General features: G+C 48.2%; 4 protein-coding genes across 4 annotated transcripts in view; 2 read left to right on the top strand and 2 right to left on the bottom strand.

The window, feature by feature from the left end:
• Positions 1-457, bottom strand: part of kcnf1b (potassium voltage-gated channel, subfamily F, member 1b) — a 2473-nt gene extending 2016 nt beyond the window's left edge. The window contains exon 1 of the mRNA XM_035407585.1: positions 1-457. This exon is cut by the window's left edge and continues 2016 nt beyond it. The gene's annotated coding sequence lies outside the window, so the exon portion shown is untranslated.
• Positions 458-3543: 3086 nt separating this feature from the next.
• Positions 3544-12118, top strand: pdia6 (protein disulfide isomerase family A, member 6). Its single transcript, XM_035404863.1, has 13 exons — positions 3544-3700; positions 4543-4687; positions 5388-5445; positions 5830-5956; positions 6885-6991; positions 7177-7316; positions 7756-7870; positions 8482-8622; positions 8860-8944; positions 9298-9370; positions 10342-10500; positions 10873-10969; positions 11321-12118. Exons 1-13 carry the CDS (start codon positions 3685-3687, stop codon positions 11387-11389), a joined length of 1332 nt encoding a protein of 443 aa, XP_035260754.1. The 5' UTR covers positions 3544-3684; the 3' UTR covers positions 11390-12118.
• Positions 12119-13167: 1049 nt separating this feature from the next.
• Positions 13168-21428, bottom strand: LOC118231941 (V-type proton ATPase subunit C 1-A-like). Its single transcript, XM_035426388.1, has 12 exons — positions 21300-21428; positions 21004-21071; positions 19972-20057; positions 18911-19005; positions 18406-18497; positions 17740-17838; positions 17130-17198; positions 16150-16242; positions 15359-15446; positions 14929-15026; positions 14374-14503; positions 13168-13260 (listed from the first exon to the last, which is right to left on the bottom strand). The coding sequence occupies exons 1-12, from the start codon at positions 21426-21428 to the stop codon at positions 13168-13170; spliced, it is 1140 nt and encodes a 379-aa protein (XP_035282279.1).
• Positions 21429-23211: 1783 nt separating this feature from the next.
• Positions 23212-45438, top strand: nol10 (nucleolar protein 10). The gene is made up of 21 exons (XM_035399387.1): positions 23212-23444; positions 23912-23957; positions 24050-24148; positions 24347-24424; positions 25891-25928; positions 26256-26392; positions 27538-27603; positions 27874-27934; positions 28324-28409; positions 29254-29332; positions 29695-29844; positions 30516-30582; positions 32564-32616; positions 33547-33673; positions 36391-36470; positions 36768-36866; positions 37063-37152; positions 37333-37506; positions 38531-38817; positions 39230-39332; positions 44760-45438. Exons 1-21 carry the CDS (start codon positions 23379-23381, stop codon positions 44910-44912), a joined length of 2139 nt encoding a protein of 712 aa, XP_035255278.1. The 5' UTR covers positions 23212-23378; the 3' UTR covers positions 44913-45438.
• Positions 45439-60874: the final 15436 nt, after the last annotated feature.

Genomic DNA, 60874 nt, shown 5'->3' on the forward strand with positions numbered 1-60874 from the left:
GATTTGAGGCTCTGTTGTAAGGTGCCATAGGGGCGCGCGCTTGGCACGCAGCTCCTCGCCTTCCCATGGAAAACGCAGTTCAGTAACAGGTCTCTGTTCGCCGTGGCTCCGGCTCTTCTCTTTATCTCTCTCGGAATGTCTCACGAGGGGGAGTGTTACAGCGCGAGCTGCCGGACCGCGGCAGAAAGTTTCGAGCTCCACCTGTAACAGTATTTATCCAGCCTCGCGAAGCGCGCGTCACAACAACGGACACCGTGAAACCCTGCTGCAGCCATTAATGAACGGTTGCGTAACTAACCGGGAGCAAAGGTGAGCAGCAAGAACGGAATATATGGAAATGGGTGGGGGCAGTGGGATAAAGCACAGCGTTTTTTAACACACCGCCGCCCCGTCAGGATGGAAAATGGCTGTACTGATTTCTACGAAATGGCAAAAGAAAACTAGAGCACCCTCTCACATGCGCGCACGGACGCTTTTTTTTTTTTTTTTTTTTTACAAACTGTTGCAAATAGTAGGGATATGCACGCACTGAGTCGTTATGGTCAAAAACATGGGCACAATATATTTTATTCAATCATTACGACACCGGCTCTGGACCTGGACGTCTGTTGAGAAGATAAATAATGTCTTCTATCGCTGCGAGAAGAGGAAGTTATTTTGATGCCAATTGCCGTTATGAAGATATGACTCCCTCTACTGACCGTATGTCAAAAATGGCAGCATAAGACCTCATCCTCCATGCCAGGAATATACTGTGGCATATCCATTGCATGAAGTGGCTATCCCGTTACGGTTGATACGCACTGCACTTACCATATCAAGACACCTGCCAATAATTAATAATGCTCCCATTGTGTTAAATTACACTTCTCAGTGCTAATTATGCGCACGTGTACTTCTCATGGAGATTATAGCACAAATTAAGTCAATTTTATTTGGTAGCCTTCTCAATGAACTGTCAATAAAATGTGAATACCCATCAGTAATAAATAATTATTTTCCAGGTAATTTTTTTACTTGCATAATGGTATGCATAATTAACAGAAAATAAAATAAAGCAGAATAACATGGTTATATAGTGACAAAAATGAATAAAACATTTTTAGCATCTAACTGCATCAAAAACAGTTAATTTTGTTTACGCTCAAAGCTAGACTGTTCACAGTGTGTATTCATATTCCTCACTAACCCTTTGAAGAGCAGGTTTTTTAAAATAAATAAATAAATAAATAAATAAAGGGTTAGACGGCTACTTGTTACAGGGGAAGCAATCAAAGCTCAGGTCATTATATTTGGCTGTCAATGATATTTGGCATCATTATTCCATGAACATGGTCAATCAACAAACAAATTAATAAATAAATAGAAAACAGTGTCAGAAATTTTCACTGTTTGAGAGTTCACCAAATGCTGGTAATAGAAGCAGTTGCTTCTATTGTCCCAGCTCTCTTATCCAATCCATCCAGTTAACGCTGATTAATTGCTGATTGCTTTCATTTAACTCATAACGGTCGTCGTCAAATTAGGCACTGTTTACATGCACTAAAAAACAAGACCAAGTCAAAACCTAGTCTATGGCTGGACTGAACCGGCCGACCATATACACTGGTCGGCCGGTTCGGTCCAGCCATATACTAGGTTTTGACTGCATTCATCAGTCAGTCACTCAATCACAATCATGCGCGGTGTAACTTCATCACTCACTCAGTCACTCACTTTTGCGTTTATAGGGCTGTTTGTAGACCGCTGTTGCGGTCCAACCAAAAATCTGTTCAACTGTGAGAGGAACAGCGACGGTTTTCGCTGAATTGCAGGTAGCAGAACCCAAAAGCGGAAAATACAGAAGAAATCAGTTTTTCCGTTTGATGTCTTAACTCTAATGCCTCACCAGGTGGCGACAGTTTCCCCCGACTCCGTGACTGCGCTGATTTAAGGCTTTATAAAATACATTCACCGTTGTGTCAGGTCCTCTCTCTACTTTAATCGACAATGAAGGAGGGACGGAAATCCCTTATTGTAAAACCTAGTACTTTATGTTTAGATTTGCATTCCATTTTTTCCAAAATTATGACATTCTGAAGAGTAAAGTTCTCAGCAACTGGAAAGATTTGTGGTGACATAAAAACGAATCTCTTTAATGGGTTTCTAAGGGCAATACACACACCACTCAGAATTGTTCTTGGGCTAGAGTTATGAAGATATTTTTTCAGTTTATGTGTGTGGGGCATTATTAACCAAATATAGTCGCAATGGATTTACCTATCTGTCATTAAAGACGCAATATGAAAAGGCAACCGGTAAGCCATAGTTAAAAAGTGGCCACGGCCTACTTTAGACAAACCTAGAAAAACGAACCATCACTTCAAGGAAATGGGGTTTATCAAACTATTTATAATCTGTTTTCTTTTCAACCATTTATATAATTTTTTTCTCAAAGTGAATGTTTTTAACTCATTCTAAGTTTCAGACAAAAGCCAGACACATTAAGAAAAGTTAATAAAAATAAGTCCTGCCTTTTAAACTTGTCTAATGCCACTGAATGCTGTATCATAAAAACAAGAAGGCAAAAACTATAGTAACTGAAGTAACTCACAGATAAACCTGATGAGGATTCATACATTGGAAGAAAAACTCAGGAACACTTTACTCCTACTATTTCAGAAAGGTATGGGTGTGCATTTTTTAAATGTTTCAACGTAATATATTTGAACAGGTTTATAGTCTTGCTTTGAGCAATGCCGTCCCATTAACAGCGAAAAATAATGTCCTGTCTTGTTCTCAAATCGTATGAGTCCTTAATAGGCGTTCCACGGCTTGATGTAGGCCTACTGTTGACAGCTGCAGCCCAATATGGGGTGGGCCCAAACTCGAAACAGGATGTATTTTATATGTGCTTAAATATGGTGTTGTAACTGTGTTTTTTAACCCTTTTAATAGTAGGCTTTTGGAATGCAATCTATCATGGCCTAGTTCAGGCTTTGCCCTGCCCATGCACCCTCAGTCTTACCAAGTAATCTCGGCTACTGTTAACATATGAGAGATGCAGCATTAATGCCCTTTCCACTGATGTTACTGCAGATATGTTACACGTCCTGACTGTGTGAATAAATGGAAATGGTAGCTCTCTAGTGTAGAGTTATATTTTTACAACACCCCATAGAATCCTGGCAATGCAGAGAGCTAATGCAACCCTTGTTATGACGAAGTAAGAAAGGACATCAGTAAAATGTGAGTGCCTGTCTGCCTAGCTTCTTTTATAAATATTCATATTTTATTCAGTGTAAGAGTTTCAAATGCTGGAATTAGCTCAGTCAATTGTCTGTTAATAAGTGCTGGATATAAATAATAATAATAATATTACTGCACATAACTGCTTGTCTCTCTAAATGGATTTTAAAGTGCAGCCAGGGTAAATATTGTATGATTCCTCCATCTTTCAGTCATAACGTCGCCCGCCCCGTTTCCTAGTCTTCCACTGACGGCTCTCCACGCCACTCAGCCAGCGTGGAGCTACACGGCGAGCTCCTATTGGCCACGACGCGGCATCGCCGACTTGCGGCCAATCACCTCAAGCCACGGCAAGATTTGGTGTTCCTTTAGCGACTGTGCCCGCTGCATGTGTCGTGGTTCTGAAGGTGTACCGTTGGTTCTGGAGCACAAAGCTGTTGGAAATCAAGAGCGAGTATGAAGGGTATATTAGGTAAGGTATTTAAAATCCATATATTTTAGACGTTGTTTTAATATTCATTTGCAGAAAACAATTACAGTTCGCTTTCTCGCAAGCCACTGTTTGCTGGATGACTATTACCAGTAACGTTAACGTTAGCATCACCTTCTAAAAATTATTAACCAGTCTTGCAGCTTGTGGCCTTTTGAATGTCCAGGAGTTCAGCTTAATTTATTCATGAATTGAAATAAATGAAGACAGATAATGTAGTAGGCTAACTGTGTTGCTAACCACAGAGCCAGCTACTTGACTACACTGTTATCTAGTCATGCAACAGTGGGAAAAAGTTGAACAGCTATGCCGGCTGAACATATGAATAGCCAGTTTACAGGCCTGAATGTAAGAACCGAAGATGTGTTTCTTCTGAACGTAGTGGGTTTATTGTGTTTAAGTTAGCTGGCTACTTGCTAGACATCTACTATCTTAGGCTTGATCCAAGCTGAACTTGGGCGATAATCGGCTAGGTAAGTTTGGTAATACAGCTAGCTAACAATCACATGATATAACGACAGATAACATTCGCTAGCATGTCGGATACTACGGCTGAACGTTACCTCAAGAACAGACGGTTGGAAAGCAAACGTGCCATCATACTGTTGTTTAAAATGATTATTCCGTTGTGTTTTACCTCAGGAGCGAGCATTAGCTGCAGTTTAAAGAACAATGCTTTTACATACGGAATCGTGTTCATTCCATATGACCGTGACGTTAGTTTGTAAAGTGTTGGCTGTTGATTTGGCTGCAACTCCATGATACTGCCGACTGTTTTCCCTACACTGATGTGCTCTTCTGTGCTTTTCTTTGCCGGTGTCCAGCCGGTACATTAGCGTGTACGTTAGTACTCACAGTACACGGGTTCTACTCTTCAAGCGACGACGTGGTGGAACTCAACCCCTCCAACTTCAACCGCGAGGTTATACAGAGCGACAGTTTGTGGCTTATCGAGTTTTACGCACCGTGGTGAGTCCTCCAGCTGTGCCCTACGAATTCAGGTCCTATGCCCATAACGCGTATCAGAGAAAGGCTGATGATCTAGGATCAGCCTCGTCTTTTAGATCAAATGGATAAGATTAGGACATTGATAGGGGATACTTGTTCCGACATCTTACGGAGTATCGCGACTACTCCGTAGGACACATTGTGGGCCCGACTCTATTTGCCTCGCAGTTTTCCCACTACCGATATGTGACGTGACGTCAATATCCAGCCTCACCAAACTGGCTTCCATTGCGAAAAAACCCACATCTCATACAATGTGATACGATATTGACTGATAGCCAATATTCTATGAGTATTTGATTTAGGGTGCATCCAATAATACACCTAAATTTGTCTACATTTGATCTTGTGCACATGCCCAGCAATTTTTTTGATTGCAAGAATAGAGTTATCCTGAAAAGATGCTCACTGGTACTTCCGCAACAGTCGTTTATGGTTCCGCAACAGCAATTTATTCTAGGACAGTGGCTGCATACAGTTTTGGCAATTTTAGACTGTCTTATTTCCTCATTGTTACAGTTAATATGCCTGTGCCTATACAATGGCGGTCTGTCTCACTTGGAGAGCTGACTGTGATGGGGTTGCCCGATTCCTTGTATAACTTTGTTCCTGTTTGCGTGGTGCTGTGCTGACAGTGAACACAGTGAGTTTGTTCCCGCAGGTGTGGCCACTGCCAGAGGCTGACAGCTGATTGGAAGAAAGTTGCCACAGCCTTAAAGGTAAACTGTGCCTAGATCAGGGTCAGGCCTGAGGACCTGGGCCTAATACATATGCCGCACTTTAACCTTGTAGACACCAGTAAACACCTTGCAGTAGCTAAATGGGGGAGGCAGTGTAGTATAATGGCTAAGGTGTTGGTCTTGTAACCTAGAGGTTGCAGGTTCGATTCCCCGGCAGGACCGTGTACCCTTGAGCAAGGTACTTAACCTGCATTGCTCCAGTATATATCCAGCTGTATAATTGGATACAATCTAAGTCACTGGTGCAGCATTGAGATGACGGTGGCAGAGACGTGGGCGTGACTGATGTGATGATGAAACGAACGCGGACGCACCGTTGAGGTGACCGAAGGTAACCGTAACTTTGTCGGTCATATCCGTCAGGGCGTGGTGAAGGTGGGTGCGGTCGACGCTGACCAGCACAAGTCGCTTGGCGGCCAGTATGGCATCAGGGGCTTCCCCACCATCAAGATCTTCGGAGCCAACAAGAACAAGCCCGAGGACTACCAAGGTAACGTGGGCCTGAGTCGCTCTGTCTTTGTGAAAAGAGGTACGCAGGACAGTTTGAAGTGGGCCTGAACAGCTAAATGGCTGCAATGTGCTAGAATGGTGGTCTTTGTAAACTTTTTTTTTTTTTGGCGGGTGGGGGGGGGGGTGTGAAGGACTACTTTTCTTTCTGTTTGTCCACCTTTTTTTTTTTGACGCCCCTCTTCTCCCTGTCCTCGTTGGCGAAGGCGTCTTTGTTTGCGTGACCCCGGGCGTGACTCATTTCTCTCAGTCTCATATTGATTACCGCCTTCCTGTATTCTGTCCTATGCTGCTTATGCCCCTCCCCCGGACTTCCTGTCTCTGTTTGACCCGAACTTCTGCCTCTGTCTCTCTCCAACCCCCCCCCACCTCTAATTTTTCTCTCACACTCTCATATTCTCTCTCTTTCACACTCCTTCTCTTATTCACACTCTCTCTCTCTAATATTCTCTCTCTCTCTTATTCACACTGTCTCTCTCTCTCTAATAATCTCTCTCTCTCTCTTTCAATTCAATTCAAAATGCTTTATTGGCATGAAAAGATACAACTTATGTTGCCAAAGCACAGAAAAGAACATATAAAGAACATACACCATTGAACATATACATGGACATACAGTTTACAGACATACAGGCTTACCCAAATAGGCTCACTGGTTGTCCCTCTGTGTATGGCAAGCTGTGATGTAATTTACCGCTAGTCTGATGCATTTTTTGTGTTCTCCTAATAAATAGGGGAGCTTTTGGTCGTCATTTAGAATTCATTCAAATTCAGGGCATATTTTTGTGAATTTCTGGTAGAACTTTTGCCGTGTGTCCAGGTATTTTCCACATGTTGTGAGAGAGTGTAGCTCTGCCTCTGTCTTTTTTGATTTCTCTCTCTCTCTCTCTCTCTCTCTCTCTCTCTCGCAGGCGCTCGCAGCAGTCAGGCCATCGTTGACGGGGCCGTGAACGCCCTGCGCTCCCTGGTGAAGGACCGGATGGCCGGGAAGACCGGGGGCTCTGAGCAAGGCCGACAGGTGCGGAGCTCCCCCCCCCCCCCCGTTCCCCTCCTCTCGCTCTCGCGGTCGAGGGGGGGGGGAAACAGACGCCACGCGCGGTCTCATTCCGACCGCGACAGAACCACCGTGGTCGCGATGCGGGCGGCGTAGCGGTGAGCTGAGGGGTTGTGTGCGGCGTTGTGTGACGATCGTGCGTTTTTCAGGGCGGTGGCGGCGGCGGAGGAGGAGGAAGTAAGAAAGACGTGGTGGAGCTCACGGACGACAACTTTGACAGCACGGTCCTGAACAGCGAGGAGGTCTGGCTGGTGGAGTTCTTCGCTCCCTGGTGTGGCCACTGCAAGAAGTAAGCTCACCGCGTCATGGCGACACCTTTTCATCGCACTGTACGATTACAGCCGCAACATAATAACTGAAAACATTTTTAGTGGGTATAGTCTATAAATTCCCATCCCCCCTCTGTAGGGGACATGAGTCTGATCTTAATCTCGAGCCATATTTTCTACTATGCTGAAACCTTTTTTTTCCTGCTGCTTCTTAGGCAGATATCTGAACAAAATGATGAACATGGTTGTAGGTCTGTAGTGGTGGGCCTGTAGAAGTTATACTGGTAATCCCATAACGATTAAGGAGCTGGGCTTGCAGGTTCAAATCTCATGATACAGTCCCGAGCTGTATAAAATGGGTGGCATTTAAAATGTAAGCTCCGCCATCGCTTCGGACGGTTGCCATGGTGATATAGGATATATATAACGGTCCGTTCTGTCTGGTGTCTCCGCCCACAGCCTGGAGCCCGAGTGGGCGGCCGCGGCCACCGAGGTGAAGGAGCAGACCAAGGGCAAGATCCGCCTGGGGGCCGTGGACGCCACCGTGCACCAGGGCCTGGCCAGCCGCTACGGGGTGAGCGCCGCGCCCGGGGAACAGCCTGCCCTACGCCAGTGCGCCGACGACCGCGCGCTTCCAGCTACGGTCCATTTCAGGGGTCGTCGCGGTCCTGAAATTCTGAACAGCGCGCAACTGCGAGCTGCAGTGCGGAGCGTCGCAGCAAGGGGGGCCGCTATAGCGGGAAACAGCGGGATTGAAGCGGTCGTCTTCGATTTGGGTGGCGACCGGAAGGATGGGGGAACATGGAGCAATAGCCAATCAGATCCGACGTGTGAACTGTCTCCGATTTCAAATGTTATTTCCCCATTGATTAATTATTGCTCTGTGGGCATTTCCAAAATATACGATCGATATACATTTCATGCTGTTTTAAAAAAAGAAAACGCCCACAAGCGACCGATTGTGGGATGCGGGAGCGATGCCGGGTTATCTTGTTTTTTTACGGTTAAAAATGGTATCAGTTACCGTTTAAAGTTATTTTGCTCGTTGGACTCTTTTCCCACGTCCTTTTGCACTGAGCACAGCGATGCGTGAAGGATCGGCACGGCCACTGAGCTCGGCGACGCGCGACGTGGTGGGATTCGAGCCTGCAACCCCTAACCGCTGTGCCACTCCCGACCCCGCAGATCCGTGGGTTCCCCACCATAAAGGTCTTCCAGAAGGGGGAGGAGCCGGCGGACTACGAGGGCGGCCGGACCCGATCCGACATTGTGGCCCGCGCCCTGGACCTCTTCTCCTCAAACGCGCCCCCGCCCGAGCTGCTGGAGGTGAGGCAGAGGCCCCCCGGGGGGAGGGTCTGGGGGTTCCCTGGGGGGGTCCTGGGGTTTCCCCAGGGTGGTCCGACCACAGCCGAATAATAACGCGTAACCCCTTACACACTGGTGTCTTCTTTTAAACGGTCTGTTTTCATCAATATGCAGAAACAAACATTTCTTTTGTAAAAGTTTGCGTTTCGGCTGGAAAAACCTCCAATGCTGACCCTGGCCGTACCTTGTGTCTCTCAGATCTTAAACGAAGACGTCCTGAAGAAGACCTGCGAAGACTACCAGCTGTGCATAATCTCTGTGCTCCCACACATCCTGGACACAGGTAACGACTGTGCCACGCTCGGCCCTGCCTAACGCAGTTTTACACAGTCTCTGTGTTTCTCCTGTTGGGCTGCACCACACACACGCACGTGTGTCAAACTCGGCTTAAAACGAAACTCTCTCCGCCTGGCTGCCCAACCGCTCTTCCTGTACACCATCTGTAGGTTTTCATTTCACCCCTAATTTGGCACATCTGATTCTACTAATTTGCAACTCATCGAGATCTCTAGCTGTTGAATGAGGTGTGCTTTTGTTAGTGTTGGAGTGAAAACCCACAGGACAGTTAGAACTCCAGGACCAGGATTGGTGTAAAGTTGTCGGTGTGAACTTGTTTCTCATGGCTCCTGTTGACAGGTGCTTCCGGAAGGAACGCCTACCTGGAAGTGATGATGAAAATGGCTGAGAAGTACAAGAAGAAGATATGGGGGTGAGCAGTGCGGCGTGGGTGTACTGGGGTCTGTACTGCTGTACTGGGGTGCACTGCGGTCAGTAGATCAGCAGTAGTCGGTAGCACAGGTTGTGGGGAGGTTGAGGTTGTGTTGGTGTGTGTGATGTTGGGTCAGTAGCTCAATGTGCGTCTGCAGATGGCCGAGGGTCAGTAGGTCAGTATGTGTGTGTGTGCAGATGACTTAGTCAGTAGCCTAGTAATGAGGTGTATGAGTTTAGATCAAAGGCTGAGACGAACAGGGTCAGTAGCTCAACGGCTGAGATATACAGGGTCAGTAGCTCAAAGGCTGAGATGTTTGGGGTCAGTAGCTCAAAGACAGATGTTTGGGGTCAGTAGCTCAAAGGCTGAGATGTATGGGGTCAGTAGCTCAAAGGCTGAGATGTTTGGGGTCAGTAGCTCAGACAGATGTTTGGGGTCAGTTGCTCAAAGGCTGAGATGTTTGGGGTCAGTAGCTCAAAGGCTGAGATGTACGGGGTCAGTAGCTCAAAGGCTGAGGTGTATGGGGTCAGTAGCTCAAAGGCTGAGATGTACGGGGTCAGTAGCTCAACGGCTGAGATGTACAGGGTCAGTAGCTCAACGGCTGAGATGTACAGGGTCAGTAGCTCAAAGGCTGAGATGTATGGGGTCAGTAGCTCAAAGGCTGAGATGTTTGGGGTCAGTAGCTCAGACAGATGTTTGGGGTCAGTTTCTCAAAGGCTGAGATGTTTGGGGTCAGTAGCTCAAAGGCTGAGATGTACGGGGTCAGTAGCTCAAAGGCTGAGGTGTATGGGGTCAGTAGCTCAAAGGCTGAGATGTACGGGGTCAGTAGCTCAAAGGCTGAGATGTACGGGGTCAGTAGCTCAAAGGCTGAGATGTACAGGGTCAGTAGCTCAAAGGCTGAGATGTTTGGGGTCAGTAGCTCAAAGGCTGAGGTTTGTGGGGTCAGTATCTTGGTGTCTGTGCCTCTGCAGATGGCTGTGGACAGAGGCAGGCGCTCAGATGGAACTGGAGAGCGCTCTGGGCATCGGCGGGTTTGGCTATCCCGCCATGGCAGCCATCAACGCTCGCAAGATGAAGTTCGCCCTGCTCAAAGGCTCCTTCAGCGAGACGGGCATTCACGAGTTCCTCAGGTGCAGCACTCCGCCTTCACGCACTTTTTTATTAGTGTTTCTTGTGGGGCTTACTTACAGGAAATTCCCTTATGGCTTCTGGAAAGGCATGATGGGACATGTAGTCTTCTGTACAAGTGAGCATGAGCATTTGCTTATATGTGTATGATGAGGTCAATAAGGTTACACGTTCATGGTCTTGGGCATCTGTAGGCAGTTATCGCCAATGGGCACCTGCAAAGCCGCTAACCACGCCCACAGTGTAAACTGACTGTGGAAACTGACTGTCACTTTCAAGGTCGCGGGATTCGTGCGGTAAAAGTGTGACAGGCACCGTGGGTTTTCTGAGATTTAAATGCCGCTCGTCTCCCCCCCCCCCCCCCCCCCTTACAGGGACCTTTCCGTGGGGCGTGGCTCTACTGCGACAGTCGGGGGAGGGGCACTGCCCAAAATCCACGCCGTGGAACCCTGGGACGGCAAGGACGGAGAGGTGGGTATTGTGGGCGGATGGATGGATGGATGGATGGATTGATAGAACATATAATTTAATGAATACTTAGGAGCTAATATTAACACGTGCAGCCAGCACACCGCTTATGGGGTTACATAATAGCGTGTTGTCATTTATACAGGCCGTATTATTTCTGTTGTTGCTCGGTGTGCTAACCTCGCTGTGGCTGAAAATCGGCCGTCGGTGGCTTCAGGCCTCGACTTGGCCACCTAAGTTCTGCAAACTCATGGAACACTCCCGCTACTTGCTCTTTCTGTCCATCTTTTCGTTTTTTTTTTGTTCACTCACTCTTTCTTTCTTTCTCTCTCTTTCCCCCCCCCCCCGCCTCAGCTGCCAATGGAGGATGACATCGACCTGAGCGATGTGGAGTTGGATGACCTGGAGAAGGACGAGTTGTGAGTCCGTCGACGGTCACCCTCCACCCCATCCCGGTGGCACGGGCGCAGTTTAAGCCCCGTTCAGCCCCCTTCTCCCCCCCTGTCTCCTCTCCTGTGGAAGAGGTGAAAACCAGGACACTCTAGGGCTTTTTTTTTTTTTTTGTTTGTTTGTTTGTTTTGTTTGATTTTATTTTTATTTCTATTTTAAGAACTAAAGAAGGAAAAAAAAAAACGCTCCCAAAGCTTTACACATTGCCCTGTCTAGAAATCGGGAGGCGGGGCTTATGTGCTGGAGGGGGCGGGGCTTCAACACAGTCCATCCCCGGGCAAGCGGTCAGGCTGCCGACCGATTGGTCCGTAACGGATGGACCGGATGCCTGGCCCCCCCCCCCCACCCACCCACCCCCCCTCGCGCAGTCAAAGCCAGTGGATCTTTTCTGCGTGATCAGATTTCAGACACGTCTGGGGTCTCCGCCCACCCATGACCTCATTCCCCAGTGGTTCGGTTCATATAATGTGAAATTTGGTCTTATTATCAATATTGATGTTATTTTATTTTTATTTTTTTTCCATGTTCGCATCCTGCTGTAATTTAGCCGAGAAGTACAAGTCAATGTCATCTGTGTGCTTTCACTGAGGGAGGAGGTAATAATTATTGGGGAAAAAAATTGGTATTTGTCTTGTATATTATTTTTCATACTCAGCTCTTAATTTTGATTGTGGGAATAAAATGTTTTTTGGAAAAACAGTACCATGGCTGGATTTTTTTAACTCAGTTTTTTAATCAGGAAATTAAGTATTAGGCCAAACCAAAATTATCACTCAGTTAATGGGGCTATGATCTGCCATCTTGGCTCGAGTCGTAGAGCCACAATGGCTGCTACGGCATAAATTGGGGCAGGTAAGAGCTGTGGAAGCTGTCCATTTCTTAAATGTGTACCAATGGCCGTGTGTGTGTGTGTGTGTGTGTGTGTGTGTGCATTCATGCCTATGTGCGTACACACAGGAAATGTGTTAACTGAAAGGTAGAACTAATCAGTGAAGTCAGCAGGCTGAGTTCACGTGTGGAAGAAACCCACTGCAGGACTTATACGTTCTGACCTCTGGCCTTTCCAGCTCTGATTTACAGGCATGAACCACCCCTACTCAAATTCTTTCTCTCTCCCTAATGGGGGGTCCTTGGGCCTTGGAACTGCTTTTGGGACCTCTGACGACGGCACGGAAATCCAGACGGGCGATGACGAAAGCAGAAGCGTCAAAACAGAAAATGCGTTTCCATTCACTTTATTTACAGCGCCTCATTTCTCCAAACTGCATTTAGCCATTTCAGTCTAAATACCCAGGAAAAAATAAATAATTTTCACTAGGTTACAAAAAAAAAAGTAAAAATAAACAATAAACATGTTGGTGTTTATAGCCCTAAACTCACAATCTTGATGCAGTCTTGAGTCTGGAGTGGTTAGGGCCCCTGGTGTGACTCACGGGGGTGGATGGCTGTCTGTGAGGAGATGTGGAGTCTGTTTTCTGCGAGTAGGCCAGTGACTCAACAGACAGCTCTCTAACATGGCCCCACTAAACAGTTCGCCGGAGACGGACTCCTGCTGCTGCACAGATCAAATGCCTCAAAAATATATCCAGTACAAGCATCCATTTCCATTTTATTTTATTTTGTAAAAACCTAGTCTTGTTTCATGAATCGTGACCAAGCACAACATTTCATATCTGTTTAAAGGGATTTGTTCTGCTGTGTTGGGGGGGGGGGGGGGGTGGTGGTTGGGGTTGGGGTAGGGGTTAGGGTGCCTAGCTGGTCAGCAAGTTGATGTTGATCTTGTAAAAGATGTAAGAGTAGTACTCTTGGGGTGCCATGCTCATATCAGGGATGTCCAACCCCACCTGGCAGATAGGGGGAGACAGAACACCGCAATGCTTTAAAAGTGCACATCCTGTACCACAGAGGTGCTCAGATCTAGCCCCTGGTAACATTAGTGCCCTTGTTACTTGGGTCTCGGTCCTCGACGGCAGGGAACTGCCACCCTCCCTACCTGGTCTGAACACAGACTGGCCAATCAGTAGCACTTAATTGTTCAGCTAATTACCCGGGAGAAACGAAAACCAGAGCCGGATTCAAGGACCAGATTTGAGTATCCATGCCACTGTGAAAGATCAGTAGTACTGCCTAGTCCAGTAATGTCTCTGATTGGCCAGAGATTACAGTTACCCGGTGCATGAGGTTTAAATCAGTCTGATCACAGCATTGAAAACCAGCAGCGCTACTGGACTCGAGGGTCAGATCTGAGTACAACTGTATGAAGGGATTGTATGCAAACAATGAAAGTTTTGTAAGTCTCTCTGCACAAGAGGATCTAGTAAATGTCTGTAATGTAACTGTAAAGATTTTTTACAGTTAGTAAAAAAATGTTCAGAATGTGGTATGAGGTCACATTTTGTGCAGTCAAATATTCCAGTCGTATAATTTATAATAATTTTCCATATAATAATTATGAGGAAAAGTTCAGCTCTGCTACTATGGGTAATTGTGGATGTCAGATGCATGCAAAGCAAAACTTTGTACATTTGCTCAAAGTTTAAGTGCTCTGTGCATATTTTAATTTGTCATTCTTATTTTTTGTCTTCTTTGTTCTTCTTTTGTACTTCTATTTTCCTTAAGTTCATTTAGTTGTTATGAACACATAATTTATCGATGATTTCATGGAGAGTCCGTAGGGTGACCAGCTCACAAGCCCATATTGGTATGCTCCAGTGCCTGTGGGTTCGATTCCCCACCCTGGGACTTTCTATGCTGTGATCTCCGTTGACGTAAGTAAAAAATATAAAAGAACTGATAGCTGTCAACTTTTTTTTCCATTTGATCCATTTGATTATGTCATGTTGGAATGAGTTCTCGATATAAGCCTATTCATGCTTCTTTCCCTTATGTCAATAAATTAATTAAGTCAATCAATCAATAAATCAATCAGAAAAAGCTGTTAGAGGGGTGTGTCTTACGTCAGGCTTACTGGCTGCACCAGCACTGTCCAGGTGGGTGTACAGGGAGTCCAGCAGCTCTCTCAGGTGTTTGCTCCGCTTCCTGTCTGGCTGCAGAAGAACAGTCTGAAAGTTCACCGGGAGACCGTACCTGACCAATCACAGACCACGGATTAGCTGGGCTAACCAATCGCAGACCACATATTAGCACGGATAACGGATCGCAGACCATGGGTTAAGGGGCCAGACCAATAGCAGACCATGGTGTAGCTCAGCTAACCAGTCACAGATCATGGATTAGTTTGGCCAACCAATTCCAGATCATGGATTAGCACAGCTCACCAATCACAGACCATGGGTTAATGTGCCTGACCAATCGCAGACCATGGGTTAGCTTGGCTAACCACTCACAAACCATGGGTTGACATGCCTGACCAATCGCAGACCATGGGTTAGCTTGGCTAACCACTCACAAACCATGGGTTGACATGCCTGACCAATCGCAGGCCTTTGTGGCTAGACCTTCCTGATGCAGTGTGCAAAATGGCCAACGATTGACAGCCAGTGTGGAGTCACCTCAGCACGGATTCCACAAACACCCGGAGCGCCTTGACGTGGATCCAGGCCATGAACACCTCGCTGAAGTTCACCTTGAGCCAGCGTACGAAGGTCCCCTGACAGTTGGAAGAACGCAGGCACGTCAAACACAGATTTAAGCAACACGGCACCCGGAAGCCGTGCTGTATCATGTGTCCCTGTAGCCATGACAGCATTCACAATACAGCACGGCTTGGAGTGCTGTATTGCTTCTATGAAACGGTTACAACACATAGAAACAATTAATTGATGACAATATTATTTTCTTAATTCTTATTTGTAAGTATCAGTGAAGACTTTTCCTGGGTAACAGGGCACTGAAGACAAAGGACATGCTGTATGTGAAATTCAGGGTTTAGATTTGGGTTAGGGTTAGGGTTAGGGTTAGGCGGGATTCTTGTCCACTCACATACTGCTCCTTCTTATTGGCGTGGAGCCGGGTCATTTCCTCTTCCTGCTTCTGGGACTCCTCGAAGCTGAACTCTCGCACCGTGAACCTGCAGCACAGTTCGGTCACCGGGTGAATGAGAGACGGCTCTTAAATTCGTTTGCGTCCACCTATGTTACCGTGTACACAGTACACTACTGAGTACAGAACCATCTCTATAGCGGTGCACCGTGGAGAGACTGGAATTATGGGATTCCATCAGCAGATACAATAGCATAACTTTGAGATATCAAGCTTTGGAATTATGGAATTGTTATGGAATTTTTTTTTTTAATCTATGTTTGTTTTCCATTTAAGCAATTTCTGGTCTTAGTACAGAATGAAAAAAAAAGGATGTTCCCATGTTAATAAGTTTTTGACAAAGCCTATAGACATAGAACCCATAGAACCCTATAGTTCTAAGCTGTTGAAAGGTTTAAGTGGCCATCAGCTACTGGGCAAGACTGGGGGACACAGTCTGGGAACACAAAATGTACAAAAATGGTTGCCTTGGAAACAAGGTCTGCGTAGGTGCCATGTTGTCATTATGCAATGCCATGAAAAACCCAGGTACCCAAATCTGGACATGGACTGAGGTAAAATGAGCTGTTCCGGGTTTTTTTTTTACCTTTATCTCATTAGTCCTGATTCATGATACAGGCCCGGGCTGCACCCCAGTGAAAACTAGGCCTTGGTTGATCAAATCCTTTGCCGTCTTGCATTTTTAATGCTGTTGGCAGTTGGCAGGATCACTAATTCATGCAGGGCCTTACTTGTGCTGTCTGGCCTTGGCCTTGAAGTCTCTGACGGCCTTCTTGAAGAGGGTGACAGTGAAAATCCCACCCTCCGTCTCCTCCAGTAACTTCCTGCAGGGTAATTGACAGACATGCTGTCGCTGTCACCTCGACTTTGCTTCAGTGACACATTCTAAGGTGGTACGCTTCTAGAACCTCTTCCTTCAGTGACACATTCCAAGGCGGTATGCTTCTAGAACATGCTTCTAGGCTGCTCTTAGTAAGCACTACAACCACTACACCCATAGAACACAAATATCTCATGCTGGATGTTTTCTACTAAACTTTTAGGTAGAAAAAATTCAGTAGGGTCTACCTGAATTAAACCGTTCTCATATTCCCTAAGAAATCAACTAAAACTTAAACTGAAAGCACTTTATTTTCCTACGTGGTAACACTGTATGCAGTGTCAGACACATGATACAGTGCAATCATCGCACAACGAACCGTGGAACGTTAAATGAAATACTCTAGGCTAAACTAAACTAAGCTAAGCTCTGCTAACTTTAAATTAAGCCAAAACTAAAGTTAACTTGAGCTGAACTAAATTTACACTAAAGCGAAACTGAGCTAAATGTCTGGCTTCCAGTGAGGGGCCATTTGTGTTTTCCTGCTCTGCACTGGTCTGCACTGCTCTGCACTGCTCCGCACTGGTCCCTGTGAAAGAGAGAGGAGCGGGTTCGTGAGGCACAGTTACTGCCAGGACTACGGTCACGCTCACTCTTCCTTTCCCGGGACGGGGTAACCTTACACTGCCGGGGAGGATGACCGTCACGCACAGGGCTAACGGTTGGCCTACACGTGTCCGTATCTGTTCAGGGTGACCCTTCCGTCTGCGCAGCCGGGACCAGCCGGGACCAGCCTGGACCAGCCTGATCCAGTCGGTCCGTTCGGGATCTGTTTGGGCCCGATCGAGGATCAGAAAAAGGAGGACAACCCCGGGACTAAAGAGATCTCACCTGCTGGAACGAGGGACCACAAACTCAGTCAGAGACTCGTATGTCCTCTCCCACTCTGCAAAGTTCTCCCTGTTCGGATGACACACAGAAAGGCAGACAGACATATATCGAGAGCACTGTGCAATATTGTTAATATTGTACCCCCACCCACTGTAAAAAGTGAGGCTGTCTAACTCTAGCCCCGTGAAGATCTGCAGAATTTCATTTTTCTATGAGTTTCACCTGCCACCTGTCTATTGTGAATCCCTATAGATGAAGGATGCTCATATCTGGCACACAGGGACAGTAGTGCTACAGCTTTTATTTTCCACCTGAATGCTAATTGATTGATTGATGTCACTGATTGGTCAGAGATTTCACACATCTGGTATCCCGGGGTGTAAATCAGTCCCTTATTGGAGGAGAAGAACGTGAACCAGCGGTACTGGTCTCAGGGGTCAGATTTAAGGTCATTTCTTCTCCCTGTTGCATGAACCTGAGAGCTGGCATTTTTTCAGCCTTGGTTTTTTTGGAACTCTTGTCCGATCCGGCACTGGACCAGGCCTCACCAGGTCAGGCTAGACCCAGTTCAGACAGCCGGAGAGACAGAGCCGATCTTCCCGCTGCTCACCTGGACACCACCACCAGCAGAGTGGTCAGGTACTCTGAGCCGAGCACCAGGTCTTCTTTCTTCACCACGTCTGTCAGCGTGCGAATATGAAGACTCCCCCTGGGAGACAGGACGCAGCTATGGTTACCACACTGCTATGGCAACCACTTATTGTCAACCATGATGCACAGCTGATCATATACAGTATGTCATATATGTAATTGTTAGGTCCAACCAGGACATGAAATGACAGTCTTCCAGAAAGTGCTCACGCTAAAATGGAAGAGTCCATTTATGCCATTGTTATTACTAATGTATATGCTGAAATGATTTTATTCTAGCCAACATAAACTTATAAGCAAGAACCTTTTTGCTGGTGTTTAGTATTAGAAAAATACTGAATCGAGCAGCTGAAAAAATATTGCGATTAGAATTTGGAACTCAAAACAGAGAACACGGAATGAATTATAGAATGCCGAAGCTCAAAGATGGAACCTGCAAAAGAGAACATGCGTATGAGAATGCACAACAGAATGTGGAACACAGAACAGTGAACACATACATTATGTCACAATACAGGGTGGAATACTGAGTCGCTGAAATACGCAGGTGTGTTAGCTTGTGTAATATGAAACAGGGACTAAGGACCAGCGATCAGAGAGGGAAGGGGGTAGGGGATACACTCACTCTATCCTGTGCTCTAAACACTGTAGGCTGGACGTCACATTACTGTAGGCCGCAGATCGAGACTTCAGATCCGATTCTGTCTGGAAGACTTGCTGCGATACACACACACACATGCCCCATACATAAACACACACACGTGCACACAAAACATGTTCCCACACACATACACAAGCGCATGCATACAATGGCATACATACACAAGCAAACATTTGTACAAGCATGCACAGTTGGAAAGGAGGAATTTGATTCCAAGTGAGGTGTGCTATTTATTTTATTAACAGGACATAAATCCACATCCTTTTGATTAAGAGTTCCATATAGATATTTCTAATAACACCTTCATAACCACTCTCTGTACCCATAAACAGTGTAAACTATTAAAAATGTACCCGTACCCTAAGCTCCACTGGCAGCACAAGGCATATGCTGAATACATTTTCCACATCTAAACAGTTACAGTAAGCAATCGGTGTGCAGTCGTCAGATGAGGAAGAGAGGGCGTTACCTTGGAGATGACCTCTGTCAGGGTTCTCAGGGGAAGGGTGGTGGAGTACTTGGCTCGGTCCCATTGGAAGTGTGTCACATAACTGGTCAGATCCACTGGGAGAAGGAACAGCATCACAGGAGGAAAGAACAATAATGCAACACTGCGCACGTAACACACTACCACACAATCCAAAAAACATAACATGCCCACACCAAACATCACACATACACATGCGTACACACACACATGCACACCCATTCACACATGTGCACACATACACACACACACACACCCACATGCACACCCATTCACACGTGCACACATGCAAACACATGCACACCCATGCACACACACACATATACACACATGCACACCCATTCACTCATGCACACACACACACACACACACACACACACATGCACACCCATTCACACATGCGCACACACACACACACATGCGACATGGTTCAATACAAACACAAAATCTCTGCACACGCATGCAAGTAAAGTAACCGTAACGTGAGCCAAGGTACCCAGCAGCGCCTGGCAGTAAACTTTAGCGGGCGACTGGGCGCTTTTCTGGTGCGTCTTTGATTCTGACGGGGGAAAAGGTCACAAAAGCCTTTAATTTGACCAACGGCTCGACCGAGCCAGTATTACAGGCTAACCAGTGTGCGTAATATGCATAGTATACCCACACACCCTCTATCACAGAGGCAGGCCCTTGTACAGTCACCCCTGTCCCTCACAGGAATGTACACGAGTCCTAAGATTGCTCCCCGTGAACCTCAGGCTTAAAACGCTCTCTGATTGGCCGGTTGTGATGTAACTCGTTTTCCCTAGTGTCCGTAATGACATTTTGTGATGTCGTGGAACACTGCAACCAAACTGGCCTGCAGAGGTTCCGCTTGCACTCACAGTACTCACAGGCGGCTGTTGAGCTCAACGCAATACTTGTCTATGGTTCAGCTCCCCTGTTTTTTTTTTCAGTTCTAATGAGCTGTGAGTTCCTGAACAGCGACCTCCCCCCCCCCCCCCCGGCCTCCCCGCCATTGAGTGACCCATGCAGCCATGCCTCACCTCCATTGGCCAGCGTGTTCTCCTGCACCTTGTCTCTGGAGTGCTCCATCACCTCCGACATGCACTGGCAGATCCTCTGGATAACACTAGGATGAATGGAGGTGGGGAGAGAGAGAGAGAGAGTGAGAAAGAGGGGAGACGGTTGGGGTTGGGGGGAGGGAGAAGGACCTCAAAATGCTAAATGGCACACAAACATGTGCACAAGCACAGCACAAAGCAACAGACTCACTAAACGCTGTTCCACGGGGAAAGCGAAGGTGTCTCCTGACCACAGGTAAAAAAAAAAAAACCCAACACACCAGATACCTGCTGTTGATTCGACTCCAGCCCTGGATTCTTCTAATGAGGAAACCAACACTATAATGGGGCCTGACCTGACACCAGCCTGCTCCCCTTTCCTCTCCTCTCTCCTCTCCTTCCTGCAAATGAGTCGAGGTAACCTGTCGCGTAACCCCTGTGTATCAATTACAACTGACTGCTGCTGCTGGCTAGATACACTAGACCAGAGCTGGACAGTCCAGTTTGCCCAGAGTATACACTCTATGGTACCCCTAATCTATCCACACAAAGACACCTATGGTGGTCAGTTTTGCCTGATGTACACAGTTCTCTGAGTGGAACAGCCAATCTGCTGTGATGGTCATGGACTATTATGGGTGGAGCCAAAGAGCAGGATAATGACCTGCTCGTCTGACAACTGTTTGACAAAGCAAGGCTCATACCAGTGTCTATGTCTGGTGTGTTTATCCTATTGGCCTGGTTCTGAAGAGCCAAATCATCTTTTGCCACCAACTTTTTTTAATGGTCTGGACAGAATATAGCACTGATACTTATTTATTTATTTTTATAATGATGATGATGATGATGATGAGGAGGAGTTTCATGGTGAGTCTGTATTTTCAAGCTACCAAATGTCTATGAGGACCAGGACCAATGCCCGCTCAGCCAGGACAAGGATTACAGACCAGGAAAGGGACAAGCAAGCACCACAACATCCAGACTACAGTTTTATCCCAAATCCCTGTCTCCTACCTCTCTGTGTAGGCATCCAATCTGGTGAGCTCATCGGAGACGCTAAGTAGGACATCCAGAGTGCCCACCTGTTGGAACATTGGGACACCTGTTGACCGGGGCAGTCTGGACTCAGGACAGTATACATATGATCAAACTTCATGATGATTTGTGCTGACTACCACCAAGCAAGGTAGTACAAACCCGTGACCTTTAGGCTACAAGACCAGCTCCTTACACACTATACCCTGTGCCACCCTTGAGCACCATTGCTTCAGGAAATGTCCAGCTGTATAAATGGATAGTATTAACAGTACCTTCAGGTCTGGGATAGGAAACCTGAAGCTGGAGGCCACCCTGGTCTTGGACACAGCACGGTTCAGTTTCTCCAGGGACTGCAGGCTGGTCTTGTCAAGGGGGACCGAGATCAGCCAGAACTCCGCCATAATGCCCGTCCCTCCCCCCCACCCTCTTCACTGGGTTTCTGCCACCAATTTCTGCTTTATGCTCAATCACTGCCACTAAAGTCTGAAGGGAAAAAATGGTAAATATATATTTTTTTAACCAGAATTCTGAAAACAGACATCTATCCATGACTTCATTATAATTAGAATATTTCCTTGAATTCCGCTGAGACACTGTTCAAGTTTCTAGTTTAGTTTTTCCATATGATTATACATGAAAACTGAAAAATAGGAATGCCCTATTTCTAATGACAGCGCTTCCACAGAAGCATTGTTTCCCTCATTAAGAACAAATTAACAAATGCTTTCAGTTTATAACATACATTCTACAGAGAAAACTCAGCTTACTGATAAGATTGTTGACAGGAGTGTTTTTAAAGGAAATTAACAATTCGCCTTCATAAGACAGGAGAGGCCATTGCAAATATAGCCTATAACCGCGGAGAAGTGACGTAATGGAACTGAAAATAATTTAATGGGTCAATTATAAAGTAATGAGAAGCACAGTAAACCTACCTTTCACGTTCGGCTCAGTTCACATAACCAATCAGTCTATACAGAACAATTTGCGAATACATCAATAAATTGGTATTACTGTACAATTATGACTCGTTATTGCAACACTAGCTACCTAACCACAAAAAGGGTTACAGTAACTTCATAAAGTACATAAATCGCATCTGTTACGTGCTTACCTTATAATTAAAATTTCCATGCTTTTAAGTATCCACTAATCTGCGGGTCTGTTTGAATTGTTGCACCACCACTGTAGATAGACCACGCGCTCCTTTTGAAGCGACAAAGGTGTACTTGGTTCCTACAAACGGAAACTCCAGCGCGTCTCCATCAGCGCACAGTCTAATGAGAAACCAAACGCGGAGTCCGCGGGCTGCAGCCCGGTAAGATCTTTTCATCATTTAAAGCGAACAGGCAGGCTATACTGTGTACAGGTGTATTAGCATATTGCCACTGCTCCTTGGCCCTCGCTTCTCAGATTGCCTCTTTCACTTGATAATGATACCTCCTCTGAGAAACAGACATTGGGCGTAGGCCACAGGCTGAGTTATACACACCTTTTAAGCATTTGTTTAAGCTTTTAGTGTCCCTGTTGTCAGACAGGTGAACGTAAGGATGCTGCTTGGCCGCAACACCCCCAATAGCTATTTATTAATAGCAGTTGCATTTCACTTTTGAGTAGGTCTATATAAATTATGAGAATACAATAACAAAAATATTTTAACTTATTTAAAATGAATGAAATGCTTTGGTATTTATTTATTTATACTAAATCAAAAATCTTTGCGCGCTTGGAAAGACGCTCCGCGTAAAACAGGACTAACAGATACGTAAAACTGCAGCAATATTTTCATAACGAAGAAACACGTAGACTACCGACCATGACAATCACCATTAAACCTGTTTAATCCTGTCATTTTAATTTGAGTTGCTATTGCAAAATTGAATAATATTTTATCTCTGAATTGCAACTGATTACGAAAAAATGCAATTAAAACATCGATCGCTTACAGAAATATAACCGCCTACAGCTTAATTAGTTAACATTCGTGGTTTTTTTTCTTCTTCTTTATTTTAAATCTAAGAAGTAGGAGTCGTCGATGACATGCTTGTATGAACAATCGCAATTTATACCACTATCTTTAAAACAAGTGTATTTAAAGTTTTCGTTTGCATTTAGCCTACGATGGCAACGTCTAAACGTGCTTAGGAACCTTACTGTCGTTATGCATTTCCACACGGAACGTACTAGCTGCTGGACCCCTTTCACTCATGCTTGCCCGGTGTCGGACTCGGAATGCTACAGTGGTAGAGAAACGTGGAGCGAGACTTTAAACTGCTCGCTGAATCGTTTGCTAAATCTAATGTCACTTGACTCTATTATGATTGAGAGGTTAGAGTGACCATAGAAAAAAAATGCAGGTTTCTAGCGTGAATGACGTGAAGATATACAATTTAAGTCACGGAAAATCTCTACCAGAGGTAATTCATTTGATAACCTGGCTTGTTTGCCTGTTGGCTAATTGCTAGTACCAACGTTACTAGCCTACGACTAAAATGTTTACGACTAGTTAGCAGAATTGGGTATACATAAAATAGCTTTCTGTCATAATCGCTGTGTTTTGCCATAAAGTGCTTGATAACAACATGCTGTTCAAAATAATGTATTGTCATTAAAACACATTAGCAAGATGCTGCTATGTTACTACTTAGCCGGTATAACATTGATAGCTAGCTAAATAACAAGCTGTAAGTGTTTACTGCCAAAGGACTGGCAGTGTAGTCGGTTTACAAGTTTACAGGACGCTTTGGCAGGAGGCTGCCATGTGTGTAATTAAAATTGAGCCAGTTGCTCGTCTTTGCTCGTACCCGCGGGCTGTAGTAATGTTATAGCCTAATTTGTTTTCAAAAACTAAAGTAATGTAAACGTTTTCAATTCGTATTCCCAGTGGCTTTCTGACAGGAAGAAAAGGGCTTTGCAGAAGAAAGATGTCGGTGAGTATTTTTCCTGAAAGATGATTGTTCGTCGCATTGCTTCTTGGGCGCTTGTTTTGCTAAGCCACCTCTGCCCTGATCTGTTCCGTCAGACGTCCAGCGCAGGATCGAACTTATCCAGGATTTCGACATGCCTACAGTGTGTACCTCCATAAAGGTGTCCCGGGATGGACAGTACATTCTGGCAGCAGGTGAGGAGCTGAATAATCACGAGGACAGTGACGATCACATGTCTGTTACTACTCCGTGTTGATTGATATCTTCTAATTTCTATGTCCTGTGTTAGCATTTCTGTGAGACACAAAACTTTAATGCTTCTTTAATTTAAACCTGTTAAACATGACCAATCAGAGTCAATCGGAATTCATCTCGAGTTGTTGTACTTTCAGGCACCTACAAACCGAGAATTCGCTGTTACGACACCTACCAGTTGTCCCTGAAGTTTGAAAGATGTCTGGATTCTGATGGTAGGTGGGAAATTCAACAGTTGGGAAAAAAAACAACTCAATTCACACGTTTTAATAGGTTTTTAAATTTGGTATTCAGAGAATATTGTTGGAAGGTGGTTGGAATGAGCACAAGTATAGGTAGGGGGTCCCCAGGGCCGATGTTGGGAACCACTGGTTTAGCTTAGGTCCTCTGTAGTCACATAGTGGCTTTGTGTTGGGATGTGTAGGCTGTCTTTAAGGATTAGGGCTCATTATATGGCGGTATAGGTTATGTCCTCTGTAGTTTCATACTGGCTTTGTGTATGGATATATAGGCACTCTAAGGATTAGGGCTCATTATATGGAGGTATAGGTTATGTCCTCTCTGTAGTCTCATAGTGGCTTTGTATTGGGATGTGTAGGCACTCTTTAAGGATTAGGGCTCAGTGAATGGAGGTATAGGTTATGTCCTCTCTGTAGTCTCATAGTGGCTTTGTATTGGGCTGTGTAGGCACTCTTTAAGGATTAGGGCTCAGTGAATGGAGGTATAGGTTATGTCCTCTCTGTAGTCTCATAGTGGCTTTGGGTGGGAATGTGTAGGCACTCTTAAGGGGTTAGGTTTCATTGTATGGAGAGGTGTGCGGGTTAGGTTTTATTATATGGTGAGGTATAGGTTATGTCCTCTGTAGTCTCTTAGTGGCTTTGTGTGGGAATTTGTAGGCACTCTTTAGGGACCAAGGGCTCATTGTATGTAGGTGTAGGGAATGTGTTGTGCAGCTGCTTTGAATGGGAACAGGATACCGTTCTCTCAGCCACAGTGTCGGGTGTTTGCAGCCGCACTCTGTTGACCTGACTAATGACAGCTCACGAGGGCCAGGGATTTAATACGGTGATTAATTTTTAACTACTGCCCCACCTCACCCCACCCCACCTCACCCCACCCCATCCGCTACCCTGCTCTGCCCCGCCCCCAGGGGCTCAGGTAACACCCCAAATGCACGGGGTTTCTGGTTCTGTTATGGCCCGTGCTGGAACCCCCCATCGACCCGGGACCTTTGGGTGGTGAACGTAGAGCTGTTTGTTTGGTCGTGTTTGTGCGTCGTCTCCTCCCACAAATGTGTGAATTGATGAAGTGCGTTAGACAGGGTGGTGGTCTGCAACTTTGGTGCTGGAGGGTCTGCTGCTTTTGTTTTCACCTGAAAATTGTGAAGGGTGGTGGTCTACAGCTTTGGTTCTGGAGGGTCTGCTGCTTTTGTTTTTGCCTGAAAATTGTGAACTAACTCGAACCCAAGAAACCAGGGGAGGTGGGTTTCCTGTGCAGTCAGCTGCTTTAAATGGTCAGTTGACTGCTGAGTGACCCTGTGGATCTCCGGGACCAGGATACCCTACTGATGTGTTAGGGTAGCACAGCCTGGACCAGAATACCCTACCCCTGTGTTAGGGTCGCACCTGGACCCGGATACACAGCCTCGTAATGCTAACCCGTCTGTTTGCTCTCTCTGCAGTGGTGGCGTTCGACATCCTCTCTGATGACTACTCCAAGGTGAGAGTGTGCCGATGTATGGCCAGTATTCAATCAACATTCACCCTTTACTTTCACTAACATTTAAAAGCATTAAAAGTTCGGTGATCATTGAGGCTAACTGGCCAAACTCGTTGACGTTTGTGTTTATGGACGTATGCTGATTTAATGGCGGTCTGTTAATCTGAGTGTGTTTGTGTGTTTGTATGTGTGCACGCTTGTGTGTGTCCGCTTCTGCGTGTGTGTGCGCGTGTGCGTGTGTGTGTGCGCACGCTTGTGTGTGTGTGTGTGCCCATCTGTGCGTGCGTGTGTGTTTGTGTGTGTGCACGCGTGTGTTCATATGTGCAGCTGGTGTTTCTGCGCTGCGATCGTTACGTGGAGTTCCACTCCCAGCACGGGCACTACTACAAAACTCGCATTCCCAAGTTCGGCCGGGACTTCTCCTACCACTACCCGTCATGTGACCTGTACTTTGTGGGTGCCAGGTAAGAGTCCAGCTGCGTGAAGCGCTTATCACCTGTGCTCTCACCTGTACTCTCCGCGTCTGCGCCTCAATGACTGTCAGACTGTCCGAGCGAGTAACCAGCAAATACAGGAAAAATAAGCGTGCTTTAGTCACACCCTGAAGGTATTTAATATGTAAACCGATATACTCTAAACCAGACGCTACCAAGGGCAACTTGGCACTAAAGCAGTCTGGCTAATATAACAGCACTTTTCAGCTCAGTTAGCGTGATTTCTGACGCACACTGGAAGTCTGTACACAGAAATAAGAGCTGCATTGTCACTGCCTGTTTCCACAATAGCCCTGATGTCAACTCAGTGGTCTTCATTCAGGCCCAGTATGCTTTATAGTGTTTTTATTTCATTTTTCATATTTCGTTTCATCCATATTTCTATACACAGGCAGGTTATTATATAGGCTGCATATATTGTTACCCACTTGTAAAAAAAAAAAATAATAATAATAATAAATAAAAAAAATTACAAATTAAATACAAAAAAAGGTTGCAGAAGAGACAAAAATGTTTAAAGTCATGGTTGCATTAGGGGTTTTTAGATGGCTTAGAAATTTTAAAAAAATATTAACTTTTAACGTTACCAAGTAAAGTTGTTTATTTGACGATGTGTAGTGTGTAGCAGCATAGCTGAGATATTTTTACTGTTTTTACTTTTTGAAAAATTTCTTTCTTGATCGCCGTCCTTTCATTTTCGCCTGTGAAACTCAAGCAGCTCAACTCTAATTAGTTATCTGACCTCCATTATGGCTGTAAGTTAAGATCTTCTGCGGAAAGCTAATAAATAGCTATCTTTTTCTACACAGCCTTGATAAAATCATCATCCATAATTATGCAAATGTATCTTGGAGTACTCCTTTGGATAATAAAGATAACTGCTGCTTTAGTGGGCCTTAATTTAATATAATTGGCCATGTTCTTTGTAGAAAGCTTCCTTTTTGACAGTGCAAGAATTAATTGAAGAGCATTAAGCTTTCATAGATTCAGTTTCTGAGTTACTGTAATATAGATAGGGTTTCCATCTGAAAGTCCTGCTTCTTTGCTCTAAGCTTTTTTGAGTTTCTGAGTTACTGTGGTTGGTTTTACATCTGAAAGTCCTGCTTCTCTCTCAGCTCTGAGGTTTACAGGCTGAACCTGGAGCAAGGCCGATTCCTCAACTCCTTACAGACAGACGCAGTGTGAGTATCTGCACCTTTGTGTGTGTGTGTGCACGTGCGTGTGTGTGTACGCGTGTGCGTGCGTGCATGCGTGTGTGTGTATGCGCGTGTGTGTGCACATGTGTTATGTTTATAGCTACTCTTCACCCCTTGTTCCTGTTCCCCTCTGTGTGTCTGTGAACCAGTGTATGCACCAGACGCACAGGTGCCCATCTGTGCACCTTGTCTTTTATCTGTAAATGTGTGGGAACCTGTGACCCTGTCTCTGATGGTCATGTCTGGTGTTCACAGGGAGAACAATGTGTGTGACATCAACCCTGTGCATCAGCTGTTTGCTACGGGAACAGCAGAGGTACGTGTGCTGGGCGGGGCTTCGAGCTGTGAGTATTCCCCTGGAACCAACAGCCCCCTCGCTAACCGTGTGTGTGTGTCTGTGTGTGTCTGTGTGTGTCTGTGTGTGTCTGTGTGTCTGTATGTGTGTATGTGTGTCCTGTCTGTCTGCCTGTCTGTGTGTGTGTGTGTGTCCTGTCTGTCTGTCTGTCTGTCTGTCTGTGTGTGTGTGTGTGTGTGTGTGTGTGTGTGTGTGTGTCTGTATGTCTGTATGTCTGTATGTGTGTCCTGTCTGCCTGTGTGTGTGTGTGTCCTGTGTGTGTGTGTGTGTGTGTGTGTGTCCTGTGTGTGTCCTGTGTGTGTCCTGTGTGTGTCCTGTGTGTGTGTGTGTGTGTGTGTTTGTCTGTGCAGGGGAAGGTGGAATGCTGGGATCCTCGTACCCGGGGTCGGGTGGGGATTCTGGACTGTGCGCTGAGCAGCGTGACGGAGGGGACTGAGTGAGTACTGCTCTGCCTCTGCAACGATGACATCAACAACTACAAACACATGCGGCTGCAGCAGCTACAAACACACCCAGCTGCAGCAGCTACAAACGCACCCAGCTGCAGCAGCTACAAACACACTCAGCTACAGCAGCTACAAACACACCCAGCTACAGCAGGTACAAACACACCCAGCTGCAGCAGCTACAAACACACGCAGCTACAGCAGCTACAAACACACCCAGCTGCAGCAGCTACAAACACACCCAGCTGCAGCAGCTACAAACACACGCAGCTGCAGCAGCTACAAACACACCCAGCTGCAGCAGCTACAAACACAGGCAGCTGCAGCTGCTACAAACACACGCAGCTGCAGCAGCTACAAACACACGCAGCTGCAGCAGCTACAAACACAGGCAGCTGCAGCTGCTACAAACACACCCAGCTGCAGCAGCTACAAACACACCCAGCTGCAGCAGCTACAAACACAGGCAGCTGCAGCAGCTACAAACACACCCAGCTGCAGCAGCTACAAACACACCCAGCTGCAGCAGCTACAAACACACCCAGCTGCAGCAGCTACAAACACACGCACCTTTACTAATGGATAATTCATGCATTCCTGATAGCTACAAAAACTTATGCATGCGCTAGCTTCAAAAGAATAAAATGCATGCATTTTAGTAGCTTCAGTAGCTTACGCATGCACTAGCCTCAGTACGCACAAAATACATGCATTTTTTGTAGCCACAAACATGCACGCACTAGCTTTGTGTGTCTTTAGCCCCTCAAAGCTGCAAGAGGAGAGGAGGCTTTCAGTTCTCTGACCCCGGGTGTGTTCTGTGTCCTGTCCCACCAGGGTGGAAGGCCTCCCGTCCATCAGCGCGCTCAAGTTTAACGGAACCCTGAACATGGCCGTGGGGACGAGCACCGGACAGGTCAGAGCCGAGGGAGAGCCCGCCGGGCCACGTTTTATTCTGGCACCACTGTCCTCAACCCTTTAAAGTTGTGAGGTCACAAATATGTGATTAGAATGTTCTTATACTGAACATTCTAGTGCTGATGTCACAATCACTGCTGGTGACTGAAAGCGGTGGAGTTCTAGAACACTGACTCGGAATGTTGGAAAAAAAAACATCGCAAAAAAAACCTGCTCTTCAAAGGGGTAATGCATTTGTCGGCACAGACCCGTAAGTTAGCATCAAGTTTCAGAAGCAGTTGGAGGGGAAATCAGATGCCATTAATGACACTGTGGTTGTGTGGGAGTTGCAGTAGTTTTATTTTCCTTTCCCGGGTTCAGGTGTTGCTGTACGATCTGCGCTCCAGTTGCCCCCTGCTGGTTAAAGACCATTACTACGGCCTGCCCATCAAGTCCCTGAACTTCCAGAACCAGCTGGACCTGGTGCTGTCGGCAGACTCGAAGATCATCAAGATCTGGAACCGAGACACGGTCCGTCCGTCCGTCTGTCTGTCTGTCTGTCTGTCTGTCTGTCTGCCTGCCTGCCTGTCCATCTGTCCATGTCTATGTCCGTTTGGCTCTGTGAAGCTGTGTGTTGATTGGTTGCTGTGTCCCTGTTTGGAATGTATGGGTTTATGTGGGTCTGTTGGTGTCTCTGTGTGTGTTGTTTTGTGTGTGTTTCCGCTTCGTCATGGCTGTACGTTGTGCTGTGCTTCTGTTGTTCTTCAGTCGCACTCTCTCATGCTGTCACCTCCCTCTCCGTGAAATAAACCCATTCCTCCTATCCCGCTGGAGCACCAGCTCTGAAGCGGCTTGAATTGGCCACCCAGCACGTGTGCATCACAGGCGTAGAGGAAAGGAAGTCGATCGAGATAGAAATGTTTTTAAATAAACAGCAATGATATCTCAGCAATGCTGCCCCACTGTGATCTTCAGAAAACATCTTTATTTGGTAGCGGTGACAAGCTTCTTAATTGGCCGGTCTGCTAGCGCTGAATCTCCGTGTCTCTGTGGCTACTTCCTGTTGCTACTGCTGTTTTTTTTAGATTTATGACCAATCGTCTGCCTGCGTTAGCAGGGCTTGCGTTAACGCCATTTACACACCCCATACGGTTAAACTGGCCTGAACAGGACTGATTCTTCCTCTTTTTTTTTCATTTCAGGGCAAATTGTTTTCCTCAATCGAACCAGAAACTGACGTCAATGATGTATGCGTGTACCCAGACTCAGGTAAGGGGGGGGGGGGGGGGGGGGGGGCTTCTGTGTGTGTGTGTGTGTGTGTGTGTGTGTGCGCGCGCCTCTGCAATCTCGTTTTCTGGCTGGTTTGAGCGAGTTCTGCAGAGCAGAAGGGGAAGTAAATTACTAAATTACTTTCAAATGCCGTCTGCGTGGCCTTCCTCTGGGGCCGTGTGCTGCAGTTCCCCTTCATCGCCAGCAGGTGGCAGCACACATGCGGGGCTGTCTTGCGGTCGGCTCCTGCGGATCACAAGGCGCTGCCGATACGAGATTACAGATTCTGAAAGTCTCTCTTAATTACAGGAAATACCAGGGGCCGCCATTCAAACGTCTCTCGCCGTTAATTAAACGAAATTAAAAATGTTTTCAAAGGAGCGTCTGGAGTTAAACCGTTTAAGATGCCATTTGAGGGTTGTAATATACCCTCTTAAAGCTGTCCGCTGTGTATAATTAACAAATTCATACAATTATTCTGTGTCGTTTTATGTGATATTTTGATAAAAACCTCCGAGATTGAAAAGAGGTGCGGTGTTAAGAATGTGGCTGATCCCCGCTGCCCCTCCCCGCCCCATCCTGGGACCAAAAAGCTAGGACCAAAAGGAAAGAGGAGAACGGTTGTAACTGTTTAAAACAATGGCTGAGAACGTCCCGTTGTGGGATTTCGGTTCACGTTGCGGTTGAGTGGGTCGTCCTGTCCCAGACCAGCGTTCCCCGTCCGCACGGGTGGGCCCCGGGTCACGGTGGTGCGTTTAGAGAGAGCGCGTTCGCTCCTGACCGGGTCCTCGCTGCGGTCCGAAACGCTGGGAACGTGAACGTGGTCCTGAGAGGCGTGGGGCGTGCTGCTTTTCGGCTCTTAACAGAATCCATTGAAGTCGGGACCCACACTGGTAATTCACCTCAGCGGGGTTACTGGCTCTGAGTGCCTTATCATGATAGATCCCTTATTACATTACATCCATTCTGCCGCTACTTTACACCAGGCCGGCCAGCGGAGGATGGGCTCCCCCTCTATAGCCGCGTTCCTCTCAAGATTTCTTCCCATTTTTTTTGGGGTGGGGGTGCGGGGGGAGCGGGGGCTTCTGGTGAAAATGCTGAGGGGAGTATCTCACAAAGCAGCATTACTGAGTTAGCTGGATAACTGTGCCGAGGAAAAGCCATAACTTCTCTCTTGATTTTTTACTAGTCCATGGGTCCACATTTGGGAGGGTTCCGGGTTTTAATCAGTGCAGTTATCCAGCTATCTCAGTGGTCCTTTTTTCCCATAGACTGTGTATTTTTTTCCATAGACTGCGTTGTTGCCGTTCTCGTTGTTAGTGTTAATCAGTTTAACCTTCAGGGTCCAAGTTGAACTATGCGGTTGTTCCCTGCACTTGGACCTGTACTTCTCTCTAGGGTTTTCCTCATACTTGTTCCTGGTTATGGTTATACACTTTGTTGTACGTCGCTCTGGATAAGAGCGTCTGCCAAATGCCTGTAATGTAATGTAATGTAATGTAATCAGTGCATTTATCCAGCTGTCTCAGTTGTCCTGCTTCATGAGCTGAACTCAGGGCTCAGCTCACATAGACCTGATCATCTGTTTGCATAAAGTCATCGAACCGCATCAAAAAGCTGTCTGGTCAGATTAAAACCTAGAAGTATAGCTGGGCTAGCTCGGTTTAAAGATTAACTGAAATCCCATCTCCCCTTTCTATAAGGGGGCAAAGTACACAGCATCCCTTTGTAAGCTAATGCAGTCAATCCTAAAACTAATACACTGAAACTCCAAACTGTTACACCCAGTGACTCCCCTGGACCGGGCTGTAGGCCTCTATCCTAAACTGACCCCTGTGCCTCATTTTATTTATTTATTTATTTCTATTTTTGCTCAGTCTGTGGAGCATTGTCTTAAATTTTACTTTGGTTGTTTATGATAAAACACTCATTGTTTTGTTTTTTGTTTTTTCTCTCCCCCCCCCCCCCCCCCCCCAAACAGGAATGCTGTTCACAGCCAATGAAGGGCCCAAGATGAACACGTTCTACATGCCGGTGAGCATTCTACACCACCTCTGTGGCATCCACGTTGTGTCTGCGCTTACGCGCTAAATTAAAGCTCGCTGATTGGCTGAATGGTCCCAGGCACCCCTACAGGCCTAAATCTGTAGATTTTTAAAGAAATGTACAGGACTGTAAATCTGTGACTCTGTGGCCAGTGGGGGGGTTAAATGAAGCGTGTGCACACACACACACACACACACACGTGCGCACACACACACACACACACACACAGGCAGGAAAATGCGGTCTCTGTCAGTGCGTGCAGAGAGAGAGAGAGAGCGATTGGGAACGGGGTCCAGACGCACTGCCACGCCCCGGCCGGGCCCGGCGCATCTGTGTGTCCTTCCTGTGCGCAGCGGGGCCCGCGCCCCTTCCTGCAGGACGTGCCCTCGTCCCGCCCCCGCCTCGGGTTCCCCTCGGGGCGCTGGCGGGGCCCGCCGGGGTCCGGGTTTCGGGGAGCGAGCGATCTGCCTCGTCTGCTCCAGATGCCTCTCGTCTGCAGGCAGGAAGTGTGCGGGAGACACCCTTCCTTCCTGCGTCCTTTCTTGGCCTGTTTCCTCCTCCTCTCCTCTCACTCGCCTCTTCCCCCTCTCCACTATCACCATCTCTCCTCTCTCCCTCCCCTCCCCTCTCCTCTATCACCATCTCTCCTCTCTCCCTCCCCTCCCCTCTCCGCTATCGCCATCTCTCCTCTCTCCCTCCCCTCCCTTCCTTCTCTCTCCTCACCCCTCTTCTGAAAGCTGCTGTATTAAATTATTCAGGCCCAATAACTATTATACACTCTCACAGCACAGGCACTCAATCACTGTGACTGCGGCAGTAGCACCACTTACAGCTATGCATTATTTACTAAAGTAAAGTCTTATTTCTGTCTCCCTCTCTCCATCTCTCTCTCTTTCTCTCTCTCCCCCCCCCCCCCAGGCCCTCGGCCCCGCCCCTCGCTGGTGTTCCTTCCTGGATAACCTGACGGAGGAGCTGGAGGAGAGTCCGGAGAGCACCGTCTACGACGACTACAAATTCGTCACCCGCAAGGACCTGGAGAACCTGGGTAAGAGAGGGGCAGGAAGAGGAGGAGAGGAGGAGGGGGAGGAGTGAAGTGAGAGAGGGGAGGAGTGGAGGATTGAAGTGAGAGAGGGGAGGAGTGGAGAAGAGGAGTGGAGAGAAGGAGCGATGGATTGAAGTTGGGGAGGAGAGGAGTGGACGATTGAAGTGAGAGATGAGATGAGTGGAGGATCGAAGTTGGAGAGAGGAGGAGTGATGGATTGAAGTTGAAGAGAGAAGGAGTGATGATTGAAGTTGGAGAGAGAAGGAGTGATGGATTGAAGTTGGAGAGAGGAGGAGGGATGGATTGAAGGTGGAGAGAGAAGGAGTGATGGATTGAAGTTGGAGAGAGAAGGAGTGATGGATTGAAGTTGGAGAGAGACAGAGTGATGAATTGAAGTTGGAGAGGAGTGGAGGATTGAAGTGAGAGAGGGGAGGAGGAGGGATAGATGGTTGAGGCAGGAATTAATAGTTACACTAAAATGTCAGAGCTCCTCCTGGCTCCCCGGTAAAAACTGAACCCTGGTTCTAGCCATTTGGCAGACACTCGTATCCATGGTGACAGGCACAGCTTACAAGCGTTTTACATACAAAACATTTTTAGTGCTGGATATGGTCAGATGCAAAGGAAGCACCTCTGCTCAAGGCCAGAACGGCTGTGTCCCACCTGGGTGTCAAACCTGCAACCTCAGCGTTACAAGCCCGGGTCCCTAACCACTGTACTACACTGTCGCCCGCATATACCAGTACATTTTTTAAATGAGTGAGAGAGAAAGTGGGCGAGTGAGAGGGAAAGGGACGGAAAGAGAAAGAGGTAGGAAAAGGAAGAGACAGTGAAGAGAAAGATTGATGAGGGACAGGGCTGGAACGACAGGAGAGGAAAGATGATAGGATGACAGGAAGAGTGGTGGGTGGGGGGGGGGGGGTCGGGGGTGGACAGGGCGGGGCTGTGGGCCTGGAATGCGTGGTTATGTAACGGTGGAGACTGCCTGTTCAGTCCCCCCTCAGCAAACAGGGATGATCGTCCACACTGAGAGAGGGAGAGGAAAAAGAACAAGAGAGGCTGAGGTTGAGAGAGATGGACAGATATGAGGGAGCGAGAGATGTTGGAGAGAGAGAGGGAGTCTGAGATATGAGAGAGAGACAGAGAGAGAGTTTGAGGGAGAGAGTGAGAGCAAGAGAGGGAAGAAAAGAGAGTGAGAGGTTGAGGGAGAGAAATAGACTGATAGGTGAGAGAGAGAGAGAGACAGAGACACAGAAAGGGTGAGGGGTGGGTTGAGGCGGAGAGACCTCTGCCTGTGTCCCAGTGAGCGCGTCCATCCTGCCGTACGGGGAGGTCATGTGACCCCGGCGGCTGGAATCGCGGCGATAGATGTTGATCGATGTGGAAGTTGAGGATCGACTTGAGGAGCCAAACTCTCTCGAGTGTTTGGGCTGAATGAGTCGTCTGTGCACACAAAAGGGCGTGTGTGTGTCCCTGCCCTTAAACCAGAGTGTGTCTGGTGCTCTAAAAACACAACTCTGAAAAGAAAGAACGTAAAGGAACAGACAGACAACAGACAGTCCCTGAGGTGCGGGCAGACCAGCCTGAGGTAGAAACAGCACCTGCCTTTTAATTTCCTCCAGGTGACCGTACACTTTAAACCGAAACTACAGCCACTGTTTATCTCAGGGGTGAATAAAGTGTGCAATTTCGTGCATTCCTTTGTGTATATTTATGGAGTCGTGGAGCAGTTTATGTAAATCTCCCTTAAGTCATTCCCAGCGGTTTGAAAGGAGGCATTGTAGTAGCGGGTAGTTTGGTGCGATGTCACGTGACCGCGTTCGGAATGTATTGCCTAGCTGCTCGGCCAATCGCGGACGGGACGGAATGCGTGGGACGCGCGTAAAGCGGAGCGGCGGGACCTGGAGAGTAAAGGGCGGTGTGACGGGGGCTCCAAATCTCAGCGGGACTGGCCCGGGCGGGACGGCAGCGCTGATTTAGGCCTCTAAATATTTGAGGAGGGCTAATGAGACGCACCGGCGAGGCCGGCCTGTGTGAGCGGAGCCCGGGGGGAGGGAGGGGGGGAGGGGATGGAAATTAGCCAATGTAAATGTCACGCTCTCTCTCGAAGCCCGTCTTCGCGAGCCAGCGTAAATGAACGGAATTAGAGGGTCTGTAATGTCTGAGTCCTCGCTGCCCTGACCTCACACAGGCACAGGCACAGACACAGGCACAGACATAGACACAGACACAGGCACAGACGTGTGCGGCCTGGGATGTGTGGCGTTCTGCTTCATTCTCCTCCTGTCCTGGTTTCACATTGACCACCTTTCGTCCGTTAAAGCAGAACCGTACGCTTTGAGAGTCGCGTGAGCGATAAAGTAGTGTGTACTTGCTGCTGTTCATAAACAAATAAGAAAAAACACCGTCAGCTCCAAAGTGAACCTTTTTACTGCACGTTTGTGTGCACATAACAGCTGTCTTCCCATTATGTTTTATTAACGATTTATCGTGAAATATTTATGGCATTCTGCATTTTTTGTGACAGTGCTTTCTTGGCATACAGGCAGGTAATGAAAAATTAATCTTTGACGTGCCTCTTACGGTCAGCGTTTTGGTGAGTGGCCCTGGGGTTGTGAAGTGGTGCTGCGGCAGACACCCCTGGTGCGTTTGCTCCTTTACCTGACTGACCTGTGCTCTTCCCTGTCTGTCCGTCTGTCTGTCTGTCCGTCCGTCCTCAGGTCTGTCTCACCTGGTGGGGTCTGCACTGCTGCGAGCCTACATGCACGGCTTCTTCATGGACATTCGCCTCTACCACAAGGTGTGTGTGTGTGTGTGTGTGTGTGTGTGTGTGTGTGTGTGTGTGTGCGTGTGTGCGTGTGTGCGTGTGTGGTGTGTGCGTGTGTGTGTGCTTTTTCATTCCGGTTTACAGAACAGTAATGACACTCTTGTTCTTCACTGTGTGTGTGTGGCTCTTGTTCTTCGCTGTGTGCGCGTGTGTGTACGTGTACGTGTGTGTGTGTGTGTGTGTGTGTGTATGTGTGTGTGTGTGTGTGTGTGTGTGTGTGTGTGTGCGTGTGTGTGTGTATGTGTACGTGTGCGTATGTGCGTTCTCCAGGTGAAGACGATGGCGAATCCCTTCGCCTACGAGGAATACCGCAAGGATAAGATCCGGCAGAAGATCGAGGAGAAGCGAACTCAGAGAGTGCAGGTCAAGGTGAGCGACCCCGCCCCGTCTGGAACTCCGCGGCCCTGTCACGTGACCTGGTCACGTGACCCTGACTTCATTGGCAGTGTGTGTTTTTCAGGGGCGGTCACTTCTGCGGTTGTGTGTCTCACAGATGTGGTCTCTCTCTCTCTCTCTCTCTCTCTCCCTCCCCCTCTCTCTTTCTCTCTCTCTCTTACTGAAACAGAAGTTGCCCATGGTGAATAAGGAGCTGGCCATCAAGCTGATGGAGGAGGGAGATGAAGAGGAGCATTCCAGCAGGAAGAAGAAGGGCAAGGTGAGCGCCCCCTGCTCACTGTTGTTTCCATGGACACACAGATGCCCTTGCGTACATGCAGGAACACGCACAGACGCATGTATGCGCACACACACACACACACACTCTCTTAGTCTGGCACAATGACTGATCTGTGTTCCGTTTCTCCTTTTTTATGCACCCCCCCTCGCTCCCTACCAGGCCGTAACCAGCATCCTGAATGACAACCGCTTCAAGGTGATGTTTGAGAATCCCGACTACCAGGTGGACGAGCAGAGCGAGGAGTTCCGTCTGCTCAACCCCATCGTCTCCAAAGTGAGCCAGAAACGGCGCAAGAAGCTCCGCCTCCTGGAGAAGCAGGCCGCCGCCCAACAGGTGAGACATTCTAGAGCTGCTACACCTTACACGTGAGACTCTAGAGCTGCTACACCCTACAGGTGAGACTCTAGAGCTGGTACACCTTACAGGTGACACTCTAGAGTTGATACACCTTACACGTGACACTCTAGAGCTGATACACCTTATAGGTGTGACTCTAGAGCTGCTACACCTTACACGTGACACTCTAGAGCTGATACACCATACAGGTGACACTCTAGAGCTGCTACACCTTACAGGTGAGAATCTAGAGCTGCTACACTCTACAGGTGAGAATCTAGAGCTGCTACACCTTACAGGTGAGAATCTAGAGCTGCTACACTCTACAGGTGAGACTCTAGAGCTGCTACACCTTACAGGAGAGATTCTAGAGCTGCTACACCCTACAGGAGAGATTCTAGAGCTGCTACACTCTACAGGAGAGATTCTAGAGCTGCTACACCCTACAGGAGAGATTCTAGAGCTGCCACACCTTACAGGAGAGATTCTAGAGCTGCTACACCCTACAGGAGAGATTCTAGAGCTGCCACACCCTACAGGAGAGATTCTAGAGCTGCTACACTCTACAGGAGAGATTCTAGAGCTGCTACACCCTACAGGAGAGATTCTAGAGCTGCCACACCTTACAGGAGAGATTCTAGAGCTGCTACACCTTACAGGAGAGATTCTAGAGCTGCTACAGGCTGTATTGTGAGGGAAGAAAAATTCATAACAGTTGAGAACTTTATTCCAGGTTCACTGAATGCACCCTTTCATGTGCTAAAGACAGTTATTTGGGTTGTGTGGAGCCTGCCGTATTTACTGTATTAGGAAGTCGTCTGCGGTTTGAGGTGACGTCGAACATTCCTTTCGCAGAACTGGTATTGCGCGGATTCGTAGAAATGTGCCGCTCCATGCATGCCGTGCAGTCGGGTTCATTCAAGGCCTAAATTAGGCCGCCAGTTCCCTAATGCTGCCCCCAGCTGTGACCTCTGAACCTCACCTCGTCCGCCTGTTGACCCCATCCTCTTCCTCTCTACAGAAGGAGGAGCAGGACGAGGAGGAGGAGGAGCCGGAGGGCCGGGCCAGCTCGGAGGAGAGCTCGGACGACGACAAGAGCTGGGTGGAGGAGGTGCGGGAGCAGCGGCGCCTCCTTCGGGTGGAGGAGCGGAGCCGCAAGCGGCAGGACAGGAAGCAGCAGGATCGCGAGACCAGCCTGGAGAGCCAGAACCAGAACCAGAGCCAGAACCAGCCCCGCTTCTTCCAGATCAAGGCTGGCGAGGATTTCCGGAGCTTCGGGGACGTGGGCCGCAAGCAGAAGCTGCAGAAGTGAGTGACAGCCGTCGCCATGGCGTTGGGACACGCCCCCGCCCTCACCTAGCTGTTCTGTCATAAAAGGAATGTTCAGCCCGGAGGCTGGCTCTCTGACTGTGTCACGGGTCAGGACAGGTGCCACGCCTGTTCAGACCCCTGGGGCACGGTTATAAAACCTGTCAGCTGGGCGTTACTGTAGAGAGAGGACCTAACTGTGTGTGTCTGTGTCTGTGTCTGTGTGTCTGTGCGTGTGTCTGCACGTGTGTCTGTGTCCGTGCGTGTGTGTGTGTGTGTGTGTGTGTGTGTGTGTGCCCGTGTCTGCGTGTGTGTGTGTGTGCGTGCGTGTGCGTGCGTGTGTGTGCGCGTGTCTACGTGTGTGTGTGTGCGTGCGTGTGTGTCCATGTCTGCGCGTGTGTGTCTCTTGCAGGGCCTCGTTGGAGGACCGTCTGAAGCTGGAGGAACATTCCGGAGCCCTCAGCATGGCCGATTCGACGGTTGGCAGCAAGCAGCTCACCTTCACCCTCAAGAAGGTGAGTCTGGCCTCTCAGCCCCTGCTTTTCCAGGAGCCAGGAAATGGAGCGGGAAGACTTCCTGTCCAAGAGGTTGCGAATGATGGAACCTTCATGCCCATGACATCATCGTCCAACCGCTGTTCGTTGCAGCTGTGCTAACGTGCTTTCGGCGGTATGAACAACGTTACGCAGGCTTCTCCTGCCACGAAACACTACGCTCCACGGCTGTGTTGATAATTGCGGGCGGTACGGTATCATGCAGTCGGATAATTGCGCCGTTCCTTCCCTGCTAAGGGTACGAGCACGCTCAGTTAGCCCCTCCCGGCTCAGTTAGCCCCTCCTGGCTCAGTTAGCCCCTCCCAGCTCAGTTAGCTCCTCCCGGCTCAGTTAGCCCCTCCCAGCTCAGTTATCTCCTCCCAGCTCAGTTAGCCCCTCCCAGCTCAGTTAGCCCCTCCTGGGTCAGTTAGCCCCTCCCAGCTCAGTTAGCCCCTCCCAGCTCAGTTAGTTCCTCCGGGCTCAGTTAGCCCCTCCCGGCTCAGTTAGCCCCTCCCGGCTCAGTTAGCCCCTCCTGGCTCAGTTAGCCCCTCCCAGCTCAGTTAGCTCCTCCCGGCTCAGTTAGCCCCTCCCAGCTCAGTTATCTCCTCCCAGCTCAGTTAGCCCCTCCCAGCTCAGTTTGCCCCTCCTGGGTCAGTTAGCCCCTCCCAGCTCAGTTAGCCCCTCCCAGCTCAGTTAGTTCCTCCGGGCTCAGTTAGCCCCTCCCGGCTCAGTTAGCCCCTCCCGGCTCAGTTAGCCCCTCCCAGCTCAGTTAGCTCCTCCCGGCTCAGTTAGCCCCTCCCAGCTCAGTTATCTCCTCCCAGCTCAGTTAGCCCCTCCCAGCTCAGTTTGCCCCTCCTGGGTCAGTTAGCCCCTCCCAGCTCAGTTAGCCCCTCCCAGCTCAGTTAGCCCCTCCCGGCTCAGTTAGCCCCTCCCGGCTCAGTTAGCTCCTCCGGGCTCAGTTAGCTCCTCTGGGCTCAGTTAGCTCCTCTGGGCTCAGTTAGCTCCTCCTGGCTCAGTTAGCCCCTCCCGGCTCAGTTAGCTCCTCTGGGCTCAGTTAGCTCCTCTGGGCTCAGTTAGCTCCTCCCGGCTCAGTTAGCCCCTCCCGGCTCAGTTAGCCCCTCCCGGCTCAGTTAGCCCCTCCCGGCTCAGTTAGCTCCTCCAGGCTCAGTTAGCTCCTCCCAGCTCAGTTAGCTCCTCCCAGCTCAGTTAGCCCCTCCCAGCTCAGTTAGCCCCTCCCGGCTCAGTTAGCCCCTTCTGGCTCAGTTAGCTCCTACCAGCTCAGTTAGCCCCTCCCAGCTCAGTTAGCCCCTCCCAGCTCAGTTAGCCCCTCCCGGCTCAGTTAGCTCCTCCCGGCTCAGTTAGCTCCTCTGGGCTCAGTTAGCCCCTCCGGGCTCAGTTAGCTCCTCCCTGCTCAGTTAGCCCCTCCCAGCTCAGTTAGCCCCTCCCAGCTCAGTTAGCCCCTCTGGGCTCAGTTAGCCCCTCCTGGCTCAGTTAGCTCCTCTGGGCTCAGTTAGCTCCTCTGGGCTCAGTTAGCCCCTCCCGGCTCAGTTAGCCCCTCCCATCTCAGTTAGCTCCTCCGGGCTCAGTTAGCTCCTCTGGGCTCAGTTAGCCCCTCACTCAGTTAGCCCCTCCCGGCTCAGTTAGCCCCTCCCAGCTCGGTTAGCCCCTCCCGGCTCAGTTAGCGCTGTAAACGCTCTCGTGAGCGCAGGCTCAGGTTGTGACTGATGTGGGAGGCATTCCTGTGTCACTGCCAGGGAGGCTGTTACTCTTTATGAGAGCCCATCATTGTGCTGGTCCCTGTGGAATGTTCCTTTCTTTCTCCCTCACTCTCTCTCCCCCCCTCCTCTGTCCCCCTTCCACCTCTCTCTTCTCTTTCCCTCTCTCTCTGCATCTCTTTCTCTCTTCCTCTCTCCCCCCCTCTCCCACTCTCTCACTGTGTCTCTCTCTCTTCTCCCGTTCTCTCCCCCTCCCTCTCTTCTCTCTCTTTTTCTCTCTCCCTTTTTACTCTTTACTCTGTCTGTCTGTCTGTCTCTCTCTCTCCTCTCTCTCTGCCCCTCTTTCTTTCTTTCTTTCCCTCTCTGTGTGCAGAACAGATGCATTCTTTCCTCCCGTGGGCGTGCTCAGTCACCCCCCAGGCCGATGTTCACAGTGTTCAGTATTTTCTCTGTGTGTCGGTTGTTCCCCTGGTCCCAGCAGTTTAGGGGTCACAGGGCGTCGGTGTGGGGTGTGGGGTGTCTGTGTGTGTGGGGTGTGGGGTGTCTGGGGGGGGGGGGGTTACAGCTCTGGGCCTGTGGGACCAGGGGGCCGTTCGCGTGTGCTGAACTTCCTGTGTCTCGAGACTTCCTGTGTGCGTGCGCAGCATATGGCTCATATGGGACCCCCAACCCCCCCCCCCCCCCCCCACAGACGAGAGGCAGGGCCCGCTGTCTCCATGGTGACCAGATAAATAAAATCATAACATTATCCATTCCGCCACCCCCCCCCCCGCCCTCCATGTTTACAACTCACTTTCTCACCCTCACTCTTTCTGTCTCTCTCCCCCTCTTTGTGTTTCCTTCCTCTCTCCCCTTCACACTGTCTCTCCCCCCTTTCTCCCCTTTCTGTCTCTCTATCTCTGTTTTTTTCTCCCTGCCTCTCTTCCTCCATCTCTCCTCTCTTGCTCCTGCTCTCTCACTTTCTCTGTCTCTCTCCCCCTTTCCTTCCTCTCTCCCTCTCTCTCTCTCTTCCCTCTCTGTCTCTCTCACTGTCTTTCTCTCGCTGCCTCTCTTCCTTCATCTCTCCTCTTTCGCTCCTGCTCTCTCACTTTCTCTGTCTCTCTCCCCTTTCCTTCCTCTCTCCCCCTCTCTCTCTCCACCCTCTCTCTGTCTCTCTGTGTGTCTTTCTCTCCCCTTTCTGTCTCTCTCTCTGTCTTTCTCTCCTTGCCTCTCTTCCTCCCCCTCTCTCTCTCTTCCCTCTCTCCCTCTCCTCCTCTCCCCTTATGTCTGTGCTGCTGTGTACCGGTGTTTACTGCCTCCGGCGGCCTGAGCCCGTCGCAGTGCGGAGTTGACCTGGAGTAACCCCGGCTCTCCCAGAGCGGAGCGAGATCACAGCGGCTGAGCTCGTAATGAAGCTGCAGGCGGCCGCTCTGCTCACCTACGCGGTGACACTCGAAACTCGAAAATCGCGCCATTAGCATGTCCTTAGCGTCCCATTACCGTGTGATGAACGCAGTATTACCATAACGCAGTGATTTGCGGGCCAGTGGAATATTAGCCTGTTGTCTCCTTGGCCTCTCCGTCTCAATCCCATCCCGATAGCCGTTAGTTTCAGGTTTTAATGATCTCTGTAATCTGCCATGAGAATGCGACTTGTAAGGTGTAGGGCCTGATGGTGTTGGGCAGTAGTAAGGGTGTAGGGGAGGTAGGATGTAGGGCAGTTTGAAGGGTGTAGTGGGTGAGTGTGCAGAGCAGTGATAAAGGTGTAGGGGGTGGGGGTGTAGGGCAGTGGGAAGGGTGTAGGGTGTGAGGGTGTAGGGCAGTGGGAAGGGTGTAGGGTGTGAGGATGTAGGGTAGTGGTAAGGGTGTAGGTGGTGAGGGTGTAGGGCAGTGGTAAGGCTATAGAGGGTGAAGGTGTAGGGCAGTGGTGAAGGTGTGGAAGGGGAGGGTGTTGGGTGTGGGGGGGTGTAGTCAGGCTCTGACCTTGACCCTGGCCCTGACTGTTCGAAGTCCTGAAAAGGTGAAATTCCCAGGAGGTTTTCCCAGGAGATCGGCTCGGCCGGCCCCTTATCTTATCTCATCTCATCTCTCCGCGCCGGGTCTGGTGTCCGGTGTCTTTCCCAGAAAGAGCTCTCGCCCGTTTCCTGTCCTCTGGCCTTCGCGGAGGTCTGCGCGTGCGGAGTGGAGCCGTGCCCCGGGGGCCCGGTGCCCTGGGGAGGGGGGCGAGCGCCCGTGTGTAAGCGGTGCGGAACGTGGGTGGCTGACTGCCTGGCTGTGAGCGCACCTCCGGCAGAGTGGGAGGGGGTGGGGTGGGGGGCAGTGAGGCTGAGCGCTGGCTGGTGTCTGCAGGTTAGGGTGGCACGCCGCGGCGGCGGTTGGCACCACGGTTTGGCCCGAGTCTCTCGAGAAGGTGGTTGCGGGTTCGAGTCCTCTCTCCGTGGAGTTGGCGTGTTCTGCCCGTGTTTTTGCGTGGCTTTCCCCCCCCCCCCACAGTCCCCAGACAGGTAGGCTTCAGATGCTCTCTAGCAAGAGAGAGATCTCAATGTCAGTCTGAGTGTGAGCGCCCTGCTGTAGTGAAGGGTAAATGCAGTACGGCCGGGCAGCGCAGGGGGAAAATTCGCCGCGCCTCTCCGTGTTTAGTAAACACTGCGGGATCAGGGAAAGGTGACCCGCCTCCTCCCGCAAGGACGGGCCCGAGCGTAACCGTGCCGACCGCAGCGTCCTATGGGCTGTGGCGCTGCGGGCAGTCTGCTGAGAAACGCAGCCGCAGGTGTTCTTAGAAAGCGGCTCGTCGTCACGGCACGCTCTGCTTTGCGTTAGCGCTGCTGGCAACCGCAGGCGGGAGGTTTGTGTGTGTGTGTGTGTGTGTGTGTGTGTGTGTGTGTGTGTGTGTGTGTGTGTGCGCGCGCTTGTGTGAGTGTATGAGTGTGACTGTTTGTGTGTGTGTGTCCTTCACCCAGTAGGATGGGTCATTTTTGTTCATCCGAAAGTGTGGCAAAATTTGGATGTATTATTTTTATTTTATTTTATTATTTTTGTTTTACTTCTCCCCCCCCACTTTCAATTCAATTCAAAGTGCATTATTGGCATGACATAGTTCAGTATGTGTCCTGTCCCTCAGGCTTTGGCAGGTAGAAACATATTGTGCAGCCAAATTTGGGCAGCACCTTTCCTCTCCCAGGATAATTTTTAATTTTTTGAGATTCAGGTACGTTTGGGAAGTTTGGGACTTGTTCTGTGAGTTTGGGGAAGAAATGTTCTCTGACGTTTCTGTAGTTTGATTTCCGTTTTCCCCATTTTCTTTCACATTCCTCAGTTTCTTGCACATTTGATGAGGAAGTGCAGCTCTGTTTGTACCTGCTCTTTGTTGCAGAGGGAGCACAGCCTCTCCTCCCTGGGCAGCCAGGTCTGCGTGTGTCGGCCAGTCTCTATCGCCAGGCTGTGCTCGCTGCGTCTGTACTTCGTCAATGTTTTCCTTTCCTTTCTGTCAGGTAGTCTGCCACAGTGTAGTCTCGGTTTAGGGCCAAATAACATGCCGATTTACTTAGATTTTTTGTTTGAGTTTCCCAATGTGTAATGTAATTTTGTTTTTGTTGTGCTCTTTCTCCCCCTCTTTCCCTCCCTCCCTCTCTGTTTCTCTCCCCCCCTTCTCACTCTCACTCTCCCCATCCCTCTCTCTCTATCCCTCCTCTCTCTCTCTCTCTCTCTCTCTCAGTCGGAGCAGCAGCGGCAGCAGCACAAGGCCGAGCGAGAGCACCTGGAGGAGAGGAAGAAGCTGAGGCGGTCTGCCGGACACCTGCAGACGCGCGGGAGGGGGCGGGGTCAGGGGCGGGGCCGGGGGCGGGGCTGGGGGAGGGGCCGGCACTGACTGGCAGGACCTGGGGGTGGTCACTGAGGGAAAGGGGCGGCGCCACAGTCAGGGAGTTTGTGTTAGCTCTGGTCCAAAGGACGCAGGCTTGTGTGTCTTTCCCCATGTTTTAAAATAACCTTTTGATGATATTTATATTCCACCGGGTCAGGGAGGCCATTTTGGAAACCTCCTCTCCAGGTTACGTAACAGGGGTGTTATGCATGTGTGTGTGTGTGTGTGTGTGTGTGTGTGCATGTGCGTGTGTGTGTGTGTTCAGTGAGGGCAGGCTGTGTTCTGTTAGGACTAAAGTCAAGTCTCATTTTCAAGTTTATCTGAATTAATGAATTTACCAGACCCCTTCATGAGTATTTCACTGAACAAATTTACCTTGTCTGTGTGTGTGAGTGCGTGCGTTGTGTGTGCGTGTGTGTCCTTGTCTCGTGTGCGTCTCACTTGTCTAGCCTGTCATTTCTCCTCAGTCACTGTAGTTCTGTGCAGATAAACAGGTGTGCTTGACTGGGATCATAAATGCTTTTTAAACACACCTTTCAGTTGTGTATCTTCATTATTATTGATGCTGTCTTTCCCCATCATTGATCATCTTGTTCAACCATGTAAACCCTTCGTCAGGATCACATTTGCGTCACATGACATGATAAAAAGGTTAAACGGTGCCTAAGACAGTTCTGCTTTAATACTGGGCAAACTGAAATGACAGTACTACTGTTGGGCTGCCAGTATGTTGAGCAAAGGCCAGTGCATTAACACAGAGTTAAGTCATGATTGAAACTAGACAGGACAGCCATTTTGACTAAAGCAGGGGTGTCCGGTCCTATCCGAAAAGGGCCAGTGTGGGTGAAGGCTTTTGCTTTAGCTCAGCACTACAGCACCTGATTCAGCTGGTTAACTAATTGTGATCTTCAGTCAAGACATCTGTAAGCAGAATGACAGTGACTGGACATCCCAGGACTGAAGCATCCCCAGCGTTCACATGCCCCTGCATCCCTTATCGCCGTGGGGACTGGAGGGCGTCGCCCTGGCAACGTCAGCTTCCGTACCGTTGGGCGTGTCGCTGGAGATCGAGGTGCCGGTGCCAGCGATGTGTTCAGTGGGGCGATGCTTGGTTGCCAGGTTTAGGCCGTCTGGTGGTGTGCCAGGTTTAGGCCGTCTGGTGGTGTGCCAGGTTTAGGCCGTCCGGTGGTGTGCCAGGTTTAGGCCGTCCAGTGGTGTGCCAGGTTTAGGCCGTCCGGTGGTGTGCCAGGTTTAGGCCGTCCAGTGGTGTGCCAGGTTTAGGCCGTCCGGTGGTGTGCCAGGCGCAAAGGCCCAACAGCTGAAAAACAACACGGATCGGGGGTACGGCGAGAGAGTTCTACAACGGGGGTTCCGGGCTCCCATTTTCGGTGGTCCACGTGGTTTCCTGGTTTCTGTCCAATCAGCAGCCAGTTTCCTGGTTTCTGTCCAATCAGCAGCCAGTTTCCGGGTTTCTGTCCAATCAGCAGCCAGTTTGGGCCTTGGAAAACGAGGCGTGCTGGACCCTTTGGCCAATCGGAGACTGCCGAAATGCAGTGGAGGCCAATAGACGCTGGGGCAGGAGCATGAGAGTGTGTACCCTGGCAGCTGTAAGAGGAACCCATCAGGTTGTGTGGGTTCTTCGGCGGCAAAGGACCGGAGGGTTGGATAGCAGCTTGATTCCCTGTGTGGCAGTGCCTTGGGCAATGGTGTTCTCACAGGACCCGGGGAATTTGTCTGGGCACAAAACGGTACCTTTTACGACACGCGGTGTCCCGTCCATCTCGCGTGTCCAAATTTGGGAGTGCACCCGTGGATCGGTTGCCCTCTGGGACGCTCACGGCCTGGATGTGTGTTGTCATGGGGGGCATCGTGATCGCGCCCCCATTTGGGCTGCGCCTATGCCTCATCACTGTGGGGAAAATGGCCTCCCGGAGACAAAATAACACTCAGAACTGTCAACAGCAGGTCAGACGCTACTGTCGATAATGGTGGCGTGACCTTGCAAATTTTACCAGTGCCAGTACGCAACGTTCCGTTGCTAATTAGGCCCAGGCTAACGGTAGATCCTGAGAATTTCCCCGAGAGCGGTAGACGTAACAACTGTTTCTGGAAAACGACAGATGATCCGTGTTCCCTTTCCCTGCCATCCCCCTAAAATCAACCCCATCGTCCCGCCAGAATTTCAGTCGCCTTTCTCCCTTTGGCTCGAGGCCAAAGTACGGCAGAGCAGTGAATCTGCCTGAAGTTGTGCGTTACTCAGGAGTTTGTCACGAATATCTGGATGATCTGTCTGAATCCGCAAGTCGAGCACAGCCCAAGAACCTTCTTCCAATCTCTCTGTCCTCTCATTTGTGTATTTGGAAAGCAACAAGCCGAAAATAAAATGCTGTCTCCAGACATTCAGTTTAAAATCGAACTCTTGAACAAAATCTCCAACAAAAACTCAAAATGCAGAAAATGGTAACTTAATGTCTCTTTGGTTCCTGCTTCACATTTAATTACTTCAGTTCTTATTAGGAAACCAGAGGTCGTTTAAACAATACACTGGTGCATTGTGGGATTGTTGATTCTGGCTCACTTTTTTGTGAAGGGGCAGTTGACTGGCCCTTAGTATCCACTTTCAGATTTGGCTGGCGTTGAATGCAAATGCATTCAAGCAAATCATCGACCGCAAAAATCACACGACTGCATTACAAAAACGGTCTATGCTAGGGGTGCGATGCTCCTGTCTGCTGGATTTCAGTGTTTCAGTACGAGTGAGTCTCTGAAATCATTGGTTGGCTGAAGAGTTTGCACACCTTGTTCACAGTGCCTTAGCTGGCTGTTTGATTGGAGAGGCTGCCAATACAGACAGACATCGCAGTCCTCCAGGACTGGGGGTTTGAGTCCTTTGATCTACGCCCTCAATAAATCCCATTGGGCTTTGCTCCATTGTGTTTATAAACACATTTCTGCAAGATTATTTTAAGCGTCAGTTGCACAGAGGTTGTGATGACACGATTCACGTGACATCATCTTTCTTTCCCCTAGAGGAAGTGCTGTGAGATGTCCAAAGTCTGGACAACTGGGGGAAGAGTAAATATGGGAAAAAAATCGTCAGAACGTTTTTATCTTTGGTTTGTTGCTTTCCAAATACACACAAGAGAGATTGTAACGGCGTTCTTGGCCTGTGCTCTACTTTCGGTTTCAGACAGGACTCCCGGGTAACGCAGGGCTCCAGGCAGATCCACCGCTCTGCTGTACTTTGGCTCGAGCCAAAGGGAGAAAGGGCGATAGAAATTCTGGCGGGACATTGGGGTTGATTTTAGGGGATCGCAGTGAATGGGGAAAACGGGTCATCCGTCCTTTTCCAGAAACCGTTGTTGTTAGGTCCACCGCTCTCGGGGCTAAATTCTCCAGAGCGGTCGTTTGGCTGGCTTGGAAACGCAGCGTCAGGCGGTTTCTCAGCAGTCCTGTACTATTTGTGGTCGAAGCCACGTATTGCATGTGACAGGTGGCTCAGCAAGACCTGCATCCTGAAGGATGGACAACCGGCCTGGTTTCCTGTGCAACCTTCAAACCCCACATTGAATACAGTAAGGCTTTTTTTTTGTTTTTTTTTGTGTGGGAAGGTACACTTGATAGCCTGGTGAATCGCAGTAAACACACTGACGTTAAGCAGCTCCACCAATAGGCCCGGCAAAGGCTGCTCTTTCTGAGACGGCTAAGGAATTGCAGGGAAAACTGACAGCTCCTCCTTCAAAGTTCTACACATCCATAGTAGAAAGCATCACAAAAATCTCAGATCATCATTTTGGTACAGAATCGCAAGGAAATACCTCAAACGAAATAAACCGGATTATCTCCAGGGCATCCAAAAAGTACCCGGTGTGACCTCCCCTCGTTGGACTCCGTCTACCGCAAACGCATCATCGAACAGGCAAAGAAAATAACATCAGATCCCTTCTATTCAGCTCATCACCTTTACAAATACCTGGCCTTTGATTTACTGCATAAAACCCTATGTGGGCCAGACTGATCATTTTAAGGTTTTTTTTTGGAATGTTTTTTTTTTTTCAGCATTGTATGATTGTTCTAGAACTCCATTGCTTTCCGTCACCAGTAGTGATTATGACATCGTTCACCTTTAGAACGTTCAGTTAAGAACATTCTGTTCACACATTTGTGACCTCACACCTTTTAAAGAGTTTAACGACAGTTCCCCCCCCCCCCCCCCCCAGGCCAATGTTCACCGACAGCTCTGTAGTCCCAGGTGTCACGTTCTCTGTGAACTCTGACCTCTGCACCTGTCACTTTTCACTTGCATGCACTTTATTTTTAAGTTGCGTCTTTTGTATGCCCTATTGTTGGGTTTGTGTGGTTTGCTGTTGTCGATGCTACATGCTGCTGCTGTTTGTGTTTGGGAAAGCTCTCTCAGAATCTGTATCGCTAACAAATTCCACCACCCGGATTGTGTGGCATTGAGAGTGTCTCGTATCTCGTATCTCGTATTTAGTTGCAGTTGGTTCCCCGGGGTTCCTGTGAGAAATGTTTCGTAGTAAGAACAGCCGCACATTGGAGGCCATCAGCACTGTGGGTTTAAATTATGCACACGGCACCGTTTTTTTTTTTTTTTTTTTTTTTTTTTTTGTTCGTTCTTTGGGGTTCTGAAGAGGAAAGCTGAGAAGTACTTAAGGAAGTGGATGATTCATGCCACATGGAAACTGGAAACTTCATTCCTGATAAACCTTCATCCCCTCCTTCCTCCCCCCCACACACACACACACTCTGGAAAGGTTTATAGCTTTATGAGGGGCGTTTTACTTTTTTGTAGTCACTTGGTGGTGGTGAGTGGGGATTGGGGGGGCGTGGTGGATAAAGGTGTAATAAACCAGTGAGCTTCATAGACACCCCAGATTCACATTTTGTCTGAAGGAGAGCGATTCGATCCTTCCTTTCCCTTTTCCATCTCGGGTAAGAGCACTCATGGTGGACCAGTGAAACGCCAACCGCTTCTTTCCAGCGCCTGTTTCATTCATTGCATTACAGCCATTTGGCAGGCGCTCTTATTCAGAGCGACACGCACAACTTTTTACATAGCATCCATTTCTACAGCTGGATATATCCTGAAGCAACGCAGGTTAGAGCACCTTGCTCAAGGGTACAATGGCAGTGTCTCACCCAGGAATTAAACCTGCAAATATTTAGGTTGCAAGACCAGCTCCTTTCCCAGTATACTATGCTACACATCAATCCCCCTCTCTCCCTCCCTCCCTCTCTCTCTATACCGGTCTATCCTCTTCCCTCTCCCTCTCTCCTTTCTTTTTTTGCCGTTGACTTTTACTGCCATTTGAATCATCTACTCCTCCCCCCCCCACCCCCCCCCCGGCCCCCCCCCCCAAGCCCAAACCCTACCCCCCACCCCTCTCTTTTGTAAAAGTATCTGCTGGCTTTGCGGGTCCCGTCGCCCCCAGGGGGGGGGGAATAGCGGAGGGGGGGGGCAAGGTTGGGCTCGTCTGAAGGGCTCTGCTGACAACAATGGCTGACATAAGCCAGTTAGGACGGGACGGGGAGAGCCACAGAGGGGCAGACCGATTTTTATGACGTACTCGGTTTCTTTTTTCTCTCTCCCCCCCCCTTCTTTCCTTTCTTCCTCCGCCACTTTGATCTTAACCCCGAAAGAAATTAAACTCCTGTCTGTGCTCACAGCGGCCTGAGCTTGCCAAGGGGGAGGGGCCTGGGAAAGTGGTCTCAGGCCTGGCTGGGGCCTTCGGGTCTTTTGTGTCTGGTCTTAGCCACACTGTGTGCGTGTGTGTGCGTGTGTGTGCGTGTGTGTGAGCGTGAGAGAGAGAGAGAGACTAAAATCAGGGGCTTGTTTCACTTAGAAGCTGTTCCAGAAGCTGTTCCAGTCTGGCCTACTTTTTTTTCTCCCATTGCGTGTGTGTGGGTAACAGAGGGAGAGAGAGAGAGAGAGAGAGAGAGAGAGAGAGAGAATGAGGAAAAAGGCGGGAAAGTGGGGGCCACGAGTCACTTACATAAGAGAAGCCCATAGTCCTGCGAACCCTGAGAAAATTCGTCACTTCCCAGAACGCACTTCAGTAAGGTCCCGTGAACATTAGTCACGGGTTCGAGTTCCTTTCAGCGTGACGCCTTTGACTGTGTTTCTGAGGCTCAGAGTAAATAAATCGCCATTTTGGGGAAAAAAAAAAAAAAAAACTGGGGTTGCGATTGGCTGGATAGTGCGGTGGACACCATTACCTTGCTTTCATGCCACTGGCAGTCGGCCACCTCTTGGGCCCGGATCCGTTCCGGTGGTGTCCGTTTCGCCGCCATCGTCGCCATGGAAACGGCGGAACCGTGTCTCAGGAAGTGGGTCAAACGCGGGTGGCCATTATAGACCCCCCTCACCCCCCCCCCCCCGGTCCCTCCCCTGTTGGAAGAAAAGATGACACACTTTCAACAAACCGACGTCCGAGGTGGGGGGCGGGAGGAGGGGGGTGGGGGGGGGGGGGGGGGCGCGTAACAGAAAGCTCCGGAAAGAAAAGACGCCAGAGCCCAGGCCTCAAGCCGGCTCCTGGTTTCCGCCACCGATTCATGTGAGGATTGGCCTTCCGCCCCGAAAAACCAGACCTCTTACGCTTTCTTTCCTCCGGAACCGAGGCGGGACGGAGGAGCGGCCCCTGGAGCAGGGGAAGGGGGGAAGGGGGTCCCAAACCGCCCGGTCCTGGAGGACGGTGGCCGGTGCCGGGGGTTTTTCCTGTTCTTTCCTTTCTGTCGACAGCTGGCTGAGGCCTTGCGGCCCCGCCGTGTGAACTCTTCAGCCCGGTGAACTCCGCAGCCCTGCTCCTGGAGTCCTCCGGGGTTCCCGCTCTTACGCCACACTTGAGTTGAGCTGTCACAGCGGTGGGCTGGGCTGTCGGCTCTTCTGGCGTCCTCGCTCTCAATCGCCCGCTGGTTCAGAGGAAAGGATCTCTCCTGGTGCACTCCCTGCATCCCTCCTGGTGCACTCCCTGCAGTCCTCCTGGTGCACTCCCTGCAGCCCTCCTGGTGCACTCCCTGCATCCCTCCTGGTGCACTCCCTGCAGCCCTCCTGGTGCACTCCCTGCATCCCTCCTGGTGCACTCCCTGCATCCCTCCTGGTGCACTCCCTGCATCCCTCCTGGTGCACTCCCTGCAGCTCTCCTGGTGCACTCCCTGCAGCTCTCCTGGTGCACTCCCTGCATCTCTCCTGGTGCACTCCCTGCATCTCTCCTGGTGCACTCCCTGCATCCCTCCTGGTGCACTCCCTGCATCCCTCCTGGTGCACTCCCTGCATCTCTCCTGGTGCACTCCCTGCATCTCTCCTGGCGCACTCCCTGCATCTCTCCTGGCGCACTCCCTGCATCTCTCCTGGTGCACTCCCTGCAGCTCTCCTGGTGCACTCCCTGCAGCCCTCCTGGTGCACTCCCTGCAGCTCTCCTGGTGCACTCCCTGTAGCTCTCCTGGTGCAGGGACGCAGGCCTCTGCTTTAGGCAATTGATTAGTTAACTGAAGTACATAACTGCTAAAATGCCTCGGGGGGGAGGGGTTTGCGGAGGGGGGTTGGCACAGAGACCGGCTTGAGCCTCTGAAAGGGAGGGAAATATTTTGGGGGGTTTCTTTGCGTCACACGTGTGCGTCTGCGTCTGCGGAGGGCTCTCGAGAACAGCTCCCACAGTGAGGTCAGTGGGCTTACCCAGCATGCTTTGCTACTGCTGAGCACTGCGGCTCGATTAGATGAGTTGCTTTGACAATAGTAATCCTTTCCCACTGCAGGGTTGAATGGGCTGAGGGCTCGTGCGCACCCAGCAAGGGGCGGGGGGGGGGGGGGGGTGTCTTTTTTGGAGGAGTTAGGATTGGAAGGAGGGGCGAGTTTCTAGGAAAAGGATAACGCGTTCTCTCCTCTGTTCATGTGTGTCTAATGTACTGTTTCCATTGCTCGTGAGAGAAGGGAAGGAAAGGGAGAGATTCACAGGGGCAATTCTGAAACTCAAAATTCACATGGGGGACAGGTGGGTTGGGGGTGGCAACTGGTGAGTAACTGAGAATGAGCTAAGGAAATAAAACACGTGTGTGTGTGTGCGTGTATGTAGGTCTGCATGCGTGCGTGCGCGTATGTATATGTGCGTGTGTGTGTGTGTGTGTTTGTACATGGAAGGGGGAGTCCCTCCAACTCCAGGTCCATGACAACAACAGAGTGCTCCAAAGCTTGATTGGATGGAAACTGTCTACTAGTGTCAACCAATCAGGTAAAAGAAAGACAGACTGAAGGTGTTATATGTCATACCTTGGTAATGTACATACTTTATCAAACTAAATTGTACAGTTCCCTGTGCTATTAGATGCGTTTGCGCATGTAGAGTTAGTCTCATCCCTACTGAACACACCTAGATGTTAATTAGACAGAAATGAAAGCCTTTTAACATCTGCAGATGAAACGGTTGGAGAAAAACTCACAGAAAATTTGGGCAGGGAACAGAAGATGAGTTCTTCTCTACCTCTGCTTCCACGTCAATGGCCAAACCACCCACGAACAGAGTCTTCAAAGACAAAAAACAGAAAATGGTGGTTTTGCTGTGGGTTTATTAATGAAGTAAATTGCTATCAAAGGATCTGCCCCTCAAAAACCTTTATGGTGGAGCTGTCTTCCTGCGTAAATGTGAAACAAATTTTGAAAAAATATAGCATAGCCTACAGTTGACCCTTTCGCTAATATACAATTATGGCTTGCTCAGGTTACACTGTGCGCACGCATGCGCGCACACACCCACATAAGCTTCTATTAACAATGTATTGGATTGTTATTAATGACACAGACTGTAGTGAGCCAAATTGCAATGTTGCCAAGATAGTTCCTAGCCTGTCCACACGTAAGCTAATTAGCCTACTTAGAATGGTAACAGATGATACATTGCCGTCAACGAATGACTGTTTATCATACTATCAGTTAATAATTACCCAATTTATCCATAATCTTTAAAATCTCTCTATAAAACTGTCGGATAACAAATGGAGAACACTTACTTGTTACCTGTCCACTCGTCTGCATGTTTGAGCTACAACTTGCGCTGTGCCTTGCCGAAGCCACTGACAGCTGCCTGTGCCAATGCGAGACTCGTGAATGACATGTGAACTGCGGAGTTATAAAGTTATGGGGTGCGATGGCTGTCTGAAGGGACAAGATGTATGCATGAAAACTCATCCCTTTCCATTAATTGTAACGTTAGAACATATTAGCCACAATTCTATGTTTAAAATATTGTTTGTTTTTGTTGGTCATGTTATGTTGGGTGGGCACGTGCCCACCCTGAGTCAATGGGCACAACGCTACTGACACTGATTTAAACTGCAGATTTATACAAATAAATATGTATTTCAGGTTTCAGCTTTCCTTATAATACAGGAAACATCCAATGAACATGATTTGGAGCTCAGATTTTTTTTGTCATATACATATTTAATATGACCAGAACAAATGATAAACTTTTGTGTATCAGTAAAATGTACAGTTTTCCGGTCTTTGACCTATGCACAAATGATTCCAATTTTGACAATGTTCCCCCACTTGGATTTTCATGGAGTTTTGATTGGCATTGCACACACAGGTGCAGCAGTGGCCGAAAGCCGTTACTGCTGCTGCTGCTCCATTGACTATATAGTTTACACAGTACCGTCTTCCTATTTTTCTTCTCTATCTGAGTTTCCGACAGAAAGAGGAGGGCTAACATGAAAAATATCTCCCAAAGGAATCCTGTTGGAATTTTACAATGTGTAAAGCTGCATGATTCCCAGTCTTTGCAGAATCTTAAGATGTGTGTACCTCTAGGAGTGAAAACCATTGAATTGGACAGATTGTTGTTAAATGTGAGTGAGTGTATCAGACTTTAATCGTCTTAAAGTCATCTAGTGCATGGGAGGCATAATCTACAAGTCATCTGGCTGTGGGAGGAAACTGGAACACCCAGAGGAAGCCCACATGGACCCGAAGAAAACATGCAGGCTCCACACGGAAAGGCTCCGGCTGGGATGCAGACCTGGGACATTTGTGACGCTCAACTGCCCCGCCACATCTGACGTTCCATTTGGGTCGCACGTCAATGACGCTGTCTTCCTCCAAGAATTACACACCGCTGAAGCCTGAACACATGCTGGAGTACAGGTATGAAAATAAAACTGAACACTTTCACTTTTTGGCTAGCTCCAGATATCTGCATTCCTGAAATGTGTTGTTTGTTTGAAACAAAGATCTAAGATTCACAGGAAAGTGTGCTTCCGTTACGATGTACAATGCAGGCGCTCACAAGGGAAGCTTCGAGAGCAGGGGAAGCTTCGAGAACAGTTTTACAGATCGCAAAGTCCGACAAGCTGTTACTTTTGTGTCCAGTTTTAGGCATAGTATATTGGTGTAATGGGTGTGTTGTTATTCTGTATTTAACAGAAAGCTAATGTACATACTTAATGTGGTTAGGAGTTTGAGCCCCCCCAAAAAAAAATGGAAAAAGAAAATGCTGTGTCATTCTCACTACGGAGCCATGTTAGCTAGCTTGAATGCCCGCCCGATCTATGACTGTGTAGCTAGGAGTTACTGCAGCGTGTGGATGTGGAAGTGAAGACACTTAGGCTCCAGAAACTATGTTCCTAAGAAGCAGGTCCAAGTTGTTGCCACAACCATGTGCTTTCACTCGACTAATTATGTGCTGATTTTCTCTTGTATAACAGAAACATGCTCGTTTGGGGATTTCTCCTGGTGATTCATTTTCCATGCATTGGTAATGTTTGATTTTATCATTTAATGCTCAAAAACATGAGAAAGAAAATCTTTCATTCAAATAAAATGGCTGAGAAAACATTTTTGTAAAAATATTTTGTGTGTGCGTGCGCATATTTTTCCTCTATTTCAGAAGCAACACCTGAGATCTGTAAAAAGGAATGGCTGTGTGATGCTCCTGAATGTTTTGAAATAATGGGGTCTCCAGAACCAGCTTGCACCTCCACCAGTCACACACATCTCTGCAGAATTGACAGCAGCTGCATTGAGTATAATTGTGATGCCGATTTAAGCTGCAAATGTAACGGACGTCTATTTCAACTGGCAGGTGAGATATCAGTCTGATATCAGCCGTACTTCCATTCTGTTGGGCTTAGAGGCTGTATCATTTCTGTTCTTTTTACTGGAACTCCTCTGTTAAGGGATGCTGGTAATCAGACGTGGGTAACCCGGCTTCAAAGAGTAAAAAGACTGACCATGTATTTGCTCCACCAACATGCACTAAACCAGCTGATTGCAACAATTAGTTCTATCGTACTGAAGAGTTATGCTAATTAGAATCAGCTGGTTTAGTGCATTGTGCTGGAGAAAATACACGGTCAGTCTTTTTACTCTTTGAAGCCGGGTTACCCACCTCTGCTGGTAATGAAAACATTTCTTACTGGTCTTTATTGTTCTTTCATTTTGGTTTGGATTCTATTAACATTTGTCCTTAACTTTGTGGAACAATTTAAAGCACGTTTATTTTTATTTATTTATTGTTTGGCTAGTTCAGCAATCAAAAGAAACTTCCCAATCTGAGTCTATGAAGAAAAGTATAAATTCTTGCATTTAATTGGCAGTCATTGGCCATTAAGACAGTTGTTGATTGAATCCCAGCCTTTGTTTGTTTTTTTTCTCTTACAATGACCAAAATTAGCTTCATATACAGCCCATATTCCCCATTGAAATGGCACATATTCCCAGTTTACCCAATATTATATCCTGTTTTTTGTCTTTTTTTCCCAGAGTTAACCGAATGCCCTGTGAAAGATGAAGAGAGTAAGTAAAGATATTATACAATCACCAAAATGATACACACATCCACTACACACATCCACACAATAGCATAAAATAATATGCAACACTTTTCCTATTATACTAAAATATGGCAAAATGTTTCAACACTTCATTTCTGATTTATATGAATAAAACAAATGAATTGAATAAATAAATTTAATATTGTTAGCAGTGGGAATTGTGCATAATTCTGGTGCCAGAGTGATGCACTGGTTGCCTGCTTTGGAATATCAGGTGTTGAACATTTTGTCAAGGGGAAGATGCTCTTATGCAGAGCAGCATACAGTAACCAAAAGTGCTGATCTTTTTGCTGGGAAAGGTCAACAGTATGTATGCCCACGATGTCTCTGCCACTGTACTCAACTGAAGTGAGACATTATCAATATCACTTTGTTGTACGTCGCTCTGGATAAGAGCGTCTGCCAAATGCCTGTAATGTAATGTAATGTAATGGACTGCAGCGGATTGAATGTTTCACAGGCAACTTTTCCGCATCTGAAGTGTCAAAGATGAACAACACCAACAGGACCGAGTCATCTGGTAAACCTTTGGATTTTTAATACATTTTTTGCATCAAGCCTTATATTTTGTTTCTACCAGACAATACATGCAAAAAGGTTCCCTTGATTCAATTCTGTGTTCAATTTTGGGATAAGTATCAATGACACCTTATCTTTGTGCTTTAAAGGTGAAATTTAAGTATAGCACAATCACATGACCAGGCTTACAGTGTAAAAAAAAAAAAAACAATAAAATAAAATAAAGCAATATTTAATTATATAGACTAAAGCAACTGCAGCTCCCAATGCGGGAAACTTAAAAGATAGAGACCATCAGAGCTATTACCTTCCCTGGTCTCAGTTAGATTTTCCCCTTTTTTGTAAATGGTAGTTTTTTTGTTAAACAGCGCTATTAATTTGTCCCCTGTGATTGAGTGCATAAATGTTTTTTTTTTTTTTTTGTTGTCCAAAGTGTGTTTTGTGGTATCTGACTGAAATGCCCTTGGTTCAGGTTCCAACATGACCCCACTGCAGATTGCTGCTGCTGTTACTGTTCCTGCTGTTGTTGTTGGTGTCGGTGCCATTGCATACTGCGTCTGGAAGGCCCGTTGAACGCAGGGGTAAGCAATTCCATTTCTGCAGGGCTGGTACCTATACAGGTTTTCATTATCACCAGTTACACTGGCCAAATGTATTCACTTCTGATTTTGGGGGAGGGGGGGGGGGGTCAAGGGGCATGGATGTGAATGGTGTTTACCTCATCTAATCCAGTGGTTCTCAGCCTTTGTCCTGGGGACCCCCTGTGTATGCTGGTGTATGTTCCAACCACAAGTGCAATCCCAGAATTTTATCCTGTCCCCTTTTCTTAATTTATTTTCGTGTTTAGAGGGATTACTGTGTTTATCCTCTTAAACCACATCATATCTCAAATAGCTATGCATGCCATGTACCATGTTCACATTGTGCTTATTGTGCTGTATTGCAATCAGTTACATAAAAAGAAGTAGCGGTTTTCTTCACTGATCAAGTTAAAAACTGTGTTGAGTCAATAGGCTCTAATTAGGTCCTTAATTTGTTGATCAGGCGCAGGGAGCCACAGCTGGGAGGGACAGACCCACAGAGACAGCCCCTGGCACAGGACCAAAACGAAATGGAGCTGGAAGACAGGAATGATGCCTCAGTAGAGCCCTCCCCTCGGTCCGTGGAGACACAGGGCCAGGATGCCAGTGATGGGGCTGCAGGCCGAGGGGCTGAGGATGCGGATTGGGAGGGGGGTGAGGATGAGGATGGGGATGAGGAGGGGGAGGGGGGTGGAGAGGCGGGTGAGAAAGGGAGTGAGGATGGGAATGCGGAATGGGGATGGGGATGAGGATGGGGAGGGGGAGGGGCATGGGGGTCGGGAGGGGGGTAAGAAGGAGAATGGGGGTAAGGATGAAGATGGGGGTAAGAATGAGGATGGGGAGGGGGATGGGGGTGGGGACGGGCGGGGGGATGGGGGTGAGGATGGGTGTAAAGATAAGGATTGGGGTGAGGATGAGGATTGGGAGGAAGAAGGGTAGTGGCAGTGTAGGAGCCATTTTGCATGATTTTTTTTCCTGGTTTATAATTAGTTTAGTCAGATTTATGATTTATAAGTTTGTTAGGGCTTTTATTTTTATTTTATTCTGTCCTATTTTGTGTAGAAATGGTATAAAGCGGGTTTGTTGTTTAATTTTTTGTTTAATAAATCACTCAAAACCAACAACCTTGGAGACCGTGGATGATTGCTGGAATGTGCGTCAAAGCACCTACTCCCACACCTGTAGCGTATGGAATAAAATAAAGTTCAAGAAGGTTTTAAGAACTCATCAAATTTAACAGATTTTAATTCTTTAACTGTGAAATCAATATATTTGACTTTCAACTGTGAACTAAATATTTTTATTTATTCGCATTGAATATTATAATTTTGAATTCACATCTCAAAAAAACCTCCCAACATTCCAATCTAAAAAAAAAACTAATGTTCTATTTTACGAATGCCACAAATTCTGTTTTTAAGAGTCCAGTTCATAAAAACTCAGCTTGTAGAAATTCAGTTTTAAAACACATAATGAACATCTGGGTACCTCGGGAAACGGGGTAGAACGTGCTGTTTTAGTCCCACAGCAACAAGGTGAGCAAAAATACTGAGATTACTATCGCTGTAATGTGAATGAGCGACAGGCCTTGAACCTGTAGATACAAATAAATGAAACAGATCAACAACATTCATTTTCCAGCCCTAAATCAGCATCACTGAACCGACACTCCTGTATAACTGCACATGCAGTATATGAGCGAAGCTGCAGCAGGTCTTTAGTCCTGATTCTTACAGACATTCTCACCTGAGCTCTTTGCTGCTATGTGGTAGATGTCAGTTTGTTTTATTGTAGGCATTTGGAAGATGCTCATATCCAGAATGACTTACGTATAATATATTTGGTGTTAATACGAACGGTCTTCAGACTCATGACTCACTGGGTGCAAAGCACTGCTCAAGTGATTCTCATAAAGGACTCAAGACTCATATATTTAACATCAATTATGGTGTCATCGCTGAAGTGCTACGTGGCATGAATATTAAAGCCTCACCAGCCACAGAAAGATTGACACTGGCATGAAGTCGATGACTACAGCCTTCACACCACAAACCTGTTTTCCTGAATCATGTAGCCTGAGATTCGATATCTTCAGAAATGTGTCCTCCTGTGTAATATGCGCTCAATGCGGTCGCTGTAGTCTGGATCCTCATCCTGCTTCTGCCTCTGATTGTTTTCAACACGGACATGCATATTTAACTAGACAAGAAAACACACCCTCAGCCAACCTAAGCCGTGCAGCCCCGGAAGTAAGCTTGCACTGTGCATGTCCTCGTTTTTGAGTGCAAAACATTGAGCTCCCCATTAAAGTGAATGGGGAATATCAGACTTTTGAAGGCTAAATAATCTTCCCTGATGGTATTTTGATACTCGAATGAGGACTGTTACGTTTCATATTAAAAGCAGATTGAAAAATATGCATTATGTAATAAAATTACATATGTAATACATTATGTAATAAAATCGCATTCAAAAAAAAATTTTCCTAAGACGTCTGGACCAATGAGGTTTTTTTTTGGTTGTTAAATCACATGATTTCTGCATTGAATTCAATGGGCAGCAAGCTCTTTTGCCCTCAGCAACTGTGAACATGTGGAGTATGTTTCCCGATACTTGCTAGGCTTCACTGACTGGCCACTCCTACCCTCTCCAGTTCCTGTGTATGCTCTATGATTTTCAAAGGCATAAATGGCAGTGCTCCACCTGATTTCTTTCCTCCACCGGTAAAGACTTACGCTCTCTGCCGCCATGTATTCAAAATGGAAGTTCAAAATGGAAGTGACAGGGCAAAACTGTGTGGGCAAGTGATGTCACTTTTGGGAATAACTATGTGAATATCTGTGTTGAAATATTGAAAAGTATAAGATTAGTATTTAGACACTATTAAAATGAGACTTTAAAAAAGCAACGAAAAAATAAGAACTATGAGTTTAATTAACTCATGAATGAACAATGAACTGACTGGACCGGTTGGTGTTGTTTGAAATGCTGGGAGTAAACAAGGCGGATCAATCAGCTGGTGTG

This window comes from Anguilla anguilla, chromosome 1 (assembly GCF_013347855.1).
Source record: "Anguilla anguilla isolate fAngAng1 chromosome 1, fAngAng1.pri, whole genome shotgun sequence".
Taxonomy (NCBI): Eukaryota; Metazoa; Chordata; class Actinopteri; order Anguilliformes; family Anguillidae; genus Anguilla; species Anguilla anguilla.

Coding starts and splice junctions, on each gene's coding strand:
- LOC118231941 (XM_035426388.1), bottom strand. CDS start 21,428: ATGGCGGAGTTCTGGCTGATCTCGGTCCCCCTTGACAAGACCAGCCTG. Junction 17,199..17,739: donor CTGCTGGTGGTGGTGTCCAG/GTGAGCAGCGGG, acceptor TCATCCGAACAG/GGAGAACTTTGCAGAGTGGG. Junction 15,447..16,149: donor GCCAAGGCCAGACAGCACAA/GTAAGGCCCTGC, acceptor ACTGTGCTGCAG/GTTCACGGTGCGAGAGTTCA.
- nol10 (XM_035399387.1), top strand. CDS start 23,379: ATGCAGGTTTCTAGCGTGAATGACGTGAAGATATACAATTTAAGTCAC. Junction 29,333..29,694: donor TGGGGACGAGCACCGGACAG/GTCAGAGCCGAG, acceptor TCCCGGGTTCAG/GTGTTGCTGTACGATCTGCG. Junction 36,867..37,062: donor CTCAGAGAGTGCAGGTCAAG/GTGAGCGACCCC, acceptor TTACTGAAACAG/AAGTTGCCCATGGTGAATAA.
- pdia6 (XM_035404863.1), top strand. Junction 10,501..10,872: donor GGCATTCACGAGTTCCTCAG/GTGCAGCACTCC, acceptor CCCCCCTTACAG/GGACCTTTCCGTGGGGCGTG. Junction 10,970..11,320: donor GGGACGGCAAGGACGGAGAG/GTGGGTATTGTG, acceptor CCCCCGCCTCAG/CTGCCAATGGAGGATGACAT.